We start from the raw sequence: 71,708 nt of genomic DNA, 5'->3' as shown, positions 1-71,708 counted from the left end.
CAAAGTGTGGTCCAGGGACCCCTGAGTGGTCCTGAGAACTTTTCAAAGTGTCCATGAGATCAAAGCTATTTTAAAAATAACACTAAGCTTTGTTTTGCCCCTTTCACTCTTTCACACGTGTACAGTGCTGTTTTCCAGAGGCTCCCTGAGGTGTGATGTCATTTCTCTCAGCTAATGGCTCGAGGGTTTCACTATTCCTTAAAAGCTTCTCAGTTTTAATATTGAATATGGTAAATATCAGTAGATATAATCCACATTGAAAAAGAAAAAGCACTTGGAGGCCCTCAATACTTTTTAAAAGTGCAAAGAAATCCTGAGACCAAAGATTCAGAGACCCCAGATCTAAACTCTTCTACACTGAGTTTCCAGGTGCAGTGTGTGATGTCACCTCACCCACGTCCGCCCATCAGTCCCTCACAGTCTTTGCTGTCTTTGTATAAAGCGCTGGGAACAGTGGTGAGGATGCCGTTTGATTTCAGGATACATTTTTCTGGTCCATTTAAAGAAGCCCTGCCAGCATTTCTGTTTGCAATTACAGTTGCAAAACAAGCAATGTCTTCCCCAGTTCCCAGCCTACAGACACTCCCATAGAAGAAGTGATATTCCTTGCAGCTCAAGAAAAACATCCACCATGACAGGCTGCTACGCCAGAAAATGGTCCCTTGCAAATCAGCTGGTCTAAGTATCCCTTTGCTCTGCATCCGATTTTCCGCCTCGAACACTGTGCTTTGCTTTAAGCAGTTCTACTCTAGAGTTTGTGAAAGAGCTTCACTGAGCGGTTCTTACCATGATTTTCTGTTTCCCAAGAGTGTGCTGTAGGTGTGTGGTTACAGAAGTTAGAAAAGTCCAGTGGGGGGGCTAATCACACACGTGGATTGTTGCCTCACGTTTTCCTGTCCTGCACACTCAAGGCAGATGGTGTGACTGTTCACACAGCAGGGGCAGATTTGCCACCAACGCAACAGGAAACCTCGGCGGGAGGCGCACAAGCACCAGGGGTGTGTCCACCGGTAACCTTGGCATCCCTGCCGCAAACCCTTCCTTTTAGGTGATGGAGGGAGGCCCCTCGTGTGGGTTCTGCCGAGGCTAACCGAACTCCGATTTACCCGAATTTTGAAATTTGCTGGCTTTAGGCTAAAGAGAAATTAGACACCTTTCCAGAATGAACGGCAAACCCACAATCCTCTTAATTACACAGGCGTCCTCAACTGTCTAATCGCCTACAGACAGGGTCCTTCCTCAGTGTATCCCCTCGGGAGCCGACTATTTAGGAGACAAAATAACTCCTCAGTGTGTTTACAGGAGACATCTGGTTTCTTTGGCTGGTTGCTGCCATTAATCAAAATTTATATGGCTAGTCTGGGCCAGAGCAAGAATGCAATCAAGATGACCCTGAAAGGCTGAAAAAGGTTAGTAGACTGAAATAGAATTCCTAGGTTCCATGCAAATGCAGAACTAATCTCAAGAGTCCTTGAAATAATGAAACGAGGTCCTGTACTTAGAGGCACACACCATAGAGTCGGTCTCTAATCACAAAATACAGAACAAGATAGTAGGGTTTTGTGCTGTCCCGTCCCCAGGACCACCCCTGGCCCAGTCACCATCCGCTCTCGCCTCCTGAGTGGCCCCCTTTTATCCTCTGCTGCTATGTGGCAGCCACCGAGAGGTTTTACATGTTTAGAAGTGAAAGTTGTCCACTCGGGTCCCTCCTCCTAACCCGTGGCCCTGAATCACCCATTTCAGACCCAGATGGTGAACAACGTTTGCAAATACTTGTCCACCAGGCTCAGGAGGACAGGAAGTTGGTCTGGAGAGGTAGAGAGCTGGTTTGGGCTCCCAGAGCTGAGATAAAATATTCCGGGAGCTGAGGGGGCAGAGAGGAAGGGGGTTCCCAGGGAGGAAGCAGAGTGTGGGCCTTGAGTCTGAAACAGATGGGTAGACAGGCTGGTGATGCCTTGTTGAGTGTCACCAGCCTGTTGCCCACCAGTTTGAGGGGTTTAGCTGACTCACTCTTGTGCCTCGAACTTCCCGGTCCACCGGCCGAGGGCCCAGGACACTCCCACGTCCCCTAGAGCAGAGGACAGAGGTGCTTGTGGAGGGGAGAATCCTCAGGGTGGAGCTGGCGAGGGGAATGGAAGTCTGACCTCTGAGCAAGAGGGCTGAGCTGGACCAGCTCCCCTGCCCCCGGGTGGAATATTCAATCCTGTTCCGCTTCCAGGACTGGGCTAACTCTGCCTTCAGAGTGGGAAACATGTGGAAGCATATGAACCTTTTCCCACCCAAAAGGCAGTGCTCAACCTGCAGGGGAGAAAGAGGAAATTGTGATTCATCAATAATTTAGATGCTGGGAGCGGGCCCTGGGAATGGGTCCAGCCCCCGTCTCGTGGGCTGACTGCTGAAATGGGAGAATACAGCCAGCGTGGTGGGAATCCCAGGTAAACTGAAGACGCCTGGCTCCCAGGACCTTGCCCGAGAGGCTGCAAACCCCCCAGACCATTTCTGTGCCCATAGGGCACCAGAGTGGTTAGGGAGCCACGCTGAGGTGCTCAGGCAGGTGAGCTTGTGAGAAGATTCACAGGGGACAGGGCAGCAAGGAAACTAGCCAGGGGTCCTGGCGGGGCTTTCCTGATTGGGACCAAGACCAACCAAGATGGCCCAGTGAGGGTGGCCTTACAGGATGGTGTGCCTCCTTGAAAACCAGCAAAAGCAAGATGACTGAGGACCATAAAGCATTTCCCCACCCCAGAACAGCATGGGAGCCTCCCCAAACCTAGCCCCATCTAGGGAGAAAGGACCAGGGAGGGAGGTTGGCGAGAATCACCAATTAACCTAGTGGTTTCCCAAAAGAGACTGTTGTAAACCAGAGGCAACTGAATCATGGCAAGATGCAGTTCTCCTCCAGAAGAATGAAACGTCGTCAGCTAAGTTGAATTCCATTTTAGAGAAGTCACATTTCCGCACACCTACGTTTGGGGATAGAGAAATTGTGCCCGTGATGAGGTCATGGCAATCCCCCACTAAAATAGTATAATTGTTTCCCGTTGCACTTGTAAATTAATCCAAGTCTGGCCTCTGGCCTGCAAGACTAGGAACCTGTTCCTCCTCCTCTGGTTCCACCCTCGCCCCCACTAACCTTTTGTCCCACTGGTCCCCTTTGTGAACGGCATTCTCACCGAGTTCTTTCCAGACTCAGGCTTGTGTGTCTACAGTTTCTTCTGCCAGGAACACTCTTTCCCACGCCAGCAGAGGAAACTGGCGCCTTCTCAGCCTTGGAGAGGCCAGCTGCAGCCGATCCAAACAATTGTTCGCTCCACCTGATTCTCTATCTCAGCCCTCTTTGCTTCTTCATGCCAGAGTGTTGCATGCTTCAGACTCACTTTTTGTTTACGAGACGTTCCTCTCCTAGACTGTCAGCTCAGCGAGGGCAGGGACTTCGCCTTCTCTGCGCACAGGGGTACACCCGGTCCTAGCACACACCTGCGTGTAGTAGGCACCTGCCAAATATTTGGTGAACAAATGGATAAATAAGCAAACAAATTAACCAGTATAATGAAGGACTCTAGAAAGCGCACTGAAAGTTCAAGGCTAGAAACGACTAACTCTGTCTGCTTAGTGGATTTAGAGAAGGCTTTACAGGAGGAGCACATCCTGACAGCACGGGAGAGAAAACCAACGCTGTGGTTAAGAGATGGGAATGGGAAAGGCACATATACACCAGAAAAAAAATCCAGAGAGGACAACACTGACTACAGCTTTAACAGCATCCCATATTAGAAAAGGAAGTAGTGGCCCTGATTTGGAGGAGGGAGTGGGTTCAGGTGCGAGTGAGGTGTGAGAATGCAGAGCATAGTGAAGCTTTGAGTACCCAGCCTTCTGCTCCCTGAGCCCCACCATCGCCAAGGTTCCAAATAGAATAATGTGTCCTAATTACAACCCCATACTTCATACACATTGCAAATTTGCTAATGAAAACCCTGGAGAGAGCATGAAAAATGATAACAAGGTATGAGAAAACAGAGTGGATTATCTTTAGCTGGAAGAACACTGAAAAGTGAGGGTAATACAGGTGGTCTCCTGTCCAATAAGAAATTTACACATTTACAGAAGAGATAAATGAAGTCAGTTATTCCCTTAGAAATGATTCTCATAGTTTCAACACCAACAAAATGTCTACTGTTTGTTGAATGAATAAATGATCATAAACAGTGCTAAAATTCGGTGTGTCACTTAGTATTCTTATCTGAGGCTGAGTGCATGCTAGATATGTCCAGTCCAGGAGCTGTGGCTGCCCAAGACATGGCTCTGTCCCCTGTGTCAAGGTCACCAATTTCACTCCAGAGAACTCCATGCCATCAACACCTGACAAGCCTGGAATAACTCATGTGACCATTCGAGGTCGCTACAATTCCTGACTTAAGGAAAGAAACCTAAGAGTTTAACTACTCTGTGAGACCTCACGATTGCTATATGTATATTTTGGGGAAATGTTTCTTAAAAACACGATACACATGTGAAACTTCTAGGGACCAGGTTGGAATATGCTGCTTCAATCATTAACACCCCTTACAGACCAGGCACCTTCTTACAACTCAATTGTAAAAAGACAAATAACCTAATTTAAAAATGGACAAAGGAACTGAACAGGCATTTCTTCAAGAAAGATATACAAATGGTCACAAAGCACATGAAAAGATACTCCACCGCGCTAGTCATTAGGGAGATGCAAATCAAAACCACAGTAGGAGACCACGTCACACTCACTAGGATTAGAATCAAAAAGGTGAGACGACAAGGGTCGACAAGGACACAAAATACCCCCTATTATGTGATTCCATTTATGTGAAATATCCAAGAAAGGGAAATCTATAGAGAAAGTAGATTGGGGGCAGCTTAGGGGTGGGGAGAGGAACGCTGGGGGGACAGGTAACTAAGGAGTATGAAGTTTCTTTCTGAGGCTCTGAAAATGTTCTAACATTGACTATGGTGAGGACTGCACGTATCTGGGACGATACTTAAATGCCATTAATCACTTTAAATATGCAAATTGTATGGTATGTGAATTATCTCTCAATAAATCTGTTTACATAATAATTTTTAAAAAGACCAGGCACCTATGGAATGGAGCTGGAAAGGTTTTCCAACGTACCTATTCTGGGTAAAGCAAGGTAACTTTGAGCTATACCAGCTGGAGTCACCACCCACTTAAGCCAGGAACACACACATTGTTGTGGACTCTAGGGGACCAATGCAATGCTGTGCACATCAGAAGAATTCAACAAAATAGTTGATAAACAAGTGAACAGAAAAGTAATATTCCAATGAATGAGTATTTTCTATTTCTCCTGAGCAGGCTGAATAAAAGGGGTAAACGCCAGGACGAAGACTTAGATCAGGTGTTTGGCAAAACGGCCTCACCTGAGGCTTGGACTACACAGGAGAAGAGTCTGTTGTGGCCTCTTCATTATAAAGTTGAAAATCAGGTCAATCCAGGAAGTGCTCAGTGAGCTTTCCTCTGGCAGGAATCGAATGATTCAATCCCTGTTTGCTATTACCAGCGCTCAGACTTTCCTCAGCTGCAGCCAATACCATGGGAAGACAGAAGCTTCAGAGACTCGACAACCTAGCGGGAGAGACAAAAAGAACACCCCCTGAGCAATTACAGAGTAAGACCCAGCCTGCTCTTACCATTCCCTCTATTTTGGGAACGATGACGTCTCTCTCTTGTTTGTTCAAATAATCTTTTATCTTCCCTCTCTACTCTTCTCCACCCTTAATAATTGGGTGGTTTGGCATTTTAGGCCAATTAACATTAATTTCATTTTAAGAGTTTCATACCCTTGAGATAGAGACCTTGTATTAAAAATCGGCACAAGAAACTCTAAAACAGGGTGGGGGTGTTTAATGAACAGGGATGGTCCTAATGAAAATGCTATATTTTCTGTGACACGATTTACTTAAGAAAGCATGCTTTACATGCTAATGGAAAAGAAAGTATTAATCAACATACAGGATGGAAAGCCCCATACCTAACGCTGACCAGCATGCAACGTTCATTCCAGAATTGACCCAGTTACTTCCTACCAGGAATCACACTTCTTTCTGCTCCTCTTCTTGTTAGAGATGAGACTCTCCACTCACTGCAGGCAGCACTCAGGGATCACTTAAAAGGGAGCACAGCTGTATCTGAGTCCCTGTCTGAGTCCAAACCCTAGGCTAATGGTTCAACTCCTACCAAACAGGAAACCAGACTTATTTTCTTGCAGCCTGAAGAACATCACACGTGGAACAGACTTGGTAAAAGCTGGATGGATGAAACTCTAGAAGGATCCTGGATCTGGGGGTTGAGAGGCCCTGGTTTCCAAAGAAGGAATTCTTCCCTTGGGGCCACAGTGGCCACCAGGTCTCCTTGTGACAAGGGGTGAGCTGGCAACAGAAGATTCATCACACCAGCGTGACCCTGATCATCAGGAGAGTCTGTCCTTCCACGTGGGGGTGTAGAAGAACAGATTTACACACCGGTGGTCCATGAGGGTGTCTCCTGGTATTCCCCTGCCCAATTCTGATGGCAACTAGTCATTGTGCAACAGCCACAGCCTGATGGCGACCAGGATTTTCCACCCCTGGAGATAAGCATCTGGATCATCCTACCAGGAAGGCTGCCTAGACCAGCAGAGGTACTGGTGAAGGAGGAGGGAACCTAGAATGGATAGAAAAGGAGGGGGTGATGAACCACACACAGCCTCGAGAAGACCAGTCTTCCTCTTGCAAGTTTCCCAGGAAAAGAGACTGACCAGATTCCTGGAGTAGATGTTTCTAGATGAGATGAACTTTCCAGATGAGATGAACTTACCAGATGAAGCAGTTGTGCAAAAGGCAGACTGTAGTGGATGGTGGTACACTGCCCAAGTTCCCCCTTCCCACTGAAGGCACTAATTTCCCCAGATTCAGGGACTGTTTTCTGCTGAAGGCTCACAACTGTGTTCTTTTCCAGGCATGGCCCTCAGCTGACGGGGGCTACTCGACCTAAGCGACATCCCCTCTCCAGGGGCAACCGATGGCCAACAATTAGTTGATGCAAAGATACAAAGTTTCCATCCCCTTACATCATTAGAGACATAGTTGTGTGTCCTGTGTAAATATTTAACAACCACTTCTTTGGGGGAAAAAAAAAAGCTCTGGTTTGTAAGGTTGGGCAATTTCCAGGGTGTAAATACTTCTACTGTGGTCAATTTCAAGATCAGGCTGACGTCAGTGAAGGAGGAGCTGGGGGGAGATGCACACAGTTGCCCCCACAAGCTGGTGGGAACCAGCCTGACATACCGCCACACACCTCTCAAAGGGCCATCCCAGATTCAGAGCTCCTATGGCATCTGCTGAGACCTGCTGAAATTACTTCATAGCTCAGCGTCTCCTCCACACGGTCCTGCATCCTCACTCCTTACAGGTGATAGTCCTGAGACTCTCCCCAACACACCTGCTCACAATCCTCCATTCTAGTCTATTCCTGGGGAGCCCGCTCTGCACCTGCCCCTGGGAGGTGCATCCTTGGGAGTCTGTCCTTGGCTTGTTTTTGTTTCACTCTGTAGTCTTTCCCTGGGCAACTTCATACCCTCCCACTGTCTGCCATCACCTCTGAATCAGGTGACCCTACTCCACTGCGGACTTCAGAAAAGAAATTTCCAGATGCCTATGGAAGCCAAACAGATTTCACTGCTACTTAGAACTCAACAAATACAAGACAAATTGATTATCTTCTCCTGAAATCTCTTTTCTTCTGTATTCTCTTTCAGCAAATTATTCAGTGTCTTTCCAAAGGCCTACAAATTCAAAACAAAATAAAGCCACAAACTCAGAAGTACCTTTAACAGTTCTTTCCCCCTAAACTGCTGCAGTCCTCTAGTCCTCTCTCTAAAGGTCTGTCCCTTTTCTCACCTTCTGTCTCCCCCTTCCTTAGGTCCCTAGTAGCTCTAGCCTGCACTGTCTTAGTGCCTCCGAGAGTCTCCTGATTCTTCTTTCGCCATCTTCCCGCCCACACTGGTCCAGGCCAGTGACATCCAAAGTGGGGTGAGCCTAGCAGTCCAAAAGGAACCAAAAGGAAGTCCTAGGGTTACTCTTTATTTTCTTAGTCTTCTCCTTTCACTATATGCCTCATAATGGACAAGCTACATCCGTAAATTCTTATCATTTACAAAGAAAATACTTTTAGTGGAATGCACGTTCCCTTTTTTGGTTTGGTTTTTAGTGGTGCACAATCAAAAAAGTTTACGGATCTCTGCTCACCACTAATCCAGCAACCTTTCTGCCTCACAGATCCCCTTCTGTCTCTCCTGTATTTGGTGACTCCCTGGGCTCGGAGGCCACCTCCCTCATGAGGCCTTCCCTAGTTTCCCATGCTGTCATCAATTTTTCTCCTAGGAATTATCCTGGGCCCCTCACCGTGATGCACACCTTTCGGAGTTCTGCCTTGTAATATAGAAATTTACATAAAGTGTCCTTATTCTCCAGTGTATCTGAAGCTCATTGAGGACAGAGGCTGTATGTATAATTTTCCCCAGAGCCTAGCACTGCCCTTTACATATGGGAAGATCAATGTTTGTTGAGTGAGTATTTTAAGCATCATACACCTCAAAGACTGATCTTAATGGTATATTTTACATTTAAATGATCTGTCTTTCATAGAGAGTGTCAATGGAGTTAACAAGATATTTTATAGGACTAGACACTCATCCTTTTCAGGGAAAGTTAGTGAGTCATTAGGTTACCGGCCACAGTAACAGAAAGAATTTACCGAAAGATATTACCACCAGGTGGCAGGATAACACTGCTCTTCAATATGTATCTTTCTTTTTTTTAATTATTATTTTTTTTATTGAAGTACCACCAGTTACAATGTGTCACTCTCCGGTGTACAGCACAATGTCCCAGCCATGCATATACTTCAGTATGTGTCTTTCGACTTGAGTTCTCGTTCAAAACATTATTAACCTACCTATTAAGCTACCTTAGAACATGTCACGTGTCCCGAGAAGAAAGCAGGGACTGGAGCTGATTCTGCTCCGGGCTCATCCCCACCCCTTTCTGCTGAGCCCTGACTTTGCAAATGGCATCATGTAACAGGTAACTCTCACCTTCCGAGCAGGCTGCGAGAGGTTCTGACTCAGCAGGTGTGGTCTCCGCATGGAGAAGTCTAATGCAGCCCCCCAGCTGCAATCCTTGTGGGGATCAGGGTGCCAGGGGGCTTCTGCGGGCAACTTTCCCTCTGCACCAGGTACCTCATCTCAGACCTCGGCGAATGAGGCTAACATTTGGAGGTGTTCACCAAGGGTGGCCCCTGCGTGTCTCTGTGCCTGTGAGCCTCCCATTCGGTCACAGGGCACCCAGACGTGTGGCTCCGCATCACACAGAAGGCAGAGAGTAGGAGTCAGTATGTGAACACCTGGCTGGAGGTATTTTATGAAGGTTTTTTGGAGAAGAATGCAGCACCCTCTGTCCCCCAAACTGGATAAGGATTCCCCCGGATGAGCTCTCTGGAGACAGGAGGCTTAAGTGAGAAGATTATGATGGAACCCTGGGCCGTGCCCTCTCCATCCCTCAGAACCCCCAGATCATTTGGGGGAAATCAGATCAGAGGGTCTAAGTGCCACCTTTTCTGGAAGAGCCCAGAGGGACCAAGAGCTCCAGCAGAAGGAGAGACAGGGCCTGAATGCTCCAGCATGACAAAATAAATGTCACTTATCAACAACTCATCAAGTTCTGGGCACTGTCTTCAGTTCTGACTCATTTAATTGTTCACAACTATCCTATGAATTAAATTATTTTAATCACTGTTGTTTTCAGATGTGAAAATAAAGTTTCTGCCTTGCTGGGAAATGATGGGGCAGGGCTTAATGTCTGAGCAGTCCCTAAGCCCACGCCTCTGACTTCTGGGCCAGTTGCTTCCTTGAGTGGGACACAAGGATGCAGAGGAGCACCCGGCCTGGTGAAGGCTGAGGTCGCGTGAGGTGTGACTCCACCATGAGCTGTGTGACTTATCCCTCAAAGGCCAGTCAAGACATCTAAGCAGACCACCACCCCCACCATGGCCCAAAACTTGAAAGGCAGTCTGGAAAGGCACCTACCAAATTGACTGATGTCCACTCTCCTGTGGATTGATGGCTTAAAGTAGAAATTAAATGCAGTATCAGGAAAGTAAAGAAGGAACCTGACTTCTTGCACACTTGACTGGTAGACTGAGATTCATGCCCAGTGGAATAAGGGGAGGGAAGACTGCAAGCAGACGTTGAAGACCTGCTCTAGCCCAGACACTTTAACATCAGTACGTTAATCCTCCCTCGAGGGGTTAATAACCTCCCCACGTTGACTGAGCACAGCCAGGATCTACGAGGGCAAGGCTACAAGGCTGAGTTTGGCATGAGGTAGAGCCAGGATTCAAGTTCAGATCAGCTCAAGTTAAGTTCAGAATCACAGGGCAGTTTTCCACCGGACCAGGGAGCCTTGATATCGGAGGTCAGCCCGGCCGAGGTGGCCACCTTACAGATGGAGAATGACATGATGGCTCTTGGACGAGCCACCCAGCCCGCTCTCCATCCCCTCACCCAGTCACTCTGACCAAACTTGATCAGAAAACACCACTCTCATTTGGTACAAGTGACTCCTTCTGGTTTGCAGCTTTTGGCACGGGCTTATCTCTGATTCTGATAAAGGGAGCTTCGCTGGAAAGCTCTTGGCAGTTGTTCAGCAGAGGAATTTTGAAAATTTAAATAGCTTTATTGAGGTATCATTGGCATGCAGTAAATTGCAAATTGACATAAAATAAACTGTCCATTTAAAGCGGACAACTTGATAAGTTCTGATCTATGGACACACCTGTGAAACCATCAGCATAGTCAGGATAGTGAAAATATCCACCCCCTCCAGAAGTCTCCTTGTGCCTCTCCTTTGCAATCCCTCCCACCTTCCCTCCCTCCTCCCTGCTCCCCACCAGCAACCAGTGATCTGCCTTCTGTCACTGCAGATTAGTTTGCATTTTCTAGACTTTAACATAAATGGATTCGTATAATACGTGCTCCTTTTGTCTGGATGCTTTCGCTCAGAATAATTATTTGGGGACTCATCCATGTCATTACCTGGATCAACAGTTCATTCCTTTTTCTTCCTGAGTAATATTTCATTGTACTGCTGTTCATTAATCCATTCACCTGGACTCTATTCCATTCCATTCATCTATTCATCTGTCTTTATATCAGTTCCATACTTTTTTCTTTTTTTAATTGAAGTATAGTCAGTTTACAATGTTGTGTCAATTTCTGGTGTACAGCACAATATTTCTGTCATACATATACATACATATATTCTTTTTTATATTCTTTTTCATTATAGGTTACTACAGGTATTGAATATAGTTCCCAGTGCTATACAGTATAAACTTGTTGTTTATCTATTTTATATGTAGTAGTAGGTATCTGCAAATTTCTAACTCCCAATTTATCCTTCTCAATCTCTTTCCCTCGGTAACTATAAGTTTGTTCTCTATGTCTGTGAGTCTGTTTCTGTTCTGTAAGTAATTTCATTTGTGTCTTTTTTTTTAGGTTCCACATGTAAGTGATATCATACGATATTTTTCTTTCTCTTTCTGCCTTCACTTAGAATGATGATCTCCAGGTCCATCCATGTTGCTGTAAATGGCATAATTTTATTCTTTTTTATGGCTGAGTAGTATTCCATCATATGTATTTTTTTCTTTATCATATATATGTCATATATACCTTATATATATCATATGTATCATATATATATAAAGAAAATGCCCCTGAGGTCCATTCCACCCAGGAGAGTCTGCCTGTCCCTCTTTCCCTCCCAGGACAAGGAAAAGCCTGCATTCTCCTCCCAGACGTCAGCATGAGCCACCTTTTGCTTAAATGGTCTCAGAACAGCTGCCACACAGGCTGCAGCAGACAATATTCTTGGGCTTATGTGAAGAATATAAATGACAGGAAACTGCAGAAAACCTACCTATCATTTGCTCCTTTTCCCCGAAACCAGCACCTGAACCAAGCTGAGCACAAAGGCCTCACGCAGCCCCGAGCCCAGGCAGGGAGGGGCATCCTCCTGCAGGAACGAGCACCGATGGGGCTCCTAGCAGCGGGCCACTCAGTGGGACACTTGCTAGCAGTTTCTATAAAGATGTGCAGGTAGTAAGGAGACTGGAATTAGCCGTTGAAATACAACTTGAGAAAGTTCAGAATCCATTGCCCCTACCTCCTTTCCTTCCATTTCCCTCTTCCAACGTCACTCCCAACCCCTCAGCTTTGAACATTGTGAGCCAGTTATGCACTAAAAAGGAAATAGAAAAAGAAGCTGTCTCTCGTCTCCCTGCACCCTGGGGACGTGGCGCTGATGATCTGTCTGAGTCTGGCGTCTGCGTACTGGAAAGCTTTGAGCAAAAATTCAGGGCAGCAGGGTACGTGGAATCTCGCTGTACTATCTTTACAAATTGTCCATAAACATAAAACTATTCTAAAATTAAAACATTACATTTTAAAAGTCAACACAGCCATTTGAAAGAGAAGTTAGGGAAAGAGAAGGTTTACTAAAGTTGCTGAAAAATAACTCTGTAGCTCTAAAAAGTAACCATCCTCTGTTTTTAGCTTCCCAATTGGAAAATGACCATTAACCATCCACTTTCCAGATGCTCCTCTTTGACTTGGCATTTATTTCTTCATGCTGTAAGGTGGTCCTTGGATGCTCCATGAAGCAAAAGTGAGTGTTTTGGTTTCTCCCCAATCCTTCCAGGCGAAAACACCCTTCCATCTGTTTCTCCTCCCCAACCCTGATTGTGTCGTTTTTTTTCTGGTTTAATTGGAGAAAAGAAGAACAGATATTGAAAGTCTCCTCAAAGGAAAGTCTGGAGATGTTCAGTGCTTACAGAAGGTATGAACGCATGGAATTTAAAGATGAGAACTTCAGGCCGCATTATGTCTCATAAAAATGAAGGACATACAGACACCCACTCCCTGAGCTGGGAAGTAGACTCTCCTGTTGACGAGGCATTCTACTGAAGAGGACCCCACTAATGGGATAACCCCACAAGTGGATAAAGACAAAAATACGGGGATCTGTCACCCATTAAAACCGGCCTGTCTTCTGGTTACAGCTTTGCCCAGGAGGAAGCCTGTCCAGTAAACCCAAGTGTTGAAACAAAACAGAATCCCTGGGATCTGACTCTGACAATTCTCACTACTGAACGGAATTCCATCCAAAGGCAGGTCTATCTTGGACCTTGACACAGAGAGCTATTACTGAAAAAATCACCAGGAGTTCCAGATGAGACCACCACACAGCATGCACAAGGGCAGCCTCAGTCTGAGACCTGGAGGTGTTTCCCAACAGAATAGGTAGGGCATTAGATACTCATTCACAGGTCAAGTCAATCCTTCCATGTAGATGGTCAATGGAGAATGTATGAATGACTGTAGGTGACCCCCAAGGAAACTGGCCCCCTGGGGATCACACCTGTGTGGGAATCCCCTTTCCTGGATTTTGGGCCGGACTTTTGACTTGTTTGTAACCAAGAAAACATGGCAGAGATGATGGGCTGTCACACCTTGATTAAGTTACCACATCTGGCAAAGATTGGTCTTGCTAACAGATGTGCTGGACTCTTCCACACTGGTCTGGAAGAAGCCGCCATGGAGACAATGGCCACAGTGGAGCAGCCCATGTGGCAGAGAACTGTGGGTGACTCTGGTTACAGAAGCTGAAGCCTTAGCCCTGCAACAAGAAGTAAGTGGATTCTGCCAACAACATGAGTGTGGGAGCCAACCTTTCCCCACTGGAGAGTCTGATGACACTTAGCCCTGGCAATGCCTTGACTACAGCCTGGTGAGGTGCTGCAGCCAAAGACCCAGCTCAGCCATGCTCAGACCCCTCACCCATGGAAACTCTGAGATTATGAATGGATGTGGTTTTAAGCTGCTAAATGTATGGTTATTTGTTATACAGCAATTGCTGATTGATACATGGGAATAAGATATACTCTTGCATGTTAGCCACTTTTACTTTCAAATATAAAAATTTTGTTCCTAGAAAGTCTCTTCATGCTATAAGAAGCATGCCTTCCCATTCCTACAGAGGGGACCCCTGAATCCAGGCTCGTGGTGGAGACCCATCTAAGACACATGACAGTGGAAGAAGGCTCTCCAAAGGAAACTTAGGGTCCCATGACCAGAAGAAAAAGGAGACGGAAAGTGAATATTCAAAAAGTAATCGTTGCCTACCTGAGAATCCAACCCACTCAATTTGACAGAGGTCCCGAGAGGTAAATGGATTCTGGAGTCACAGCTCCATGGCAGGTTCAGGAGCAAATCTACATTTTCTTGTCCCCAATCCTGGACTCTTATCACTAGAGCACATTGGATGACTAATGTTTTTGGATGATCTTATTCCTCTGTTGTCTTAACCGATTTAGGAATATTTATTCAGTGAGAAAGCATTGAACTCAAAGTTAAATTATTAGTGAAGATAAACAAAAGTTAAAAAAAAAATCCAGCAGTGGAATCAAACTTGTTATTTGGAAGAGAAACGCCTATTTGGCTGCCCTTTTAAAACATTTCCAACTGGTTTTCACATACTTGGTACTTTGAATTACTCCCACAGTCAAGAACAACTGAAGAGCAAATATGAACCTGTTAAAAAAATAAAATAAAAGAGAATTAACTTTCTGGCTTCTATTTTTCTCTCTCTCTCTTTCCTTACACTTGGGGGTCTTCTCATATAAAGAGATGGAAAAGTAGGCTCTCTCACTGGGAAGGAGCTTCAGGCTCATGTAGACAAATGCCTTCCTTTGCACATAAACGAACAAGTAGCCACAGGACCGGTCTGTGCTGGGCGCTCTGCTGGGCTCAGGGGCTGTAACTGGGATGCAGGTCTACAGGACTCCTTCCTTCGCCATGTGATTTCTGTCAAGCCCACCTGTGGTCCAGGAGCACTGGGAGCTTCTAAAGGCTGCAACAGATGTGCATGTGGCTTCTTGAGGCGGAAACACAGCTGCTTATGGCCCACTCATGGCCCTGGTGTGCCCGGAGCAGCTGCATCACGGAGGGGGCCCTGACCAGGACCTCAGTAAACAGCTCTGGCACTCGCCTCCTGCCTGGCCTTCTGCTCTTTGTTTTGGCAGCCCTGCTCTCAGGGACGGCCGCGGTTCCATGGAAGCCCAGGGGCAGGGGAGGAGGGAGGTTTAGACAGAGGAGAGGAGGTGGGTACGAAGCCAAGTCCTGCTGTGGGACTCAGGGCAAGGTGCCCTGTCTGAGCCTCCGCTAGTCCCACGCGGAAGAAAGGTAATGACCGCTGCCTGCAGCCTCTCCGTGGTGAGCAGGTGAAATGACTTGGGTGAGAGCCGTGTCCAAGGTCCGGGCCAGTCTGACCCAGTTCCAGACCCCTAACCATGTCTCATCCACAGCTGAGCGACGCCGTGCGGCTTGCTGCGCACCATGTGCTACGTGCTTTACACAGAGTAACACTCGGTCCTCAAAACCGCATGTGAGATGAACTCTGTTTCACTCATCCCCATGGTATAGATGAGGAAAATGAGTCACCGGGAGGGCGAGGTTTGGAGGAACTAGCCAGGGTGCCAGCACAGCCAGAACACAGACTCAGGCCGCGGGGCCCCAGCGTCCAGTTCCTAATTATCCTGTTCCACCAACTTTTTTTTTCTGCACCTTTTGATAAATCCAAAGAAGGGAGCCCAGGGACCCACCCTCTCACTCTTACTTCCTCCCGTTCTCCACCCCCAGCCCCTCACGCCTCTTCAGGTCTGGGACTCTGCTGTCTTACTCCCAGATTCCGACCCTGAGCTCCTCCACATCACAGCCCTGTTGGGTCACCTGCCTCTTTGGTGTCCACTGAATCTCAGTTTCCTCTGCAGCCTGAAGATGTTCCGCCCACCCAGGGCCTGTCTAGATGGGGAGGTAGGAAGACTGCATTTGTTGACCATTTGGCAAAGGCTTCTTGGTGACTCATAGAATGATCAGACGCGAAGCGCCTGACCATGCCAGCGTGGGAAGGATGCTAGCCAATCACTGAGTGGAATTTACCAACAGATCTGAAGCCCCGGTGGTGAGTTTCCTTCCAGGTAAGCCCCAGGAGGAAAAGGAGACATGGCGCCAGAAGGACCACACTTGGGTTCTGATGTGCCGTGACACAAATTCTGTAAACATTCCAGGGAGACCCTGGGGAGGGGGAGGCGCTGAGGGGCTGAGCATCTTCTTTCTAGCATCTGTGGAACCGGGGTTTTGGCATCGGGCCCAGCTATGGGCCGTGTCGTGGAGCCGTGATGTACCCTCTCCAAGTCACATATGCAGACATTTTTTTCATTTTGTCAAAAAGGTCTTTTAAGTTCATGACAATCTCTTTTTTCCCACAATTTTCAATCTGACAAAGAATTGGTGCATTTCTCATCGCTGTTCAATACATTTTACAAATGGAAATCTCTCTTCCTTGCAATGATGCTTCAAAAACCACATCTGATAATATGATAGGAGTAGCTTTCAGTGTTGTCCAACCTGGAGGTGTTGATCAGCACGCGTCCCCGTGGGCCGGCCTTGCAGACACTTGTCATTTCTAATTGATTAGCTGCTGAGATGCCGTGGGTACGCTGAGTTTGAGTTGCGTCTGACAAAGTAGGGCCAGGAGTGGCAAGAGAAAATGTGTGATTTGCCTTGGCAAGTAAAGCAGCTATCCCCTCCCAATGAGCGGGACTGGGGTCCCTGAACCCCCGACCCGGCGCCCGGGCATCTGGCGGGAGGAGCCGCCACCACTCCACGTAGTCACCAACTGGCTTCCCATGTGATGGCCCCAGGGCGTCCCTTCCTCCTCCAAGCCCGTGTGCCTCCCTGCAGAGATATTCACTCCACTGAAGGGCCTGACCTTCTCAGACAGAGAGGAGCCATTCTCAGATCAAGAATAACCTCCAAAGATACATCTGGAAGTACTTATGGGAGACACAGTATCTGGGATTGGCTTTAAAATGCTTCAGCAGCAATAACTACAGACAACGCCACTGAACACAAATGGCAAGTACAAACACCACCACGACAGAGTGCGGTAAAGAGGGCAAACTGCAGAGCGCTGACGGCTGGCGAGGGCCAGCCATGAGTTCGTGGGAATCCAGTGTTTTCTCCATGTTTGTCTTTATTTGAAATTTCCTGTAAGATAGCAGTCTTTAAAAGGAGTAGATGTCAAGTTCCCTCCTCGGTGTGAAGGACATAGCCACGCAGCAGGCTGGGAGCCAGCGGTCTTCTGCTGACCTGCAGGCGAGTGCTGCCCTCACGCTGCGGGGCACGACGGCTTCTTTGCGCCTGAGTAGGTCAGTTGTTTGAAACAACCATTCGCATTCATAGTCTGATACAGCCAAATAGTACAGAAATGGACCAGGGAAGGCCCTCAGACCTGTGTTTTTCTAACCCGTGCTCTGTGAGAAGATGCTTCAGAAGGAAACATACAAATCCTTGCTCTTGAGAATCTCTGCTGGGGGAGGAGTGGGGCAGACAAAATAGATACGTCCGTTCATGGTGCTGCGGAAGGAACAAAGCAGGGAAGGGGGAGGGGTTCCCCCAGGGGAAAGGTTATACTCTCCCCAGGGTGGCCTGGGAAGGTGTTTGAGGGGTGACTTGTGCTCAAGAATAGTGAAAGGAGCCAGAGAGCTGTGAGGTTAAGTGAGAAAAGAGCATTCCTGGCCCAGCAGAGCAAGTGCAAAGGTCCTGAGGTGGAAGCCTGCTCAGTGTGTTGGGATTAATATCCAGGAGGTCGGTGTAGCTGGAGCAGATAAGGGGCAGGGTGTCAGGAGGTGAGTCAGAGAGCCCATGGGGCTGGGGTGTGTCAGGTCCTATAAGCTGTTATAGGGTCTTTGATTCTACTTTGAGTGGGATGGGAGCAGGCTTTGAGCAGAAAAATGGCATGATTTGACTGTTACCTGAAAAGGGGACTTGGGGTCCTGCAGGAAGGCAAAGGAAGAAGCAGAGAGACCAGGTAAGGCCCCTGCACGGATCCAAGTTAGAGATGGAGGTGGCCTGGAGAAGCGGCAGCAGGGGGAGGTGTGAAGGGGTGAGAGTCTGGTAGACTTTGGAGGTGGAGGGGAGAGGATGTGCTGACAGGTGGGACAAGTGACCTGAGGGAACGGGGGTCATGGAGAACTCGGGGCAACCACAGGGTTGGAGCTGCCCTCGATGGGCTGGTGGGCGAGCAGGCTCAGGTCTGCGCCACGTCAGAGCTGAGCATCTCACTTTTTGTCTGCTTATCCTTTGAAAAAAGGCTCACTGCAAAAGACAAGGTTAAATGTTCAAGTCCACTGATGTAATTAATGCTGTCCCTGAGGTGGGACTGGTCTCCTGGGGGCAGTTGAGACAGAAAAATACTTAGAGTGGTTGGACACTGAGTCGTCGAAAGGGACGGACCTCGTGCAGAGCCCCGGCCAAGGTCATGACCTTATGCAGACTTTGGTCTAACTTTCAGGCTGGAGAGCCAGACCTCCCGGCCGCTGGTCCCCCAGAAAGAAGGAGAGCAGCGTCCATGACCGAGAACCCCGCACCGCCCTGCCCTGCGGGCTTCTCTCCTCCAGGTGTGATGGGCGGTGAACGTGGCGGCCCGGACCCACCAATGAGCTCAGAGCAAAGCACGTGGCAATGAGCCTCCGGGAGGCGCAGGACACCCTTACTTTGCTCTTAGTGTCCCCTTAATGTCCAGCTCTGCTGTGTGCTATCATAGCCCATGCTGCTTATTATCTTTATTCTATGCGAAAAAAAAAAAAAAGAGAGAGTTCCCAGGTGCGATTGGAGTCTTTCCCGCAGTTTGCAGTGACCCGCACGCCATCAGTGAGCTGCTGGGATCACGGTGAGCCGTGCGGTTGAAGTACCATCAGGTCCCTGGGGCTGAAAGACGTTGACACATGACAGGCCCACAGCTCACGTTCATCAGTGAGTGGCCTGTGCTCCCCAGGACGGGTAACCAGTTATCCCTGTTACCAGGTTAATGCCTGAGTTTACTGTTTCATCAATAGAGACAACCTCATTTTGCCCTTTATCATGAGAAAAATTAGTGACTGCTTATGAGTTTCCATGTAGAAGCAAAAAACGTGGAAACGACTGCTGTCTGATAACATAGTACAAGCGTACGTGGAATTGGGGTGCCAGGCGGAAAGCCTCCCGACCAATGTCAAAGCAAGAGACTGGAGGAAGACTAACTGGCAACAAGCACTGGGCTCCGTGCACCTCATCATCACCCCTTGTACCCTGTCCTCTTGTCCAGCCCACTCCCCTCCCACCCCCCACCTCTGCCCACCCCACCTGCAGCCCCACGCCTTGTGTCGTCCTGAGCAGAGTGACTGACGGCATATTTACAGGGAGGGGACCCTTGCGTGTCAGGTCAGCCATCAAAACCCAAAATATCTTTGTCTCATCTCCACCTTCAAAAATCTGCAGGTGAGAATAGCTCTCTCGTCTCCTCCTTAGTTTTTCAGGAAATACTTATTTAGGTACGAATTAGCCTAAAGGTCGCGCCACTTCCTGGAGCTGCCACACTCACTTTAAGAAGATGTTCTGATTCTCCCAAGCTCAGCAAGGTAGCTTTGGCCAGGTTAAACCTTGGTCCCACCGAGGGAGGGTGTAGCTCCACGGTAGAGCGCGTGTCTAGCGTGCACAAGGTCCTGGGGTCAGTCCCCAGTACCTCCATTAAATGAACAAATAAACCTAATTACTACCCCCCACCAAACTGGTAAAAACATAAAGTAAAACTGGGCCTCTCACTTTACCTATTATCCATTTAAAGTCAGAAACAGCAGAAGGAGCTGGGGTCCCAGGGGGCCCTGGTTCGCACACCCTGCAGAGCCCTGGCGTGTTAGGGACGCTGCTGGGACTTTTTTCAGGTCAGTCAGCCTCTTGGGAGAAGAAGTAAAGGCAGACATGGAAACTCATGACCTTGACATTAAAGCTCTCAGGGAAAGGCAATGGCAAACGCACCCCAGGCCTACTGGGACCACACAGGGCGATGGCCGTCTGGGGGGCTGGTTGACTCTCCAGGGCCGATGTCACAACCCGGCAGATCCACAGCCCATGCGATGCTTGGTTCACAAATGAGTTTTTAAAAATTAGTTACCAAGGTTTCAAAATGGGATTATTTCACATGAAAACCCAGATTTATGGCTTCTCTTAAAGAGTAAGAAGATCAGGCACTCCTGAACCTGCCTCTCTCGTGGCCACAACAGACTGACAGTGACTGCCCTCTTTCCGCTTGCTTTTCTGTTACTCACAGTCCCCAGCACTCCGGGCTGTCCTCCTGGCCACTGCTTCCTTTCCCATCCCCTGCTCGGCCCCTGGAGGTATTTGAACTTGGTCCTGAGGGAGGGACAGCCGGTTTTGCAGCCTTCTCTCCTGGCCAGAGGCTGAACCTTGACAGACGCTGTAGGAAGCACCTAAGTGAGGGGTCGGACAGCCACCTGCGAGGACAGTACTCAGGTAGAGGGCTGTGAGCATGCTGGGCCCGGCCTACCAGATCCAGTTCCCCAGCAACCAGGGAAGCCGTGTATCCCCTTCCTCCTGCAAGGCCCCGTCTCTGAACTTACACAGTCAGCGTCTGGGTGGGAGACAGGGCCCACAACACCTGCTTAAGGAGAAAGAATCTAATATAAAAAGCTCACTTACATATACATAAGGCTGTTAGCCAGGTAACAGAAAGGGCAGGAGGAGACTCTAAAGTACCTTTAAGGAATCACTACAGGAACCATAGGAAACATGCCCCAGGCTAGGAAAGAGAAGGAGAGGTTGGCATTGCTAAGCCTGAGAACCTGGAGGAGGGTCCCACGGCCCTGGGGGCACCGGCAGCTGGAGCTGGCATCTCTGCAGTGGGAGCAATGACACAGGCGCCGGAGTAGCTGCGAAGTGGACTCAGCTGTGCTGCCGAAGGGCTGATGCTGCTGTGGGGAAGAGGCCTGTCTGGGCGAAGATGGGGTGGGGACCACAGGATCACAGCTGTGATGAGAAAAACAACTTTAGGGAAAAGAACTGTCTTTCCGCGTTGCTGCCAAGGCATTTCACAGAATGATAACCCTGCTCTCATCCAGAGTTTGGAGACTTGAGTTTAGGATGCCCCCCACAAGTTCCTGCCTTACTCTTCCCAGGGCATCTTCTAAAATAACCGCTTAGAGTTAAGCCTGTGAAAAGTTAGTGCCCTCCACCCCAACCATCTTGTAAGTGGTAGGTGTTTGCCGCCCTGTTCTCTGTCTCCTCTCCCTGGTGACCTGGGACGGAGCACTGCTCTTCCCTCAGCTCATTGTGCCCCCTCACTTCTGGGGTCGTAAGTGGTGATAAATCTTGTGACTCTACTTTCTTTGTGTGAGTCTGTCTAAACTGCACCTTGAATCAGAACGACTCCGGGCTTTTCATTTCCTCAAAGTAAGAGCTCGGATGCTGCCCCCACGTGGGTGTCTTGTGCCCCTATGTTCAGCGGGTCATAAGCTCCGTACGCTTAACTGAGTACACCAGCTCTGGCTTCTCAGCACACAAGCAGACACGGAGCCCATAGGGAGCGGCAGGAAGGAGCTGCCCCTTCCTCAGCCTCCCTCTTGAGCCCCCAGTTAGCAAAACGTCAGAAGTGCCGCTAGCAAAGCAGACCTTTGTTTGCAGAGTCCCAGCTCTAGCATCACACAGCTAAGCACAGGGGCTGGGGGTTGAGAGACGACTTAACGACCAGCCCAGAGGGCTCCCTTTGCCCCCTGTGCTGTGCTCAGCCTTTCTAACTTAGCGGCATCTGTTCAGCACACCTGGACACCCCCTGGACACCCCCTGGACACCCCCTGGATGTCGGCAGTGTTCTACATGCAGCGGGCATGATATCAACACGGTGGACACCGTTCCTACCCTGGCGGTCAACCTGGACTCTTTTTTTTTTTAAGTCTTTCACTCTTCTACTAGGTTCTAGTACCGGGCTCTACCCCTGCCTACGTGCAACCTTTGCATGTCTGTACATTCTTTGTGGTAAGATACACATAGCATAAATTTTTCCATTTTAATCTTGTTTACGTGTACAGTTCAATGGTACTAAGTAAGTTTACAGTGTTGTGCAACAATCACCACCATCCATCTCCTTTTTTATCTTGTAAAACTGAAACAATATCCATTAAACAAATTCCTCATTGGCCCTTCTCCCCAGCCCTGGCAACTACCATTCTACTTTATGTCCCTATGGATTTGATTACCCTCAGTGCCTCACATAAGGGGACTCCTTTGGTGTCTGGCTTATTTCACTTAGCACAGTGTCTTCCGGGTTCCTCCATGTTGTAGCGTGTATCAGGATTTCATTCTTTTTTAAGGTGAAATAATATTCCACTGTCTGGATAGAACATATATTTTTCAGTTGATAGACATTCGGATTGTTGCCACTTTTTGGCTCTTGTGAATAATGCCGCTATGAACATGAGCATATAAATATCTGTTCAAGTCCCTGCTTTCAGTTATGCCCAAGTTCATTTTGGGCACACACCTGGGAGAGAGACTACTGGATCATATGGTGGTTCTATGTTAACTTTTTAAGGAACCATCAAACTGTTTACCATGGTGGCTGCACCATTTGGTATCTCTACCAACAGTGCATAAGAGTTCCAGTTCTGCCCATCCGTGCCAATACTGGCTAGTTTCCTTTTTTTTTTTTTTACAGACATTCTAATGGGTATGAAGTGGCTCATTATGGGTTTTGATGTGAATTCGATGTGAAAACAGCACACGTGTCCAGTGTTCTTGTTGGGATAGTGCCTCAAGCGTCACCCAGCAAGCTTCCAGCCAGCTCCTCTCTCCTTTTCCAACCAGTTTGGTTTGCTGGCTCTGGCAGCTCCAGCCTTTCTCAGAGGACAGCTTGCACCCACTTGGTAGAATGAGATGAATGAAATGTAAGATCAGAGATGCAGAGAAAGACTGAGCATGCACTTTCATCTTTGATACCCAGAGGTCCTTCCCAGTGACATCTGGAGCAGCATCAGTGAGGGCATCCAGGGCCCCTTAGTGACTGAACACTGGTTATCAATGGGCAATTGGGGACCAACTGAATATTCAGCAATTGGACAAATTACTCTAAAGCTGTAGAGTGTGAGTTTCATGCTGGCATTAAAACTATGCTTCTAAAGCATATTTAATGACACAGGAAAATCACATGATTTAACGCAAGGTGCAAAAAGCTGAATATAAAATAGGAATGATGTTAAATATTTGTAAATATGACTTTAAAAATACTAAGAGGAAGCATATAAAAATATTAGTGGTCTCTGGTATGGGTCACTTTTAATTCTCTATTTTTCTACTTCTCAGATCTTCTATAATAAGCATTTAATATCTTTTAATTATTAAAACAAGACTAACATCATTAAGTAAAGAAATACACCAGGGGCTGCAGTAGATGCACTTAAGTGGCTGCCAGCCAAGGGGAGCACGTGGAACTGCCCGGAGATCCACCGGGGAAAAGTAAGGGCATAGACAGTGGCTGAGAGGATGCAGCTCCTTCTGTTACTGTCGCTACGGTTCCCTGAGCCCTTGCTTCCTTTCCAGGCTGGTGGGGACAAGCAGGGGTGATAGAGCGTTCATGTGAAGCGTAAGACCCCCCCCCCCCCCGGGGCTCATCCCACACCATGACAGAGAGGAATGCGGAGTTCAGGAAAGCACCGTTAGCCACTGAGACTCTCACTCAGTAAGGACTCTCCTCTTTTCCCTCCATAGCTGTTGTATAAATAGGCCAGAGACAGCTCCTGTGCACCGGCCTGGAATGACTTCTGTGTTGTTTTCTTCCTCACAGCAGGCTAGGACTGCGAGCTCAAAGCCCACGGGGGCCAAACTCAATTTCTCACACATTCAGTTGCTTTACATATAGTCTAAATAAATATATTTTTAGCCATTTGGAGCCTACCAACTTTTCATGCTCCATGAAACCGCAGCCAACATGTCCAATAGCCATAGACAGGACAAACCCTGCAGCCGTAAAAGACCTTTTACTGCTCAGGATTCCCCAGAGAAACAGAACCAATAGGAGAGAGAGAAAGAGAGACAGACAGACAGACAGACACATATATGATTCTGCAATGAACTGGCCCATGTGGCTGAGACATTCTTAGATTTGCAGTCGGCAAGCTGGTTACCCAGGTAGCCAACAGTGTAGGTTCCAGTTCAAGTGAAAGTCCGAGTCCCAAAGGTAGTGTCCCGGCCTGGAGACAGTCAGGCAGAGGGAGCAAATTCTCCCTTACTCAGCCTTTTTTATTCTATTCAGGTCTCCAATGGGTTGGATGGGGTCCACCCATATTGGGGAGTACAATTTGCTCCACTCAGTCTATCAATTCAAATGTTAATCTTATCCAGAAACACCTAGAATCTTGTTTAACCAAAAATCTGAGCACCCCATGGTCCAGTCAAGTTGAAACATTAAATTAGCCATCATAGACCCCGGCTGCCGGTGGGAGTTCTCCAGCCCACCCTGCAGCTGAGCAACATCGCCTGGCACCTAAGCCCCTCACCGAGTCCCCGCCGCCCTGGGAGTTCCCTGCCCTCCTCCCCTGCTTGATGTTGCTCCAGTGCCCACTGTTCCTGCAGGGTCTCTTGCTGAGAGGGAGCTCCCCATATGCCATCTATCCAAGTGTCACCCAATAACGCTTGTTGTGCAACACTGCCACCTCGTGGTCCTGTCCCTTCCTTGATCAGGCTCGAAAACCTTGACCGATCACAATAGTCATGTATCTTGGATGAACATGTGTGACCTTCCTGTCCCTGACCAAACCCTTGGGAAGAGAGGGTTAACCTTGAAATCCTCATGTTCTCAGCATCAAATTTGTCCCCACACTTCTTGAATTTCTTATCCGTAGCTCAAGAAACTATAGAGGAGGAGTGTGCTGAGGAGTAAGAAGCAGGCAGGGGGAACGAAATATCCTGTCTCCACCTTCCAAGCTCCTCCCAGCCAAGTCTGCAAAGTCAGGACTTAAACTGCACTGAGACCTTTAGTGGTCCCAGAACTGAAAAGGTTACGATGCCCATCACATGTCCCCTATGTACTTCAAAATAAGAACAATCCTAAGCCATAAAACCCAAAACTTACATGTGTGCTGAAATTCAAAATAATTGATAGATTGTTCTGAATCTAAAATGTTAAATAAGTTTATGGAAAATAAATCTCGTGTTAGAAAATGTTTTGCTTTGTTTTCCATCCCTGACTTGCTGATAGACTTAGCCTATGAAGCAATTTCGCACTTTTTACACTCAGGCACGGTACAGAACACAGACTCTCCGAAGCAAGATCACACTATTTGTGCTTAGCATAGTGCATGGCATGTGGAAGATGCTCATCAAATGACTGAGCCGATTTGAATAGATAAAGTAGAGAATGAAAATAACAATTTTGAAGCCACATGCTGTAGGGTACTGTATTTTTCTTCCAGCTGACTTCACGTAGTTGAAATAATGTGACATGGAGAGTATAGAACTATATTTATTGTTGTATCTTTATAAATAAGAAAAATAGTTAAAAATTAAAAAGAAAAAATTCATGCATGATCCATGAAAAAAACAATTGACAAACTGAACTTCATTAAAATTAAAATCTTCTGCTATGTGAAAGACAATGTCAAGAGAATTGGGAGAAAATATTTGCAAAAAAACACATCTGATAAGGAACTCTTAGCCAAAATATACAAAGATCACTTAAAGCTCAACAACAAGAAAACAAACAAGCCAATATAAAAATGAGCCAAGGACTTTAAGACACCTCATCAAAAAGATACACAGATGACATATAAACATACAAAAAGATGCTCCACATCACAAACTGTCAGGGAAATGCAAACTAAAACACCAGTGAGATACTACTGCACACCTATTAGAAGGCCAAAATCCAGCGGATACCTCCAAGTACTGGCAAGGATGGGGAGCTGTAGGAACACTCATTCGTGCTGCTGGGAATGAGAAATGGTGCAGTCACGTTGGAAGACAGTCTGGCAGTTTCTGACAAAACTAAACATACTAAACATACCATATCCTTGGTATTTACCCAAAGGAGTTGAAAACTTATGTCCACATAAAAAACTGCACGTGCGTGTTTACAGAAGCTTTATTCATAATCGCCAAAACTTGGAAGCAACTAGGTGTCCTTTGATAGGTGAACAGATATATAAACTTTGGTACATACAGACAATTGAATATGATTCTGGGCTAAAAAGAAATGAGCTGTCAAGCCATGAAAATATACAGAGAAATTTAAATACAAATTACTAAGTGAAAGAAGCTAATCTGAACAGGCTACATATTGTATGATTTCAACTATATAATATTCTGGAAAAGACAAAACTACAGAGACATTTAAAAAAAAGAATCAGTGGTTGCCAGGAGTTTGGGGGAGAGACCAGCACAGAGGACCTTTAGGGCAGTGAGACTACTCTGCAGGAGTCTGTAATGATGGGTACATGCCATTATGCATGTGTCCAAATCCGTAGAATGTACGACATCAAAACTGAATTGCAATGTAAACCATGGGCTGTGAGTCATTACGAGGTGTCAGGGTTGGTCCATCAGCAATAAATAATATACCCTCTGGTGGCGAACGTTGATAACAGGGAAGGCTGTGCACACGTGCAGGCGGAGGCATAGAGGAAATCTCTGTCTCTTCCTGTCCATTTTGTTTTAAACCTAAAACTACTATTTAAAAAAGTCTTCAAATTATTTATTAACAAAACATTCAATATTTTCTAAAATTTCAATAGTGAATTAAAAAAAAACCTCAGATCTGTATTCGGTAAAAGAAGGCTACGCTATTACATAACCCTTTCTGCTGCCAAAGCCCAATGTAAATTAACGAAAAGTTCAGAACTGTGTATTAAAAGTCTTAATTTGGGGGAATCACTGAAAAAAAAGATGCAAGACAGCTGACCTCTAACCTTTCATTTGTCTTGTTATTCAGTAATTAATAAATCATATTTAGAAATGTTCTTTCCTTTGCAAAAATGTTATTTTAGAGGAATAATGTTCCTCGTAAAAAGATGACAGACAGAACTTGTAAAATGCTATTTATAGCATTTTTAGCAGAAAACCAAAGAATAATTTTTTGGGCTTATTAAACTCTGACTATCTTTGAAAGCCAACAAAACCCCAAACTCCTGAGTTCTTAAATGTCAGAACCCTGTGATTCAATGTCTTGATATCTACAGTCTGTTGGAGGCTATTATCTGCAGAAACGTATTTGCTTCTGCCAAGTGTATTATTCTCTGAAACACTGGGTGGTTGAGATTTTCTTTTTGTTGGAAGTTATCTAGCACTAAAATAAGTCCCTACTTGGGACTCCTGGAGGAATGCCCCCTAGAAGGGGTGTGCAAACCAGAGATAGACAGAGCCTTCCAAGACAGTAGTGTAGTCTCAATTCAGCTCAGTTCATGATTGGATTAAGGTGCTCAAACTCCACTCTGTCTCACCGAAGTCTGCGGTGAACCTTCTCTGGTGGAAGATAACATCACCCAGAACGTCTACACTGTTCCTAAACTATGGGCCCCCAGATCCTCTGGGCTTCAATTCAATATAATTGATTTCTTTGTAATCTTCATGCATTTTATTTTCTATATTCAAAAATACTCTTCTAAGAAGGAGGCTATAGACTTCACTAGACTGACAAAGAGGTCCTGACACACATTTTTTATATGCGATGTCCAGAATTCAATCAAAAATTACCGGGAATACCAAAAACAAAGAATCAAGAATAAAACTCTATTGCGTTTCTATGCACTAGCAACAGTTAGGGAACAAAAATTAAAACAAAACAAAGCAAAACCTTCACCATTTACAACAGCAATAAAAACTATAGAAATAAGTCTAATAAAATATGTGCAAGACCATTACTCAGAAAATTATGAAACCTTAGTTGAAAGTTACTAAAGAAGACTTACAAATAGAAAAATATTTTATATTCACATGTAAAAAACATTTCATATCATAAGGACATAATGCTTTACCTAAATTGATCTATATATTCTATATAAGTCCAAAGAAAATCTGAACAAGATTTTTATGTAACCTGAAAAGATATTCTAAAATGCATATGGAATAACAAAATTTTAAAATAGTTCCCAGAAGACCTGGAGACAGGGGTACGTGGGAAAGTGCTTTATTAGGAAGTGTTTCTGGGAGGCTCTGGTAGTGAGATGCACAGGATAAAGGAATCCAAGGGACGTGAGCAGCTCACTGGCAGCATTTGTTGTATCTCTCCTAAAAAAGGTGAATAGGATGAAGGAATTTCCTTACCAGATAGCAAGACTTATATAAAGCTATAGTAATTAAGGCATATGGTCTTGCCAGAAAGATCTTTTAAAATTTGACCGGTGGGAAAAATTCAAGATGCCAACAGGACGGTGCAGTCTCTGAAAGCTCTAGAGAGGAATCCTTCCTTGTCTCTCCCTAGCTTCTGCTGCTTGCTTGGCCTGTGGATGCGTCTCCAACGTCCACTTCTGCTGCATGTGGCTGTCCTCCCTCTGTGAGTCTGTCTTCACGCAGCACTCTTATTAGCATACCAGTCATTGGAGTCAAGGCTTACCCTCACCCAGTATGACCTCATCATAACGTAATTAATTCCATTTAGCAAGATTCTGTTTCCAAATAAGGTCACATTCTGAGGTTCCAAGTGGACACGCATTTAGGGGGAGGAGGGGACACTATGCAAATCAGTCCAGCATAAATGGCTGGTCACCATAAAAAGATGCTCAGCTCTCTAGTACTTTGCTAACTGCAAATGAAGTCTATGACAATACACCATTTTACACCTTCCAGACGGGCCAACATTGGGACTTTGAGATGTGTGGAGAGGATCAGTCAGATCCTCCGGATCAACGGAGTGGATCAGCTGGACTCGTACATTGTAGGGAAGTGTGAACTGGTTCACTCCACCTGACCTGCCCCACTTCAGAAAACACTGTTGTTTGGTAAATCTGACCCAGAAATCTTACTTCCAGGTGTATGCCCAAGAGAAATTCTTGCACAAGTGTACAAAGAGACGTGTATAGAAAAGCTCCTAACAGTGGCATTTCTAGTTAAAAACAAAACAAACACACCAAACTGAAAACAGTTCACTGACAAGAGAATAAATAAACTGTGGTATTTCAGCAGTCAAAACAAATGAACTTGTGGGGGAGGGTATGGCTCAAATGGCAGAGCACATGCTTACCATGCACAAGGTCCCGGGTTCGATCCCTAGCACCTCCTCTAAGAATAAATAAATAAGTAAACCTAATTACCCCACCTCAAAAAAAATGAACAAGTTAAAAAAAAATGAACTCGACTACACACAACAGCATAGGTGAATTCCTCAACATAATACTAAGTGAGAAAAAAATTTGCAGAAAACTACATTGAATAGGATACAGTTCATATATAAAACAATATATATAAAAAATAAGCTACATGTTATGTGGAAAATGTTTATTGAAAGACAGTGATATATAGAAAGTGTAGGGCAGGGGCTGACTCAGGTTGAATAGATTAAACATGGGTGTCCTGGCTGCCTTGAAGGGATTTCCAAAAGCAGACTGAGTGTGGTACACAGAAGGGGAAAGAGGTAAATCATTTATTTGTTATCAGTTTTTCATATGAAAGCTTTCTTTGTTCAATCATTCTATAGTTATTGAGAGACAAAAGCTGTCAGAGATGGGGCCTCTCTGGAAGCTTGAGGCTGAAGAGGGGCTAGGTCTGCCCTGGATCATTCTGGAAAAGGATGGGGCTCCGAAAACAGGGAGGGAGGATAAAACAAAGAGTTTAAAACTTATTTTAAAACATTTAAGTTCCTTGATGAAAGAAAATATAGGTTCCTGTGAACTATGACCCAATTCATTTTTTATTCATAATTTTGTGTAACTGTCAATTCTTCCCTTTCTCAAGGTAATTGCATCCCCTTTAGTTCGTTGCTGCAGGGTTTTTTCATGGTCTTTAGCCTTCTGTTTTAGCGACTAATTTCTCTCCAATTCTTCTCAAGATGCTTTGGAGCCTTTCGTGTTTCCAGCCCCACGTGGCTTACATTTTCATCCTGTATCCTCCCACTTGCCAGGTTCTGCACTGGACCATCCACGTCGTGGGCTTCCTTCAAGGCACAAGGCCACAGCATCCGTTTGCGGGAGAAACCACCACGGGGTGAAGACGGCTCACAAGGTGGAATTTGCAGACACTCCTTAGGGGGCATCTCCGCGTCCCCACACTGATTCTCCACCACCTGGGTTCCTCTGGTCCGCTTTGTGGGCGGTGGCAGCCCAACCTCCTGCAGAACCTTCTGTTAAAATCCGAGAGAACACCGGAGCAGCCCCAGCTCTGTTTCCTCCATAGGGTTTAATAGTAATATTAGCAAATTGCAGCAGCTGGGCTGGGGAAAGAAGCGAGGGGAACAACAGAGGAGCCAAGACATCAAGATTCCATTGTCTTGGGGGAGGGTGTAGCTCAAGTGGTAGAGCGCATGCTCAGCATGCACCAGGTCCTGGGTTCAATCCCCAGCACCTCCATTGAAAAAATAATTAAATAAATAATTAAATAAATAAACCTAATTACCCTCCCCCCTAAAAAAGCTAAGAAAAAAAAAATTTCTCTGTCTTAACAGCTAAACTCTGCACTCCTTATCTCTGCAAGAGATATTAAGCTTGAGGGAACATCTTAATCTTTCCCCAGGGAGGCCTCATGTCATCTACATGACATAAATCTATCATCTTCCTTTTCAGAATTATCAGGGGAAGTGATCTTTGGTCAGCATGGGAGAGAACGTAACACTGGAGTAAAATGAAGAGGGAAGCTCTGGAGTGAGACTGTCGCGGCTTGGATTCTGATTCTATCATTAACTAGCGAGAGGACATTGGTCCAAAAAATAGAAATAATAATAGTATGTCCTTATAAGGTTGTATTAAATGAGGTATACACCTAGATCCCTAACAAAAGTGCCTGGCAAATAGCAAATTGCCATTCGAGTTAGTAGGATTCATCCCTATTTCTCAGGAGGTAGTTATCATTATTTATGCAAACAAAGTCTCGCATCACGGCCGATTGGTCTTAATTCTGAACTCATGCACGTTCCGGAAAAGAATATTGCTCTAAGAGATGTGGAAAGTTCACTGCACACAATCAACTCTCCCCCATCTGTTTAAAACACCAGTCCCACACATACCCAAACTTAAAGCTGCCCAAGGTTCTAGAAACAATAAGAAATTTCTTCCCATAGTTTCTTGTGAGAAATCATGGAATCGAAAAAAACTCATACAGCTGGTCACTACGTACTTTTTTATTGTCATCGACTTATTCCCATGTAGATCAGGCAAAACCTGGACCACAGGACACACCACCTTAGGTGTGCAGATTGAAGTTCTACAGAACGTAAAGCGAATGAAACGATCTTCGTCTTTCAGAGGCTAACTACCAAAATGATGAATTTTCACTTCCTGGTGATTGTCCTCTTTTTAGGGTTTCCTATTTCACTGCTTCTCTCTAAACCAGAAAAGGATTCCAAGGCAAGGAAAAGGAAGAGAAAAGATGTCCCCCAGACATCCTGGATGAGGAGCTGATGTGATAATGAAACGCTTTGACCTGGAGAGAGAGGTGGGGGCACTTTGAAATGGGGGAGGGGCATGTTGAATGTCAGGTAGAAAAAGGCGTGGACCAGAACAGGCATCGTCATTTCAGAGGATCCCGTGATACGTAGCTTCTAGGGACCGGACCGTAGAGGCTCTGGCCTCCCAGAGCAGGGAAAGGGAGGGACACGTGCTCCCTCCACCTGCCCCACAGCAGCCAGGACTGAGTGTGTAAACTCGCCCAGGACTCTGCCCAGGGTGTGATCAGGATGTAACTGCGTGGCGGGCAGAAACAGTGGGCAGCGAAGCTCAGACCCCCGGGGGTGTCCAGGAGATGGGGTTGCGGCCAGCCCCCAATCAACACCCAGGAAGTTTCCATTCTAATTTAGGTCACTCATGCCCGCTTTCCTTTAGACCCAGTGTAACATGGTCCAGCCCAACACAACACAAGACAAAAGCATAGCTTGACAGTTAAGAACGACTCCTCAGAGAGAGAAAGGAGAAGAAATAGGGACAATCAAAGTTCACAGAGCCTGGAGCAGTGCTTCCCAACAATCCATCGCAACGACCGTTTCCCTTTGTTTTTATTTCCAATCCACTGCAGACCGTTTCTTTTGCAAAATGTAATAAAAGCAAATGACTTGAAAAATGAAGTGGAAACAAAGTCCTGCAAAGTACAAGTCCAATATCTTGTTTTTAACTGACATTCCAGTGTGCCAGTTTCTGGTGTACAGCACAATGTCCCAGTCATGCATATACACACATATATTTCTTTTCATATTCTTTTTCATTAAAGGTTATTATAAAACGCTGAATATAGTTCCCTGTGCTATACAGAAGAAATTTGTTTTTTATCTATTTTTATGTATAGTGGTTAACATTTCCAAATCTTAAACTCCAAATTTATCCCTTCCCACCCCTTACCCCATTAACCATAAGATTGTTTATTATGTCTGCAAGTCTGTTTCTGTTTTGTACAAAAGTTCATTAGTGTCTTCTTTTTTCTTTTTTTACATGTATTATTAATTTTTAATAACAATAATAATAGCCAACATTAATTTGGAGATTCCCATATTCCAAGCGTTGTTCTAAGCAGTTGACATCTCATCCCTCATGAAGTTCTTTTTTTTTCCCAGACACATTATACTTTATTTAGCTAAGCATCTTTTTTTTTTAATTGGCATATAGGTGATTTACAATGTTGTGTTAGTTTCTGATGTACAGCACAGCGATTCAGTTACACAAATACATATTACTTTTTATATTCTTTTTCATTATAGGTTATTACAAGATACTGAATATAGTTGCTAGTGTCTTCCTTATTCTTTTTTCTTTTAGACTCCACATATGAGTGATATCATATGGTATTTGTCTTTCTCTTTCTGGTTTACTTCACTTCGTATGATAATCTCTAGGTCCAACCATGTTGCTGCAAATGGCTTTATTTCATTCTTTTTTATAGCTGAGTAGTATTCCAGTGTGTGTGTGTGTGTTTGTACACACCACAACTTCTTTAGTCAGTCATCTGTTGACGGCAAGTCCAATATCTTAATTCTCAGATTCAACAGATATGAAACTCTTCTGTCAAACAACGGTAGATGTTCTCAGCGCTTCTTCTCAGTGTGGTCTCCCTGTGCACCGGGAGCCACTTGGGCCTGGAGGAAGGACTATTTCTTGGAGAACAGGAGTCCCCTGTTCTTGCCCAAGGCTGTGGACCAAGGTGGGAGCTGGGGGCTTTCCGAGGACATCTCTTGAGAAACCTTAACCTGCAGATGAAGCTCTCCATCATCCAACACATGCCACTCAACTCCTAAGGCATCAGTGTCCCATCTCGTCTTCCCCGATGCTCCCTTCCCTGATCTCCGACCAGCTTTGATGAGCGGCCCCGGGGTCATTCGGAGTCATCTCTGTAACTATAAAGAGAGCACAGCTTCACCACATCTCCCAGGCCATCTGTCCAGCATCGAAGTTTCCGTTCTCCTCGGTGCTGTCACAGTTGCAGGGAGGGGATGCTCAAGGACCCAGGGCTTCTCTCCAACATCTGTAGCCTCAACGATGCTCCACCCTTACCCGCATCGTATTCTCTCACCTCAGCACTCAGCTTTCAGATGAATAAGGAAAATGATTGAAAGTGGAGAATAAGGTCTGTGAAGAAACGTCAAGGCAAGCAGGCACTGGAAGAGTGATGATTAACACCTGCAGGTCAGCGTGGAGAGGGTGCTGCCAGCCGCCCCTCACTGCCCATGGACGACTGGACAGGGAGGACTGAGCCGGCCACCCCTTGATGGACAAGCTCCAATCGTGTGAGACTAACATTGATCTTCCTACTTCCTGTGTCTAACAGAAGGTCCTCCAAACCTGAAACCTGACCGGAAATACCCTTGTTCTTGGTCTATGGAGATAAAAGGATGGTTTGGTATTAAGCCCTCCAAAAACACAACCATGACCTCGCTGGGCTAGTGAGTCCATGACTCAGTCAGAAGCGGGAGGGCAAGAGCCCCTCAGCCCCTCTGGCCTCATCTATTTCCTCTCTCCTTGGGGGAGGAAAGGTAGGAAGACCCAGGAGCCCGCTTCAAGTTCCCACAAACATTCACTCATGCTCAACTGGTAATGAGGCTGAAGGGTCTTTAATGATGTCTCCTTGTACCATTATTTTGTTTGCGTTTTAAGAAATGTTTTTAGCTTTCTATGTTTGACAAAGGGTGAATCATTCTAAAGGGTACACTTTGCTCAAAAGCATACATCAATAAATCAGTGTGATAATGACCTTTGCATTAATAATATCCTGCAATGTTTATCCCACAGCTCGGGACAAGGCTTATGTTCCTAGATTAGGATGGTGAGGGTACAAAGCTTGCAAGTGCTGATCGACCCAATATTAGGAATGTTCTGGTTTCTAAATTTGTTAGCAATTAGAGTTTATTCATGCTGTACCCAAGAGCCATATGTGAGATCTTTATCCTTCTAAAAACCCAACAAAAAATTCTTACTCATGAACATTTCATTTCTGCTTTCTGAAAAATTCCAGTAAGTCCTTCTGAATCCAGAGAATATAGTTTGGTATGACTGAATCAAATAGTCCCTGAGCACAGAACTGGAATTATATTTACAGCCAAGAATACTTCTACTGCAAAAAATTTCTTCCTCACCTTCTAGTATCACTTTAGGATTTTCCAAAAATGGAATTTCTCAGTTTCACCATAGTCTCACTCATCAGGTTTGGGTTGGGATGTCTGCTGGTCCTTTTGCAAAGTCCAGTCTCCAGGAGACAATGAAGATTTGCCACCAGCAAGGTTAGGATTCTACCTGGATGTGCTATGGCTACATAGAAGGCAATTCCGGGAGAGGGGTTCCCAAAACACATTACGCCAGGGGTGGCAAAGTACAGCTGCCACCAATGCTGGCCACCGCTTGCTTTGACCTACAAACTGAGTAATTTTTTACACTTTTTAATGGTTGAAGAAAAAATAAAGTGAATTTTTATCACACAGAAATATTACATGCAATTTAATTTTTAGTATCTGTATATAAAGTTTCATTGGCACATTGCCATGTCGTTTATTTACATGCTGTCTCCAGCTGTTGTCACACAAGAAATGACAGAGTTGAGTCATTGCCACACAGACTGCAAGGCGCACGAAGCCCCAAAGGTTGACTCTGTGGCCTCCACGGTGGCTTCACCACCTGTGCGTCAGAGGAGACCGAGCTCATTTGAAAGTACAGATTCTGAGATGTATTGTTAATGAGCCTCCTGTCTCTGCACCGTCACTGGAGACAGTGCCAGGGCTGCGCCCGCTGGAGCAACAGAGGAAATTCGTCTTCACTGTTTGTCATCAGCGCAACAGGCCTGGTCCTCATCATGGGGCCAGGCACTGTCGAGCATGCTGAGAAGCACTGGTTGTTTCTCATTCTGCTGAAATATACACATTGCATGAAATATACCATGGTGACCATTGGTAAGTGTACATTTCAGTGGCATTAAGTATATTCACATTGTGCACCCATCACTACCATCCATCTCCAGAACTTTTTCATCTTCCCAAACTGAGATCTGTCCCCACTAAACAATAACTCCCTGTGCCCCCAGCCCCAGCCCCTGGCGCCCACCCCTCCACATTCTGTCTCCGGGAATTTGATTTCTCTGGGCACCTCATATACATGGAATCATATAGCATTTGTCCTTGCTTGATTTGTCCATCACTTAGGGTGAGGTCTTCGAGGAACAACGAACTTGATGGCTGTTTCCCAGTTTACACAGAGTGTCACACACGTTATCTGGCTTACCTGGTAAGGCTATTTTGTGAGGCAAGTTTTATTTATCCCACGAGAGCAGGTGCTGTGAGTCAGCTCTGAGGCTACTCTGAGGTCACCTGCAAGGAGTGTTCTCACCTTGGGTCACGCTGCACCTGGGCACAGGGCAAGCCCAGAAGAGCTGGAAGTTGTTACCCTAAAAGTGACCCTGGTGGATGATGGGCAGATGGTGGCTCAGTACCACCCTGACCCCGAAGAAGGGCAGTTCTGAGGCAAGTTACGCTTGATCCTCAGAGGGTCCCCCCTCCCCAGGGCCCCTGTACTCAGAGTCACCCTATTTTGCTCCTCTTGTGCTCCCTGAGAACCTTCTGCATAAGTTATATGCACAGACTCCTTGCCTCAGGATCTCCATTGGGATGAACTCCAACTGAGTCACCAAGTGTAGAAAACTAAGAGGCAGAGAGGCTGACGTGCTGACCCCGGCACAGCTGGTAAACAGAGGCAGGCCTTTCGCCCTCATCTTCTCTCCCCAGTGCAGTGTCCTCCTCACTGCTCCCCTGCCTTTAGGACGAGGTCTCTGCCTCAAGCACTCAGTCTGCTGTTGGCGGACAGATCAGAAACGGAGTGATAGCCTGTCCCTCTCTCTTTCCCACAGGGGAAAACACGTAAAAATGTACCCTGGGAAGTGGTCCTCTTTTCAGAGGGATAGACCTGACCTGTCAAAACTGATTATTATAAATAAATCTAGAAAGTATAGACTTATGGAGCACAGAAGACTGAAGAAAGGGCAGTGGTCACATACACATTTTCTCATTTTCTCTCTGTGTAAGTAACAGAATCGCCAATTTGACTTCGCAGCCAGTTTGCGTGGTGTCAACCATTGACTCTCAATGGTTCCGAGACCGACTCACAGAAACATTGATGAGGCTGGAGGACACCTTCATTCTAAGCCATAAAGGAGGCTTGGTGGAGGCCAGTTTTCTAAGATACATTTGGTAATTAATGTTTTCCTGTTTTGAGGATTTTTTAGTCCTGATACAACGTTGTGATGTGAGGGAGTCAAATGTGAAACAAAAGGAAAAGAAGCTTCCCGTGTGTGTTATCAAGTGATCAAGTACTTTACAGCTCCCACCTCCTTCCTGCAGCCCTGCCCCCCGCTCCACCCCTCCTTCAGCAGCCCCAACAGCTGGGTGTCTCATCTTGTCCTCTCCATGAGAAAAAGCACAGGAAGAGTCATATATGACTTGATGTGTTGTCCCTTCCAGGGATGGTTTGTAATTTTACAAAGAATTGAGTGAAAAGTCAAAATTTAACCTAAAGGAATTACTTTACTAGTGATGAAATTGTGGGAGCCCCATGAGACACTTGCCAGGTGCTCCCCACACAACCCCATGAAGGAGGCTGACCACTCCGAGTCCACCTGCACTGGGCACAGGGAAGGGGGAGAGTGATGGGGACCGCTGGACGCTCCGCTTGCTAACTCAGTGCCCACGCATTCGTTGTCTGCAGAGAAAAACCAACACGCGTGGTGGGGGACAAGCTAGTCCAGGCTGATCCTGCAGTGCTCGGACTTTCCCCCAGCCTGCTTCCTGAAAATCTGTCCTCTCTTGGCCCGGACTGAAATGGATGATGCAAGACAAAGAGGAGGGAATTGCTGGAGAAAGGTTTTGGGGCAGGAAATGGGGGAGGGAAGCTGCAAGACAGGCATGGGAGCTCACCTTAACCAGGAGCTCAGTGAGCTCCCCCAGTGTAAAAAGAGGAGAAGCCTGTGTGCAGAGAGACACAGCTAGATGGGAAGACGTGATGCCAGTAAGATGCGGGAGGCTTCTCTTCTTGGTAAAGGGAAGCAAGCCATTAGCTGAGAGTGAGGGCAGGAAAAAGATGCTGGAAGACTGGGAAAGAGAAGGCATGAAATGGTCACCCAGGAAGTCAGGTTCCAGGAAGGCGCTGCTGAGTGGCTGGAGTGTGAGCTGGATGTAGATGGATAAATGGAGTTTGGTGGATTAAAAAGGGGGAAGGGCAGTCTCTGCAAAAGGAACAGCATCACTTGGGTGACAGGGTTACTAGGGTGTCACCCCCTAAGGAAGGAACCCAGGAGGGACAGTCAGGACTGCACGGGCTGCATTGGAGGTGTCTGCAGGGCGTCAAGTCCAAGTGTCCTTTAGGTGGTTGTATGTACAGGACTGGAGCCCAGCAGAGTCTGCTCCATCAGTGCAGGTTTGAGGGTCATGAATATGTGAGCAGTTGTGGATCAGGACCCAGGGAGAGTGTGCAGGAGGGGAAGGGCACGGGGCACCGAATCACAGGAAACATGGACATTTAAGGGGTTTCCTGTTCAGAAGGAGATGGTTTGAGTTGCAGGAAGAGACTCAGAGTGTAGCTCAGAGAGAAGCAGGGCTGAGGTCACTGGAGTGGACATGGAGAAGGAGGCCAGGGGAGGGCTTGTGGAGAAATGCTGGACTACCCATGGCCAGGTCGGACGGTGGTGAGAGTGGAAGGGGAGAGAAGGCCTGGGAGCCACATTCCAAGAAACTTGAAGAATGCGGTGCCTAGAGGCCAAAAATAACAGCAAAATATGAGCCAGGAGGGGATGGTGGGCAGGACCACACGGGGCCCCGAGGACCCCCTCTCCAGCCAATCTGCAGACTGGGAGTGACAGCCTTGCTCCTCTGAGCTGCCCGCCGGAAACCTCCTCCCTCCTTAGTCCCTGGAGATCCTATCTGCACTCCGGCAACTAAAGGGCACCTCCCTGAAACATCCCTTCTTACTACAAAAGACGTGATTTTGCTTTCCTCCTGACTGCCCCCCAACTTTGCGTGTAACACTCTCCAGGCGCTGACTGGTGTGCAGCTGGGAGCTGTAGACACCTGCGTGCGTCTTCCTCCCCCATCTCCCTTTCCAGAAGACGCGGGCTCCACTCGCTCATCTTGGCCTTGTTTATTATGGGGTCTGACAGAAAAGGCATCCATGAATGCCAGTGGCATGTAAACCCTTCCCCTCCATCAAGGCCAGGAGTTACATTCTAACAACTGTGTCCCTGATTCCAGGGAATTCTCACGCTGGCTCAGGTGAATTATCTAAATGCCTGGTGGGTATCAATTATCTTGTCTACTCTCCATATTTGCAGATTACACATCTCTTCTTTAGTTTGAACACTTTTGGGAGTAGGTTTAGGTAAAGAGAGTTGAATTTGTCCTCCTAACGCTGTCAGACTCTGACTCCTAGCTCTCTGCAAGGCATTACTCTTTAAACATTAGAATTTTTATATTCATTATCACACTCAGTTTCTCCACTTTATCTGCAGAAAGGCAATAAATAGGGACTTCCCATTAGTTCTTCATATTTTCCTTGGGTGAAAACTCCTTGTTCTTTGTTAAAGAGTCTTTAAGTTTATCTCTGACACCAAAATCCCTTTGAGATGAGATGAGGTTGATTCGTTTGTCACTAACCCAGAGGCCAGCGCCACTTCGGGGGAGATGATGGTAAACAGAGGACAGTGACTCTGATCTCCATATTCTGTTCTTTCCCAGTGAAGACGCTCTGTTTTCAATCAAAAACAAGATCATTCTAAATGTCACTGCTCCACACCCATCTGGGCTCCTGAAAGCAAGCTGCCTTGTTTCTGAATCAGATGTTATCACCCACTGAGAAGCCTCCTGCCTCCCAGCTTAGTGGGTTGGGAAAGATTTGCACATCTCTCCCAGCGAGGCTGCCCCCTGGTTATAGGCAGCAGAGGAAGGGGATGGAGAAGAAACACACTGTGACAGAACCGTTTCATCATGGCGTCTCTGAGCCATCAGAGGCCAACAGTTGTGTAAACACCAACAGGCTCACTCGTGGGTGTGCACATTTTACCCCCATAGAGCCACACGAAGCATTGCTATTATCGTGGGACGCCTAGAAGGGGCAGCAGGAAACCAAACAGGGTGACCTAGTCTACAGGCCATGGTGATAGGTTTCCCATTAAAACCTGGGACACACTGTCCGGAGGGGCAGGCGAGCAGCAGAGCACTGAGACGCTGAGGAAACCCTGCAAAGACCTGTGCTGGGAGGAACATCTGAGTTTCCTCCGAGAGGGACAACACTCTCCTCAGCCCCAGCCACTAAGCCTCCTTCCAGGAATGACCCCAGGAAATGCCCAGAACCCTGCCCCCAGCTGCGGCGAGATCTCTCCGGCTGTAAACATAACCCGCCACTTCAAGGGGGCGGGGGTCCAAAATCCCTGTCACCCACAGGAACTCATGAATTAAGTTTCATTCATGAACATTTATATCTAGCAAAGGATTTCAAAACAGACTTTCTTTACATTAAGCGTTCCCCCAGAGGGAAAGGAGGCCGTGAGAAATTCCTGTACTGGTGGCCAAGTGTTTCCCCTCACAACCCGAAGTCATGCTCTAGCACGTGGGGTGTTACAGCTTCTGCAGGTGTTTTCAGCAGAGGTGTTATCCCACAAAAAGTCTTCATGCAGCAAACAGAAAGGAGACCTTCATAAATTACATTCAGCATTACAGAACGCATAAAAGTATCCGTACACGATAGAGCTGTGTGTGTGTGAACTTTACAAAATGGAAATACGTATTTCTTCTTCCACTTAAAGGAGTCAGAGAGACTGATGGTTTCTTAACACTGACTTGTGCCAGATGCTTCCCTTACCTGTTTCCCATTTCACCCTCCCACAAGCCTGGGACTATTACTGTGACATTTTGTAGGTGAGGAAATGAGACCCTGCGGGTTAAACCTGAGGTCACAGAAGCAGCAAAGACAGAGTCAACTTGACTCCAAAACCCACGTTCTTCCTGCTCGTGGCTCTGCCTTCTCAAGGTCTATCAAATACTTTTGCCTTTTCCTGTGCACATCTGTCAACCTTCCTGTTGGCGTAATGTTGATAGTTCATGAGGAGACGCTGCCAGAAGACCTGAGAAGGAACAGAAGGAGTTTTTTGGAAGGTGCGGAAAGGATAGAGGTCCGACACGTATTTAGGCATTTCCAGAAGGTACAGCACAAGAACGCAATCTCAGCCTTAATTCGCGTCTCCTGCGCATGGGACGGGGCGTCCTTCTGTATCATGTTTAGGAGATACTTCCGGTGCCTTCATTCCAAGCACACACTGCAGCTCGCCAGCATCCCACCGTTTTTGTCCACAATCTCCCTCCCCCATCAGACGACGGTCTCGGTTGCAGGGGTGAAGGTGGTGTCTTCCACGCGCCTGGGTTGCATCTCATCTTTGAAAGCTCTGGTCAGAACCACTTTTAAGGACTCCTTGAACCGCTTCTTCCTGCTGCTGCCCACGAAGAAGTAAATGAATGGGTTGGCGCTGCTGTTGATGGTAGAGAAGAGGAGAGAGACGTGGTGCAAGTTTCTGAAGGTCGACCAGTACTCGTAGTAGAGCAGGTAGAGGAGCCTCATGGGCATGGCGAAGATGAAGAACACGACAATGGTAACCGTGATGACCAGGTACAGCTTCGAGGAATGGGACGCCCACGACTTCTTCTGGATCTTCACCACCAGGATGGCGCTGGACACCACCATGAGGGGAGTGAAGACCAGGAAGCTCAGGACAGCAATGAAGATGATCACTGCCCTGCAGTCGCTTCGAGAGTGGGTCTGCCCTTCGCTGTCAATGCACATGACGTACTCCATGGTGGTCACCAAGCAAGAAAGTGCCCACAGGAGGGCACAGACGAAGGCTGACTGGTGCTTGGGGCGATGACATCGGTACCAGATGGGGTACAGGACGGATAGGCACCTCTCCACACTAATGGCTGTCAGCAGATAGAGGCCCATGTTGTAGCCAAAGAGAAATGTCACTGATAACGTGACAATGGTGTAGTAGTAGCCGGAAGAGAGCTCGTAATCTAAAGCATAGTCAACAGTCAGAATAAAAATGCAAGAGAGTAACGAGATGTCTGCAACAGACAAGTGGGTGATGTAGACGGTGAAGGGGTTTCTTCTCATCCGGAAGCAGAGGAACCAGAGGAGAATCCCATTCTCAACAAAGCCCAGCGGGGAAACGGTCATGATCACCCAGTGCAAAACTGGGATTTCCCGACGCTGGTCCCCAGCGGAGGTGTTCCTGCTGGCGGAGGCATTCACAGAATCTTCAGCAATAAATGATGTCCCGTTTGTCTCATCCATGAGGAGGCCTCAGCCCAGGCTCTTCAGGTAGTTTTCTGTAAAGAAGCAAAGAACAAAACAAAACATGAAAGCTGATGACTTGCAGTAAAAGGGAGATTTCAGCTATAGCTTGTAACCTTCACATTATCCAAAAAAAATGTTTATTACAGTGTACAACTCTCTTTCTAATGAAGATAAAACTAGACCTTTCACCAAGACGGAGAACTGATTTAATGACCTTTTTTGATGCTCCGTCTCCCCCAAGTAGACTTTAATTCTGTAACGTGACTCGCTAGTTGTTAGGTGCCAAAGGGGATCTGGCAAAACAAGAGAGTCAGAATTCCTGGTGTCCATTTCTTGTCTGGCCTGAGCTTTTTGAATGGCATTTTGAAAATCATTGTATCTTCTGTGCCTTCATCTCCTGGCTTGAGGGACCAGGTTAATCACATTAAAATGTAATGACATGCACTCTAATATTCATAGTAGCACTATTTACAATAGCCAAGACATGAAACAACCCAAATGTCCATCAATGGATGACTGGATAAAGAAGTTATGGTATATGTATACAGTGGAATACTACTCAGCCCTAAAAAAAGAATGAAATAATGCCAGTTGCAACAACATGGATGGACCTAGAGATTATCATACTAAGTGAAGTAAGTCAGACATAGAAAGACAACTATATCACTTATATGTGAAATGAACTTATTTACAAACTGGAAATAGACTCACAGACATACAAAACAAACTTATGGTTACCAAAAGGGTTGGGGGAAGGGATAAATTAGGAGTTTGGGATTAACATATTCACACTACTGTATATAAAGTAGATAAACAACAAGGACCTACTGTGTAGCACAGGGAACTATACTCAATATCTATCTTGTAACAGCTGATAATGGAAAAGAATCTGAAAAAGAAAAAAATATATATGTATATGTATGACTGAATCACTTTGCTGTATACCTGAAACTAATACAACACTGTAAATCAACTATACTTCAATAAAAATAAGATTTTAAAGATAAAAATAAAAAATAAAATGTGATGACAAAATACATGCTTGGGCAACGCTATTGTCACTTTTTAATGCATAAAATGTCATAAGCGATGGGTGATTGAGAGGGAGTAGCTAGAAAAATACACGTTCAGCAGAGTACCAATAATTTCAAAAGTGTAAACGATTTGAAGGCATGTATTTCACGTAGTCTCAACATCTGCGATGGCGCCAGGCCCCTGCTCAGACTAGGTCTGCCGCACAAAGTAGCAGGTGGCGCGCTTCAACAAGATGCATTCGAGTCCAGCACTCCAGAGGCCAGACCGTGCAAGAAAACAGAACCGACAGACATTACACAAAGCGCTAACCCGAAACCAATAAAAGTGCTGAATATTTGAGACTGCAAAGCAAAAAGCACCAGAAGCTTTCCCTCACACTTTAGGAATTGCAAAATAAACATATACACGGCCCCCACCCTCTTCCTGTCACGTAAGGAACATACATTAACCACTTCCACCACCGGCCAAGGGGAAGGGGGGCATCCAGAGGTCATCTCCTTTGTTCCAGCTTGTGCTGTCCTTGGCTTGCTTTCCCTTTCTTTCTTTCTTTCTTCCTTCCTTTCTTCTTTCCTTGCTTTCTTGCTTTCTTGCTTGTAGTAGTAAAGTATTGTTCTTTGCTTTTTTGGTCCTTGAAGACCAAGGCCCTACATGAGCAAAATAATCAACCTTTGGGAAGTTAATTAGTAGATACCTGCCTTTTCCTCGTGAGCTCACCTGAGGCAGCACAGTACCTAGATGTGATATTTTGTGGAGCTTGACTGTCTCTGATGGTATTAGATGCTTCCAGGGTTGACTCAGCAGATCCCCAGCATTGGCAAGGCTCCGAGTTTGGATCTCAGTGCACCTGTGCCTGAAACCTGGACCAGCAGATGTGCTGATGAAAAGGATATTTGCCTCCCAGTGATGTCATCCAGGAACCTACAGAAGTCCCTGCCTTCACTGTCTGGATACCCCTCTCCCCACTAACGCTTCCCTCAGCTGTTCTGATGAGGTCCTGGAAATTATTTTTAATGGAACAGATTCTCCTTTCATTTCATAATTAGACCAAAGACCCTCACCCACCCAACACAAGGACCAGAATTCATAGTACCATGGCATGGCTGACCAAAGAGCTGCTGTACAGACCAGGCTTTGTTAGAAGTTTGTGGGTAAGCCAGCCATGTTCCCCAAGTTCATCCATCAAATATTTATTCAGTGCCAGCTTCGGGTACTGGGATACAGCAGTGAATGAAACAGAGAAATCACCAACCTCTTGGAGTTTTTATTTCAGTGGGGAGGCCGTCGATAACCAATAAACAATAACAACAATAAACAAAAAGATGTCAGATTATAACAAGTACAGCAGAGAAAAGTAAAGCGTGGACCATGGCTGGACCAGAGAACAGCTGTGGAGACGTGATGGTAAGACATGGCTGGATCCTGAATGCAATTTGAATTGCTAACAGATGAGACATGAGGTATTGTAGAAAAAGAGAATACGTTTTTAGCCATTGGTTGAAAAGACAGCGCACAGGTGGAGGGGGTTTGGAAGGGGCACATGGAGCTTGGGAAGCTCATGCAACAGCCAAACTATCTCAGAGTGTGCTGGGAGCTGGGGGGATAGATGTAGGCTGAATGCAAACAGGTGAAATGCAAAATCATGAGGCTAGACAAGATTGCCTATGAAAATAGGGGGAATCATAAAAGAGAAGAGGTCCCAGGACTGAGCGCCGGGGCACTGCAAAGTGTAGAGGTTGGAGAATGAGGAGAAGGAAGAAAAAGAAAGTGAGACAGATTGACAGAGAGGTAGGAGACAGGCAAGGGAGCAGGGTGTCTAGGAAGCAAGAACCAAAGACAGTGTTTCAAGGTGAAGGGCGTATGATCAACTGTGCTGACCTCTACTGTAAGTTCAAGTTCGATGAGAACTGGAAATGGACCATTAGAGCAGAGTCATTGCTGACCTGGATAAGGGCAGTTTACCTAGAGTGGAGACCGTGAAAGCCTGATGAATCAGGTGGATCCCAGAGAGGGTGGGGGGGGAGACAGGGATATAGACCACCCTCTTGAGGAACTTGAATGCAAAGAGGAGCAGAAAGGGAGCAGTAACTGGAAAGGGCTATGGGGATAAGGGAGTATGGACAAGATGATAAGAAAGAAAACAACTGATGCTTCAGGATGTTGGGGTCTAGAACTCAGTGGAGTTGCTGGCCTTAGCGAGCAGCATAATTTATACATGGAAACAGGGGGGCAGGCAGAGTGTGTGGTTTCAGATGCAGCTAGGTGGGTAGAGTGATGGAGTGCTGGAAGTTGGAAGAAGTTCTCTTCTGAATGCACGGTATCTCTTTTTTCAGCAAAGTCAGGAGCAAGGTCATCAGCTAAGTGTGAGGAGCTGTTCAAGGTTTAAGGAGAGAGGGCAAGGTGTGAAATAATCAAGTGAAAGAGGAAAAGGACTGGGGAAACATACAAGGAGCAAGGTTGCCCGGCAAACCTTAGAGCCCGCCTGGACTAGTGCTCACAGATTTATAGAGAGAATTCAGTGTGGCATGCGCTCTTCTCCAGCTGTGACTCAGCTGTCCAGGGGTGAGTGTGGGGAAAGAGGAGAGTTGGATTTAACCAAGACTGGGGTTCTGTTGGACTGGTGCAGTGGAAAGCAGGGGCCAATGAAATGGAAGCACATGGAAGGGAATGGAGTACGGAATTCAACAGGCTCAGAGAACAGTGAGGCCAGGAGAGAGGTGGTGACAGTGAACAGGAAATAGAAGCCATCCGTCCTAGACCCCAGTGGTGTCAGAGAACTGAGTGCTGAGGTCCGGGGACTCAAGGCAGAGAACTGGAAGACAGGAGGTGGAAGCTGAAGAATGGGATGCTTGACACTGAGATTGCGGTGCTGTGGTTTGGGGGTTACTGGTATTGATCCGTGCAGAGCACGACCCTGGGAATGAACGACCGAGGGAGAGCTTAGGACAAGACCACCTGAGGTGAGATCAGGACCCAGAGCCAGGGTGTTGGAAGAATTATCCACACGGACATTGAAACCACTGGGAAATGGTGTTGGGATGCAGGAATATAATTTTGAAAAAAAGAAAAAACTGGCTGTGAGTCAGGTGCTAAAATCTTCCACAAATTTGGGAGAGTGACCCAGGGGTCTGTAGACAGTCATGGCAAGGTTGGCAGGTGATACAGTTGAATGGCATGCCCTTCAGAGCTGGGTGTTTTGTTATTGTTGGTGATGGTGATGGTGATGGTGGTGGTGATGTTTTAGGGGGAAAGAAGAAGCAAAAAGAATAATCTGAAATACAAAAATGGTAGAGGGTAGGAAAGGGCTAGATCAGCGGTGTGCAATAGAAATATGAGGTGAGCCATATGTGTCATTTAAGGTTTTCTGGTAGCCACACACAAAAAAACTAAAAGGAAGCATGTGAAATGAATTTTAATAACATATTTTATTTAACCCAATGTTAAATAAATCCCAATGTGTTCAAAATATCATTCCAATGTGTAATCAATATAACAAAATTAATAAGCTACTTTACATTCTCTTTTCCACATTAAGCCTTCAAAGCCAGCATGTATTTTACTCTCACAGCACATCTCCCTGCAGACCTGCCACAGTTCACGTGTACATCAGCCACGTGTGGCTGGTGGCTACCATATTGAAAGGGCCACCACAAAACCAAAAATAGCTTATACAAGGAAGCCAAATGTTTCCATTTTTTAAATAAAAAACCTAAATCAAAGACCAGAAATGTACAAGCAGGACCTAATCAGAATTTTTAAGAAAAGAGACAAGAACATCTTTCTGCCTCAGGTTCACATCCTGGAATCCCTCACAGGTCACAGCATCATTCAGCTTCTGGCTTCTGGCTTCTCATTCCAGGTGAGAGAACTGCATTCTGTTGATTCTTATTTTGTAATTGGTTTTATTCCCTTGGTAACTATGTAAGTTTAAAAAGCTAAAGCTCTAATCTGTTCTCAGAAACAATGATCAGTACATATACGTAAACTAAAAAAAAAGCAATATACTGTTTATATGTATTTACATGCAATATAATGTCCAGTCAAACTGTAATAATTCTACCTAATAAAATTGAAACAGGAAAATAAATAGGTCAGAAAAAAAAAAAAAAAAAGAGAGCGAGAACTCTCATGTACTTCTCATAAAAATCCATTAGGAAATGAGTTCCAACCCATAAGACCAAATTCTATTTTTCTATTGCAGATAAACCCAAGTAACCAAATTAATTTTCTTTAGATAGATCATCTTTTTTCCCCCCATTTTTCAACGAACATGTAGGTTTCAATCACTGTAAGAGTTAAAGATACAGAAATAAATAAGACACGGTCCTCTGCCCACTTTTGCAGGCGAGACAGACAGAACTAAATCAAATTCAGTATGAGAAGTGGGATAAAGGAGGCTGTGAGTGCATCTGGGTGAGCACGCATCAGGAGGCACTGTCCCAGGGTTTCGAAGAAGGCTTTAGAGGGCTGGGCCTTGACAGGTTAGTAGGAGTTTGTTAGCTGAGGAAGGGAAAGAAAGGTATTTTGAGAAAAGAGAAAAGACGGGCAGAGGCATGGAGGCAAGAGGCCGCATATTTTGATGGTGGAGTTTGAGGAGTCTCGTGGACCCTGGGAGGAAGAATGACTTTACAAAGAAATGAACGTCTAGACTGAAACATGAAGGCTGGTTATGACGCTTCTTTAAATATCAAACTTAGTTTATAGGTTATGCTTATCTGACATTAATGCTTAAAAATTGTGTGGGGTGGCTTATTAAAAATGCAAATTCCAGGGCCCCACTGTTTCAGGAAGCCTGGGTTGGTGCCCTGGAATCTGAATTTTCATAGCCCAGGGGATTCTGGGGCAGATGGGTCATGGGTCACCATTTGAAAAGCACTACTGTTTGCACTAGGGAGCCATTAACAGTTTCAATGCAGGGCTGGGGTGGATGAGACCTCAACTGCATTTTAGAAAGTTGACCCTGGTCACAGTCTACCAGCTGGGTGGAAACGGATGGAGCAAAGAAGCCAGTAGGGGGTTGTTGAAATAGTAATGGCTGAAGGAAAGAATGGATTCCAGAGACATTTCAGAGAAGACTGGGCAGGCCCCCATTCCCGTGAAGGGGAAGAGGGATGGAGGAGTCGGTGGCCTGAGCTTTCCATCTGATGAGACTGTGTAGATAAACTGCTAATGACTGAGATCAGGGCGGCGGCTGGGAGAGCAAGAAAACAAGGAATTTGCTTCGTCGTGCACTGACGGTGAAGCCCGGGGAGGCCAGCCCGGAGGCTGGGTTCCAGGCACCCTCGCCGGTGCGTTCTCTGCTCCCAGAGGGCTACATCTTTTAATAAGCAGAATCTCATAAAACAAAGAATAATGGACACACATATGAGACCTTTAGAACATTATTCATTACTGTGCACTTGCCTGATCATAAATTTCAAATGCAGAAGTCACCTAAGATCACATGCTCCTCTTCTATTCCCATGTGCCTGGCCTAGATCAGTCTTAGGATCAGTCTCATTTCTTTTTCTCCTTGCTCCCTACACCAATCTATCCTTCCCACATTCTCACACTGCCATCCCTTCCTTTTCTAACACCCCCTTCACCACTCCAGTGTTATTCATTAATTACCTCCATAGCCATGGGATTCCTCTTTATGCAGTTAAAATGATCTCTCTCCCATTAAACCGCAGCCTCCTCCAAGACAAAACTTTATTATACATGTCTGGATCGCCAGCACTTGGCATAGCTATTCAATAAATACTTACTGAATAATTCCAAGAAACAAAGCCATCACAGTGGTCCTGAGAATGCACCCTGGTTGCCGGTGAAAGAAAACCACCATCTTGAGCCTAGGCCATCACAGTTAATAAAAAGTCCTTGAATGGTTAGCATAACTCGTAAATTGCATACTTGGGCAGATTTTGATCACGATGCGGTTAGAAAGCAAGTAAAAATTCCATTAAAACTAAGGCTCATTAAAAACTAACAATAGCCATCGAAATTGATTTGTTATAGTGTGGTTGTATTTAAACAAATACATTGCTAAAAATCACATTCCCAGCCTTACCAGACCAAAGGGAATTTCAGTCCCTCAAATGAAATAGCAGATGCAAGAAGAGGCTTGAACACAGCTGGTCCTACCTGCTCACCACCCTGCAAACCCTTTCTTCCTCCAGCCCCTTGGCCATTTGCATGCTGTGCGTCTCTGTAGGTGGATGACTAGGATGTTCCAGGTTGGGAAGGATAAGGAGAGTTAGAAGGGTGATTGCTGCTAGCGGGCAAACAATCGCGCTCTGAAAGCAGTGAAGACGAGGGGAAGTAATTGCACAGCAGGATTAATCACTGTGGGTAACTTGTCTCTGTGCTGACCCAGTTCTGGTACCACAGGCTCCATTTTCACGCAGCCCCGTTCCTAGACAGCAGTCATAGTTGCATTTACGCACATTTACCCAGCAGTGGCTCTCTGCAGTGGAAGAAGACTGCATCCTAACAGCCCTCTGAGCCCCCGATGTGGTCGGTAACACAGCAACATGGCACAGGAAGCCCCACCACGCGCTTGAGAACAGATGTAAGTCCGGTAGCGGTGGCATCAGACAGGAAGCGCTATTGGCAACATCACAGAAGCATCTTCCAGCCCCTCTTCCCTCTCATTCCCTGCAAGTCCTACGGAGAAAGCCGCAAGATGGAGGGTGAAAACGCCATTGCGTAGGACTTCCGGATCCAAAGCATCTTTCCACTGGTGTTCATTGAGGAGAATTTGGAAAATTCAGCAGGGAAAAAATTCACACATAAAACCACTACTCAAAATTAACCTGATTTAACATTTTGGGATATTTTCTTTTAGTCTTGTTTCTACATCTCACACACACTCTCTTTCAAATTTGAAATTGCAATTTATAATCTGTTGTGGTTGCCTGCTTTTTTTTTTTCAATAGGACAGTATGATACTGAATACCATATTGCAAACATTTTCTCTGTCAGCATATAGTTTTTTTAAAAAGTGTATCATGCTTTTTTAAATGTTTGAATTTTTGTGTGTGTGTGTTTTGGGGGGCAGTAATTAAGTTTATGTGTTTATTTTTAGAGGAGGTACTGGGGATTGAACCCAGGGCCTCGTGCATGCTAAGCATGTGCTCTACCACTTGAGCTATACCCTCCCCCTCCCCATCAGCATATACTTTTGTGAATGAAAAATATTGCCAGTCATATAAGTAAATAAAGATTTCTGCGGCCATCAAGTTATCAGCCATTACCTTCACCACCCGCTACAGTGAGTGGAGGGAACTCAGGATGCAGACAAGCAGGCAGCCCGGCCTCTGCAGCCGCCCACAGTGGTGCCCCTTGAGAGAACTCAGGATGGAAAGGACAGGACACTGGCCCTAGACAGCTAGGTGCACATCAAAGGAATGATTTTAGTGAGCCCAGACCTTTGCACCTTCCCATACATAGAAAAGCACTAAATTCCTTAACTTGAGACTCTGTTTTTTTTTAAATTAACAGTAATCTGTTATGTTCTGACTACCTGGTCTTTGCTGCAAAAATTCCTATATATCCTGGCTTCTCCCTTGCCTGGGTGGAACAGTCTCTTAGAGCGATCTGAGAGGCTGTGTCCCAGGCTCAAGCCCTCAGGAAGTCCGATGCATAAAACATAACTCTCAACTTTTAGGTTGTACATTTTATTTCAGTTGACCCTTAAAAAAAAACATGACTTTAATTGTCACTATTTGGATGCACCATAACTTATTTTTAATAATCCTCTAACTTTGAACATACCAGTTGCTTCTGATTTTTCACCATTATTTTTCAGAACAGCAAAGCAGTGTAATGAACTTTCTTGGATGCAAATTTTGTGCACATCTCTAATCATCTCCCTAGGACATATTTCTAAAGGTGGAATTGTTGGATCAAAGGGGGGAAATATTTTTAAGCTTTTAAAACATTTTAACAAGTTATCTTTCAAAGTCTGTACCAATTCTACTGACCTCAGCAGTATATGAATGCTTTTTTTCCCACAGCAGATATACCCTTTTGGCCCCACAACATCTCCCTTTCTTAAAATTCCCAACTCTGATAAGTGATTAAAAAGGAACTTTGTTTTAATCTGCATTCATTTGCTCACTAATGAATTTAAATATTTTTTCATGTTAATGGTCACTTGAATTTCTTCAACAGATTATTTTTTCATGTTCTTTGCCCACTTCTTTTATTGAATTAGAAGAATTCTTTGTACATATAATACTTTGTCATATATGTTACCAATTCTTTCCCCTGGAAACTGGATATAGCTTGTCATTTTCTTAATAACACTTTCTTACTGTTACAAGGCTGCCTGTACTCTGTTGATCATTGAGGTTTACAAGTTGAAGGAATCATGTAGATACTGCAAACCACACTTTATTTTACAAGTGAGGAAGCTACCTTATAACTAGTTCAAGATTACATATTTAGCTAGCATCGAAGATGGAACCAGAGCCTAGATTGCCCACCTCCAAGTGGGCACTATTTCAACTCCCTGCCCTAGTCTTTTGTCAATAGTTTATCTATGCATGAAGTTCACTTACCCACGCATGTGGGTAGCAGACCTTTGGGGACATTTAACAATGACATTCATGTCACCAGAATGGATTATCACAATCAATTTGATTGTTAGTAATGATTTTTATTAAAATCCTCAAGGGATGGACTCTTTGTTTATCAAAGAATGTTGTTATTTATTAGAGGATAGATTTTTATTTATTAAAGCACCATCTACCCAATGCCACACACTGAACAACAATAAAAACAGATGGGGATGAGCTGTTTTCAGTTTCTTCTCATTCCATTTTTTTCTGCGATATGGAGCAACTATAGTCATCACCACTATCAACAAACACTTATATTAAAAAAACAACATAAGGGGAAGGGTATAGCTCAGTGGTAGAGTACATGATTAGCATGCACGAGGTCCTGGGTTCAAGCCCCAGTACTTCCTCTAAAAATAAATAAATAAATAAACCTAATTCCTTCCACCGCCCCCTCCACACAAAAAAACCCAAAAACAACAACAACAACATAGAAAACAAAATTATGGTTACCAAAGAGGAAAGAGAGTGGAAGAGATAAATTGGGAGTTTAGGATTAGCAGATACAAAGTACTATATACAGAACAGATAAACAACAAGGTCATCCTGTATAGGGGACTATATTTGATAACTTGAAATAAACTATAATGAAAAAGAATATATATGTATAATTGAATCACTTTGCTCTACACCAGAAACTAACACAGCATTGTAAATCAATTGTACTTTAATAGGAAAAAAAAAACCCAATAAAAGTGAGATGGTCCACTCAGCGCATCACACTTTTAGACAAGTCCCCCCAAAAGTAAGTAAGATGTGGTCTCATTCTCATCCCAAACCCACATACACAATACGAATTGTGTGATCAATTTCTACTCCGTCTCTCCTTACTATGGTCTCGGAGGTGACACCATTGCCTAGACACACTGTCTTCCCTCTGGCTCGCCTCCTGCCTCCTTTTAGTTTTTCCTCTGTCCCCTTTCTGGGATCTCTTCTTGCCTTTGAGCCACCAGGCTCCATTCCTGGCCCTCTTTCCTTCTTACTCTATAAACTCTCCCCGAGTGGCTTCATCCTGCCCCTCATTTCACCTGTTATAGCATACTGGTGGCATCCAGATCTGCAGTCTGACACAGACGTCTCTCTGAGTATCAGACCCTATAACAAATAGCCCTAGATATCTCTTTTCATTAAATAGAGGTACTGGGGGTTGAACTCAGGACCTCATGCATGCTAAGCATGTGCTCTATCACTGAGCTACACCCACCCCCTAGCCCTGGATGTCTGTGATGGGGCCTCTGGTGGCAGCACACCAGCCTCAGTTGATCTAAACAGAAATCAGACCTTCCCTGCTGTTGCAAGCTTCTTCTGGTACTTTTAGTCTTTCAAACGAAAACACTGGATGTTTTACCAGCCCCTACTCATCTTGTATGTTTCCCACACCAGTTCCTAGAATCAGCCATCTCTTCAAAGAGCCCTGGTTCCTATTAGCGGAGGAGGGTATTTAGAAGCCAAGGTCTGGATGCTGGGTGTATCTATTTGCACTGAGGTGTCACTGCTCCCAGGCCCTCTCAGTGGACAAAGCTAAGGAATATTTGGATACTAATATATGTGTACAGTCACACATATACACACTGTCATCTATATTTCTGTATCTTTCTACATATATATTGAATACCAACGACTTCATACCAATATCTCCAATTTTGAACCAACCTCACTGAGCCCAGTTTAATTTTCTTCCCTCTATATTTGGAATTCCTTTCTCTTGGTAAGAAACCTGGCCCCGTTATCCTCAATGCATTCACCTATTTGATCAGCCCACCTGCGGGTAAGCAATCTCCCGTGTCCACCACTGCCCGCCCCCCCCCCCCCCCGCACAAGGGCCTCCTCACTTGAATGGGCTCTTTCACCTCATGTCAGGCCACCACTGCCACTCTCTCCTGTCCTGGGATGTAGTCCTCCCCCAGCAGAAGCTCTGAACTTGGCCCCGGGTCCCCACCCCCACCATGCATGCCCTCCCTGCCCTGCCATGTCACCATCAGCAGCACCTCCCTCACCCCAGCGGGGCTGCCCCCAGTGCACGCTCCTCCCCTGCTCAGGCTCCATCACCTCGTCAGAGCCACGGCGAGCCAGACTATGAAGGAGGGTATCCTTAACACCCACCTCCCTCCCACAAAAACCAGAAGAATCATAGGCAGTAAGACATCTGAATGCAAACGAGATGTTTGAAGAAAGAGGTCTGACACTGTTCAAACTACACTGCAGGATGACTGTCCATTCTGCCTGTGCCTAAGCCTGCTTTGTCTCCAAGCCACGCTTTCACTCAAACTGACTACTAGATGCGAGTCCTAAACAAAGCTTCTCTGAACCTCAGCGCCTATATGTGGCACGTGATTCACTGTATTTCTAGAAGGCTGAGGTATAAGAAAAGCCTGAGACTGAAAAGCACTTTGCCAACAGGAACCTCACGGAAATGTCACACTGAGATCAGAAATCAACAAGCAGAGAAAACAAGTTTGGTGGTTTCCACAGATGTTTAGGGATGAGGGCTTGCAGGTCTATTTGAAATCACTCCCTGCATTTACTTCTCAGTGAAAGTGGGAGGAACAGATGACGGGCACTGAAGCTGACAGAAGAGCAAGAAGGATCAAAGAAGGCAGAGCTGAGGGGTGGGGTTCAGCTTTATTGACGTACAAGGCAGAGGGTTTTTTTTTCAGGGATTATATGTTTATTTTATTTTTTAAATTTTTTTTATTGAAGTATGGTCAGTTTATGGAAACAAACTAAATGTCCATTGACAGATGCCTGGATAAAGTGCTGTGGTACATTTACACCGTGGAAGAATACTCAGCCATAAGGGATGATAAAATGACGTCATTTGCAGTGACATGGATCATCTTTCTAAGTAAAATAAGGCAGAGTTTTAAATGCTCTACTTATGTGCTTGCTGAAGTTTTCGCTAGAGACCTAAGAAGCAGGCATCCCCTTCCACATTCCCATCCAGATGCCCACAGTCCTGCCATGGTCCTGGATTCCCAGTCTCCCACATTACTCATCAAAGCAAGGAAAGAAGGGAAGGAGGGAAAGAAAAAAGAGAAAAGCCAACCAAACGAGGGTCCAGGGAAGGCATCTGAAACCTTGCTTTGTTCCTAGGCAACCAAAAGGAGAGGTCTGACCCTAGGCAGGAACTTCCACATCTGCGGCTCCAGAGAAAAGGGCAAATTCTTCCCACCACGTGCGCAGTAACCTGGACAAACAGAAATCCATTTGTGAGATGGAATTTCCATGGCAGGTATGGGACCTGATGGCAATGTTCTGGGCAGGAACAATTGTCCTGGTCTTAAACGCCTCGTTCCCAGCTTCCTAATACTTGAACCATCTGCACAGAGAAGCAGAAACTCCTTGTTCCCTTTCCAAGTGAACAGCAGCATCTACTCGGAGCTTGCGTCTCAAAAGGAGGGGAATGACTTTCTCTCCTAGGGGACATTTGGCATTTTGATTGTCACACTGAGAGGAGGAGGCTACTGGCATCTAGCTGGCCGAGGCCATGGGTGCTGCTAAACATCCTGCAGTGCACAGTGGAGCCTCCCACAACAAAGAGCTTCTGGCCCCAAATGTCACAGTGCCAAGGCTGAGGCATCTGGAGCCAGACTCGTCACCCCCTTCTCACTGCTGCCTACATAGCGATCGGACACAATCCTGCACATTCTCTCCCCAGTTTCCCCCACCCACCCTGCCTGGGAAATATTGCCAAGACACTTACGTCAAAGAGCAGAAGATTCCTTTCAAGAGTACCTTGAGCCCCATGGGCTGCACACCTGACTTTATTATAAGCAACAGAAGCCAGTCCTCATGCCGGTGCCCGCTGAGGAAAGGCGAGGGAAGTCAATCCAGCTTGTTCGCAAGCAGGTGATCTCCCCAGAGGCACCAAGCATGATCCCTGCAACGCCCCAGCTCCTTTATCATTTACAACATCCCGTTAAACAACCTTGAACTCCTCCCTCCAAGTCCACCACTGCTCCCAGAATTGATCCTGAGATTCCTGCCCCCTGCCACGAGTCAAAAAGGAAAAGTTAGCGCCGAAGTTTCAACCCTGAAGTTGAAAACCAACGTCGGGGCCAGTTAACGCAGTGAAGAAGCAAGTTTTCCAAAACGAAGGCAGGAGGAGACAGGGGTTTTTGCCAACATACACCAAACATCTAACACACTATAAAAACAACTGGCACAGGAAGAGTGGCCCAGGCAATAGCTTTTTGAAGAGGGAGAATCTTACTCTGGTTGTCAAGGGTGGCTGAACAATGAAAAGCTGGGGTGCAGACTCACTAGCTCCACACGCTCAGGGAGGGCCAGAGGTGGCCGCAGCCGGGCTCGCCCTCCGCATCCAGGGGCACCGCTGCCCCGCCAGCCGGCAGGGTCTCCGGTCCCAACATCGCCTCCAAGACGACTGCAGCCTCCCTTCTCTGAAGAAACCAGCGCTGCTCTCCCACCACTGAAAATATTTGAGCTGTGCCAAGCAGATGGTCCCACGCTTATCAGCAGAAGCTGCGCTTCAAATGGCATCACTCAGCGACACGCTCGAGTGGAAGTCTCCACACAGACCCAGAGCGGGAACGAGCAAGTGATACTTAGAGGTGATTGATCCCTTTAAACAACTAGGGCCAGCCAGGGCTGAGGACAGAGATGACGCAGGGAGAGGCTGCTTGGAAGGGCAAAATCACGTGTGGAGCGGAAGGACAGACCCAGCTCAAATTCCCGACTCAGCTTGTAATTAGCCAAGTGATCTCTGCCAAGCTCTGGAAGACTCAGTTTTGTCACCTGTAAATGGAGCAAATCGTGGCCATCAAAAGTCGCGATGGTTAAATGAGATGAAGGTATACACCTGCCCTGTGAGGACACCTTGTTAGGGAATTCCACCTCCGTCCCCTTCCTACAACCCGGACTCGGAGAGTCTCATGCCCCCTTGAGTGTGGAAGTGCGATGCCACAGAGGGGGTGAGAGAGAGGACCCAGGCTCCCAGGGATGGAGGAACATCACCGTCCCGACAGATGCTCTGCCTGATTCGAAGACTATTCCTGGGAGCGGCCGTTTCTGTTAGTTGCAGATTCTCACCCAGGCAGTCAGGTAGCTTTTTCCCCTGCCCCTGCTCCCTTTTTCAACAGACCCAATGTAAAGGTGCCAAGGCCAAGCCGGAGGATTCTGGAAGGTCGGACTCACCAAGCCCTGTGGTGACGACCCTCCCCACATTCACAGCAGCATTTCTTTCTTCTTTTTTTCAAAAGTATTCCTTCACGGTAATTGTGTCAGTGTAGTAATGGGCTCCTGGGACTGATTAAATCAATCAGGGCAAGAAGGCAGATTTCAGATTCTCTGGGAAAGCAGACTTAGGAACCCACATGTGAAGCTTCCTCAGACTGTTTTCGTAAGCGGCAAGACGGAAGATGAGCCAAACGGCTCTAGTGGGAAACCCGACCTGTGGGTCCGTCCTCCGATGGGAAGAGGAGAGGGGGGACCGGGGCAAGTTCCCACAAGACCTTCAAGCCATAGGCAAAGCGAGCTGAGGTCGGGGCGTCTACAGGGAGGCAGGTGCTGAGTGGCAAATCAAAAGAGAGGATGAACTCAGTCCTGGGAAGCCAGCAAGCATTTTGGTTACCTGGTTTTGATGTTCCAAGGGAGGAAAGGTGATCTTCCTGAAGATCTTACATTTCCCACAGGATAATCAGAAACTGCGAGGATAGCCCGGGCCGTCTAAGGCAAACGGCCAGGCGGAGAGGAAGGAGCCCTCCGTGGAGAGGGCATCAGACCTGCAGAAGAAGACACGGCTAGGAGAGAAGGAGCAGGCTGGCTGAGAAGTCGTCAAGGTCAGGGGCAGGAAGAAGAGAGCGGGAGGGAGAGGGGAGTGAAGGAGAGCAGAGGGCTCTGCTCCTCGGCTCCACGGTTGCTGCTTCTCAGAATCTCAGGAACCGTCCAGATCTTATGAACGTTTCACCCTGTCCCTTCGGGGGCTGTGAAACGCCTAGCAGAGGGACCAACGGGAAGGAAGTCTCCAACGTCACAGAATAGAGGGCCTCACTGATTTGCCTTCCTCAGCTCCTAACAGATCAGAGACATCTGTCCATACTGCAGGGAACGACATGGTGCCCAGTTTGGAAACTGGTAACAGTTACAAGGTGAATGAGGAACAAGGCACCAGGAAGTGGTGCTTGGAGGGGCCGGATGGGGTCCAGGTAGGGGGAGAGGATCTGGGGTGGGCGTGGGGGGGCTGGCCAGTCGGGGGGTGCCTGGAAGAGCTGGGGCTCTCTTCCCCCGGACTGAGTGGTCAGGAGAAGGCGCCCATTGTTTTGTGACTAATTGGCACCGCTCACAAAAGCAGGAACTCTTGCAGATGGAGCTGGAGTCTCGCTGTTGGGAGATAATGATTTCTACTCAGAGAAAATACAGCCACTCTCTGCAAAAATAAAACTGCTTGCATTTAAGCCACAAATAGGTTGGCTATTTCTGTGTCTGGCTTGTCTTTGTGAGTAATCATCCTCCTCTTGAGAGGTAGGGAGAGTTTAAGGAAGAGCAACGTAGAAAGAAACAGTAACGGAGCCAGGGGAGCCCAGGGAAAATGAAGTTTATGGTCCCAAGTGTCCAGTGTGGAAGGAATTCTAGCTTCACCTCCACAGGTTCCCTAGAGAAACCCTTCTTTCTCCCATCAAATGACAGGGAAACATGGTGGAGAAGGACTGCAGGGTGCTTTATGGGGTTAAAGTAGGAGGAAGCTTAGGAACCAAGGAGGCCATACAGTGGACCCATAAGTGGGAGAACCCACGAGTGGTAGACCCGTTAGGTGGTGGACCCTACTAGTAGACCCACACGTGGTAGAATTCCTTTCTTCCATCAAGAGTTTACTCTTAAGTTCCAAAGCTCCTCAATGCCACGTGGGCTTTGCTCAGTGTTCACCCCAGGGACGCCCAGTGGATTCCAGTCACATCCCAGAATGTTCTCCTCATTTGGACGGAACTCTGCTTTACTCTAAATGTTGAGCCCTTGTTACAGGGAGACAGCCATCAAGTGCCTCCCCAAAGCCCAGCACCGAGTGTCAGAAAGCTGCGAGCGTCAGCATAGCAAGGGCATGGGTCGCCCATACTGAGACAAGGGCAGTGAGTGGGCCAGGGGCCAGTGCTCACCCTCATAGGAAGAAGACTGGCCCCTGAGTCAGGGCTGGAGACAGCAGATCCCCAGAGTGCCGGGCAATTCATTTAGGACCAATTGTCTTGGTTCACCATTTGGCGGTAGAACAACTTCAGGTATGTTAGAAATGTGGACTTGCAAACTTGACTAGAGTGATGAGTGATGCTTTATCCCGTCCATTTGATTGACAAGGTCGCAGAGCAGGGCTGGCCCCGCCCTCTGCCTTCCAGTCCTGCAAAAGGGACTTCAGATCCCACTGGTCAGATAAAAGTCCAAGATAAAACTCTGAGAACAGAACTCTGATCTGAATCCCATCGGCCTGAGGGAATCTTCGCCCTGCCTCTCCTAGCCTTCCCGGGCTGGGATCGGTTGGGTCTCTCCCAAGGAAGGTCTTTACTTTCAGCGCACGTTTCTTAAACAGCAAGTCTTAAAGAGAAATGCATTTTCCATCCCCTGCCGTTTGTTTTCCTCCCACTAGACAGGGGGACGTGAGAATACGGTGGGGAGCAGAACCCCCGGCGGGGGCCACACCAGGAGACACAAACCTACGCGAGGAGGCTGGAGAAGCGGTAGACCTTGGGAAGGACCCAAACCCAGATCAGAACCAGCTGTGGGAGGCTAGGTCTCCAGCCCTGAGCCTCCCAATCCCTCACCTCGGTATTTGGAATTTGCCAGAAAGACTCTTCCCGCCCAGCATGAGCACCTTTGCAGGTAGAATGTCGAGTGCCTGGGGAACATTCGTGACGCGGTTGTCACCTGTGTACACACAGCATCGGGCAGTTTCCTTAATGGTAGTAAACGGCCGGCTCCATCCCCTCTGAATCAGCACCTGGGCGGCCACACTGACACCCTCCTCTCTAGACCCCTTACTTAGAGCACGTGCTCTCCCTTGTCCAAACATCATGAAAAACCCCACTTGTGAGAAAGAGTATTTTTGGAGCATTGCCTTGGGACATGGAGTCTATCCATTCCTCTGGATGTTCTAAATATTACCCTGGGTTCAGCCCTGCATACTTGGCCAGCCTTGTCTTGGCTCTTCATAAAACTATAATTTCTAAATTATCCTTTGGAGATATTCATCAGCTAGCATTTAGAGGCTCTATTAAAAAAAGAGAGAGACATAAAAAGATAACTCTGTTCATGGAGGAACTGGCTAGCATCCTTCCCACCCTACCTCTGGAGTCACCTCTTGGCGATTGCTGCACCAGGAAGAGCTGAATTTCTTCTGAGCAGCAGCCAATCTATTTCTGTCAATAGAACCCCATATAGTGTGGGATCGGGGGGTTTCTTTTCCCACCAGGAAGCCTGAAGACACATATTGGACCTGCCTTTGCAAAAGCACCACGTGGCTACTTTAAAGAAAAATGTCTGAAATTACAAATTTAGTGAAAGGTCAGATTTAGGCACCATTAAACTTGTGTTCATTGTCCTTTTTCTGCCAATAACTGTGGATTTGGGCAAACAATGTACGTTTCCCCTACAGTTTCCTCAAGGAGACTAAAAAAATAAGTTACCTGCAAATGACAGAAACTCACACCTCGGGACTGCTACGAGCAGCTGTGACTCTGGGCCCGCGCAGAAGGGCACTTACTCTGTTATGTTATTCGCGTTACTTGCTTATGTGTCTGTTTTCCCCCAGACACTTAGCTCCTCGAGGCAGAGGCCGTGCTCTACTCACTTAAGATGGGCTGAGTTAAAGAATAACTTGAATAAATAGATTATGTGTAAAACTGCTACTATAATTTTAAATATTGGTTGTTTTATCATTGTTTCTTGGGCATTAGTCTAATTTCTCCCACATGTGCACTTCTGTGTGTGGCCGCCTCTGGTGCTGAGAACACGAGCGGCTGAACCCTGGCCGGGGGTTTGACAATTATCTAGTTCCACAGGACTGAGTGAGACTCCTGGAGCCCTGGGTGATAGTGGCTGAGCTGATCCATCTCTGCTGATCACAACTAGCACCTAGCATAACCGAGCAGCACCCATGGGGCCTTCCCGGGACAGACCACCCCCTCATACCCTCTGCTTTAGCTCCTCTCTGAAGGACCCAGATAATAGTACCCGATGCGCATTCCCTGAGTTGTTTTACAGACGCTAAACCCCCACCAAAGGGAAGAAATTAACTGCTTGATGACCATGAGCACAGAGCCCCCAGGCCTAGGGAGCCTGAGGATGGGTGATGTTAACCCCTGCGACACCCCCTTTACCTCACCATCAACCAGACAACTGTGCACAAGCTGATCACATGCCCTGCAGCTCCCCTCCCTCACCCGGCCTTTAAAATGCTTTGCTGAAACCTGTCGGGGAGTTCGGGCATTCTGAGCACTAGCTGTGTGAACTCCTTGCTTGGCGCCTGCAGTAAACACTGCACTTTCCTTCCCTGCGACCTGATGTCAGGAGGTTGGCTTTACTGCACGCGGGCGGGCGGATTCACGTTTGGTTTGGTGACACCAGCAAACCCTTCTGAACAGAACACGCTATCAAGCCGCTGACTTCTGTTTCCTCAGGGTATGAGTGGACCTCTGTAGTGACTGCCCGCCTCATTTCAGAGGGCAAGGACTTGCTAACTCTTCTGTAAAACCAGAACGCCTTATCGGGGCCTCGTATGTGCTCGCTGGGTGATTCGGGTGGCAGGTTACGAAAGTGGAAACGGATCCAACTAGCTTTGCTGCAGTTGTCTGAAAACAGCCCGTCCGACAGCCTCACCATCGGTGAGTCACAGTCCACACATTGCCCTGACAGAGGGCACTCAGCGTCTGCAGCCAAGAAAACAGTAGTTAAGTATTTCTGGCAATCATGGCTGCTTTGGAGCTACCCAGCTGCCCTGTGCTTGGTTATGAAAATTGTATCGGACAAAAGCAAAACCGTCCAGCCTACAACAGTGTAAATTAGGCAAAATAAATAAAATCAACCTTCTTTTTTTTTTTGAGTGAAGGTAGATTTACTCGGAGAGATACGTTGAAAGGCAAGAGAGAGGCCACGAGGTGTGGGGGTTGGGTGCTCAGATTAAAAGCAGGTACACACTCCACAGACAAAGTGGGGACCGTCTCCAAAGAGGGAGAGAGACGGGCGGCCATCAACCTTCTTAATTTGCCCCAGCTTTAATCACTATTCTGGGTAAAGAGGAAAGTACAGTCAAGTTCCCACTCGGTGTGTGGCTCTCCACGTCCTTGACCCATTCTTTCCATGTTTGCTCCTTCCTCATTTTCACAGATCTGTCATCATGCAGGGGTCAGCCAGGGAAACACCCACAAAACTCACACCTTTAGCAGAACGTGCTGGAGGAGGAGGTTGTACTACTGGCCCAAAGGAGCTCAGGGCTTTTCAGTATTTTCCACTGAACATTCCTCCTGTGCGCTGCTGTCAAGGATGAGTTAGCTCACCTCTGGTCACCATCCCTGAGTCAGAGATGCTGGCCTTCACACGTCCTCCAAGCCTCAAGGTGGGGGGGTGGGGTGGGGGGACTGGTACGGAAGTGGATTCCTAAGTGCTGAGAGGAGAGAAGAGCATCACAGAGAAAGCAGGAGGCCTCAGGGCAAAAGTGAGTGACCGCTGGGACATGCACTTCTGCCCCTCAGGGCAGAGACCTATTGATACAGGTCAAGCCAAGCCCAACCTAGGTTAATTTCATCGTTAATCTGAATTATATTCAATCCCTTAAATAGTTTCAATACCCCGGAATTGTAAAAGGAGTAACCTGAGGTGAAAGTTCTAGAAAGTTCTAGAACGGGAGCATTCTAGGATCAGAGCCTTTCCTGAAAAGAGAAAGAGTGAGAGGGTAGAAATTAAGGCATGTTACCCACTGGGCGTTGGTGGATGGCTTTGTTACTAGCAAACATGCAGTCTGTGTAAACTGACCAGTCCCAGCCAGGCTCCGTTCTGCCCTGCTCAAGCTGGGATCGGGGTTTCCCCTGCACGCTTTCATCAGTCCACAGATGTCCAAGTGTCCCGCTCTCTTCTGGAGGACTGTGGGGCAGAATGCAGTTCACCTAGCTAGGGGGTGGCAGAGCTGGGCAGTCCTAGGTGCAGATGGACAAGCGCCCTGCTGCGCCATGGACAACAGCTGACCTCAGGGACCAGACAGGATGAGAGGGACCCTCGGAGCTGAGTCTCGTCCCGGTGGCCCCCGCAGCCCAGCACATGCCCCCACTCTCTGGTCCACACAGTTCTTCTTCCAGCCTGTTACCATTTACCCTGTCACTGTCAGTGGGAAGGCACTCTGCAAATGTACACCTGATCTTCCCCTCTCGGGCAAATGGCAGCCTCCTGATCCCCACCCCCATCACTGAGATAGGTGATTATACTGAGCAGTGAGGGCTGGGGGCTGGGGAGGAAGCTTCAGAGCACAACGCTGAGAAGACGGAATATCAGAAATTTTTTGTGTCCTACTCCAGATTTCCTCCAAGAGCAGAGTTGGGATTCTGTCCCCGTCTCTTCCTCCAGAAGCAGACTAGCAAGGGGCTGAGTGAAGCCAGGGTGTAGGACGGCTTTCCTGCTCCCCCAACCCCCTCGCCCCGGTCGAAGGGCTGTTAGCCCTGCCCCTTGCCTGCATGCACTACTTCCTGAGGCAAGGGTAGGACCCTCCCTGCAGGCGGCAGTCTCCTCTGTGGACAATGATGTCTTGTCCTCGTTCAGCCTCCTCTACTTTATGGGCACATTCACTTCCTAGGGAAGACTGGGGGACCGAGACAACAGAAATTTACTTTCTCACAGTCCTGGAGACTAGAGGTCTGAGGTCAAGCTGCTGTCAGGGTTGGTTTCTCCTGAAGCCTCTCCCCTGGGCTTGGAGATGGCCGTCTTCTCTCAATGTCCTCACGTGGTCTTGCTGTGTGTCCCTATCCTAATCTCTCCTTATAGGGACTCCAGTCATTCTGGATTAGGGCCCAACCTGGTGCCTTATTTTAACTTAATCATCTCTTTAAAGACCTTGTGTCCAAATGCAGTCACCTTGTGAGGTGCTGGGGGCTAGGGCTTCAACACGTGAATCTGTGGGGACACAATTCAGCTCACAAGAGCCAGTTAGCTGTCCCAGGACAGGACAAGGAGGGGCTTCAGCAGTTTTGGACCCTTTTGCTCCTGTCCTGCAGACCCCAGTCCCCCAGCAACACTCTGCCCTGCAACAGCTCCCAAGCCCTCACCCCGGCACCCATCCACTGCCTGTTCCCGTCTGAGGAGCTCCAGGACATGTCAGCAGCTACTCACACAGTTCTTGTGTTTGTCCCTGAAACTAGCTGCCACTGGACTAGGTTTCCTGTGCCTTGACCCTTTCCAGACAGACGTGGGCAGCCAGGGTTCCCCTCAAGTCCTCCAACACGAGATGGCTGTGGCATCACTCCCAGGGATATTATGGACATGCAACTGCCCATCATCTTTAGGAAGTGTCATTAATTCTCCCCACTTGAGGCCTCTTTGGGAATTGTTGGTGGACAGTTCTGCACTTCTGCCCTTCCCCAGCTGGGTCCATGCTGTGTGCATCACCCCAGCGTGAGAGGATCCTAGCAGGAGGCCCACACCCTGAAATGTTGTGATTCCGACCCTGGCAGGACTTGACATGTGCATGGCAGTTGACCTGGGAAGACACACTAATGCATGCCAGGCTCATGGCCTTGAGTTTCCAGGACAAGTGGCCCAAGGAGCTCAAATAGAGTTGCCACATCCCGCCATCTTGGACCAAGAATGTGCCTTCTGGAAGTCCACAGTCATGTGGACCATGAACTTTTATCAGGAGGAAGGACCACCCTGGAGCACGGCTCAGAGGCACTCGGGTCAACACCCCCCTCTACTCTAGTTTGCAGTAAAATGTTGCGGCCCCGGAGAGGAAAGCCTTACTCTTCCCACTCGCTCAGACCCCCTCAGCTCAGAACCATCCCGTCTGCGTCTCCTTCCACTGGAGCTGCCTAGTGTCAGGGTGTTCTCGGCTTTGGGGGTGGGGCTCTCAACCACAAATCCTCACCAGACCTCCAGCACCAACATCTGCTGACCAATTTGAGCCCCAAATTTTCTCGAGCCTTTCCTGAGGACGACTCTTAGTGATCTGTACACAGGACCTGCAGGGAGAGGCGTGCACAGCTTCCGGGCTGTGGCTCGGTCCATACCGCAAATAATTGTTCGCTAAGACTGCCCCACCTCAGACCACCAGCATCTGTCTTGGACCCAGTGAGCAGTTACATGAGGGACCACTGTCGTCCTTCCCACAAAGACGGCACTGCACACAACCTCCTGCCAGCAGTGCCTAAGGGCCAACTTGAGGACTCGGAGAATCTAATTTGAGGCAGGGTTCAAGTCTCACTACCAGGCAGACTCTGATACACAAAGCCTTCTCTGCAGAGGACATCTTTTTCTTTTTTGTAATTTTTATTACACACTGTTGTGCAACCATCACCACCATCACCTCCAGAACATTTTCCATGTTCCCAGACTGAAACTCTGTGCCCATTCAATGATTTCCATTCAGCCTTTTCCCCAGGCCCTGGCAACCACACTGCTACATTCTGTCTCTGTGGATTTGACTTCTCTAGGGACCTCATTTAAGTGGAATCACACAACATTAGTCCTTCGGTGTCTGCACAATGTCCATCTTAGCATGATGTCTTCAAGGGTCATCTGTGTTGTAGCACATGTCAGGGCTTCATTCCTTTTAAAGGCTGAATAATATTCTATTGTACAGAATGGAATGTGTGTGTAACACGTTTCATTTGTCCATTCACCCAGTGATGGACACTTGGAGTGTTGGAGGACATCCTTTATAAGAGCACTGAGGGAGAGTGTATAGCTCAAGTGGCAGAGCGCATGCTTACATGCACAAGGTCCTGGGTTCAATCCCCAGTACCTCCTCTAAAAATAAATAAACCTAATTACCTCCTCCTCACACACACAACATTTTTTTTTTTAAAAAGAGCGCTGCATTATAGATCAATGTCCAATACCCTCCCTTCCACCTAGTTTTCAGGAGCATTTCTGGAATCAACAGCCTGATCTACATCACTTAAAACTACACAGGAGGTTCTTTAAAGGCACTTCTGGTCCTAAACTCCACGCGTGCCAAAGGACCTGTATCAGTTAGGGCTCTTAACTGCAAACAACAGAAATAGACTCCAGCTAATTTCAGTAGAAAGGGGATTTATTAAAAGCACATCAAGCTAGCTCACAGAATCTTCAGGACAGAAAAATCCAGCCTCAGTCAGGCTGCCAAAAACAACTGCACGATGCTAAAATTGTGCGGCAGAATTAGCTCCATCAAGTCGCCGCGGCCGCCTCCACCGAGCCTCGGATGACTCATTCGCTCCCTCATGACCACAGGCTCCCGGTCCTGCTGCCCTGGGCTCTCAGTCTCCCTAACCACCAACCCCACCCAAGAGATGATTCTCAGTGTCCCTGCTCCTGCTTGTTACCAGCAGCTGAAGCAAGGCCAGGATTGGACAAATCTGGCTGACTACACAGGATCGAACGTCTCAGCCCACAGGAAGGGAGGCCGGGAAAGCGGGGTGGGGAATCCCCCTAGGTGGAAGGGCCGGTTCTGCGGGGCCAAAAGGAGAGAGAAAGACCCACGTCAGGCTTAATGGCCTCTCCAGCCTCACCCCACCCGCATCACAGGCAGTGCGTGTCCCAAACTATCCAGTACTGCCTGAGGCCTGATTACGTGGGGCCCCTGCCCTGAGCCCCACACTTTAAAGACCTCCAGTGACCCTCCCCCATCATGTCCCAGCTACCAAAGTGCGTGGGATCCAGGCCACGGGCCCATCTGCATCAGTAGGTCACACTCTGGGTACCCAGGACCCTGGTTCTCTGGGCCAAACAACACTGAGCCTGGTTCTGGGTCTACACAGGCTTTGTCCCTGGCTCCAGCCCCATGAGGGTAAACTGTGTTGCCAGTAGGTACACCCCTGGGCCAAGAGGTGGCCAAACTGGGCTGTCTGTAGTGGATGTGCATGGAACTCAGATATCCTGCGGGAGCAACCAAACATGTATGAGCGAGGGCCTTCGTGGTCAGGGTCACGGCCAAATGCAGAAGAGGGTTGACCAAAGGCCAGGGCCCGGCTCTCCAGTGTGTCCATGTTCCAGCACAGAACTCCAAGGAGTCCAAGACGTCTAAACTCGAACTTGGCCTTCCAATTGTTACAAAGGCATATTGTCAAGGTAGGATAGAACGCATATTATTTAACAGTTTGGTACCTTGTGTTTTTGTGTGTGTGCGGTAAGATGCACGTGACATAAAATTTACTACTTCAACCATTTTGAAGTGTACAGTTCAGCGGCACTAACCACAATCACACTGTTGTGCAAGCATCACTGCTGTCTATTTCCAGAAGATTTTCTTCTTCCTAGACTGAAACTGTACCCATTAAACAAACACTAACCCCACAGCCCTCCTCCTCCAGCCCTGTAACCTCTAATCTGCTCTCTCTCTCGGAGTTTCACTGCTCTAGGCACCTTATGTAAGTGGAATCATGCAATATTTGTCCCTGTCTGGCTTATTTCACTTAGCACGATGTTTCCAAGGTCCATCCAGGTTGTAGCGTGTCTCAGAACGTCCTTTTCAAGGCTGAATCATATTCCCACATGGATAGACCACATGGTGTTCATCTATTTGGCCATCAATGGACCCTTGGTTGCTTCCACCTTTGGGCTACTGTGATTAATGCTGCAAACATGGGAGCAGAGTCCCTGCTTTCCATTTTGGGGGCTTTATAATTAGGAGTAGGGGTGTTGGGTCAGATGGTAATCCCACGTTTAAGCATCTGGGGAGCTGCCAAACTGTTCCCCACAGTGACTGCACCATGAGCAACGTGCGAGAGATCCAGCGTCTCCACGTGCTCACCAACACTTGCTATTTTGTGGGTTTTAAGTAACAGTTATCCCAGTGGGGATCAATTTAGATACTGAGACATAGAGGATGTGGGCTTCCATTTGTACTCTTATCTGGGCCCCCAGATTGCTAGGGTTGGGCCTGGTCTTATCATTATAATAATATTGGAGAGGTATATTAGCTTCCTGCGGCCGCCATAACAAATTACCAAAATCTGGGTGGATTAAACAACAGAAGTTTACTCTCTCACAGTTCTGGATGCCAGAAGTTTGAAGTTAAGGTGTCAGCAGGGCCAGGCTCCCTCCTAGGGCTCCAAGGGAGGTTTCCTTGCCTCTTCCAGCTTCTGGTGGCTCCCAGCATCCCTTGGCTGATGGCAGCATCACTCCACTCTCTGCCTCTGTCTCCATGGCCTCCTCCTTGGGTCTGTGTGCCCTCTTCTGACTCTTGCAAGGACACCCTCATTGGATTTAGGGCCCACTTTAATCCAGTATAACCCTAGCTCGACCCTCAGTTACATCTGCAAAGACCTTATTCCCAAGTAAGCTCACGTTCTGAGGCTCTAGGTGGACGTGAATTTGGGGGGAGACACTATTTAATCCACTCTAAGATGTAATTCCCTTCCCAATGCTCCATTCCACTAACAACACAGAGCCAGCACACAGAAATGGTGCAGGAGAGGTGAGAGGTCACATGAATGGCCACAGATTCACAGTCAAGAGCTGCTCAGACAGGCTCCAAGTGCAATGAGTCTTGTGGAGGTCGATTCACTCTGACTCAGTGAGAAATACACTCGTCTTTGATTTTCTAGAACCAAGCTTATTTGCTCTTAAACTCCTGCAACTACTTTGTTCTGGAAACATCCTTCATCTTAGCACCCCAGTGTTACGCATCTCTTCCAGTTTAAAGTTTCTTTCGGGTAGGTAGGCAATTGAGATCTTCGTTTCAGTCATTTCAAAGTCCTGCCCCAAGTCTCTCTGCCTTCCCTTCCGCAGAGTAGAGATGGTGCTGTGTGTAGGGCCAGCTGTGGGGCCTCCTGGCGTCAGGAGGTGTGTGAGCAAGGACGGTACTGGGGGAAATGCCTGTGTGGGAGGAAAGGGGAATGAAGCAGCGGGCTGGGAGAGCCACCAGCCTACAGAGCAAGTCTGTCCCCGCGGGAAGGGGCAGGGAGGACGGCTGGTGGACTTGTCCTGACCGGCCTGCAGGAGGTTCAGTGGGGCCGATGGGGCATCCTTGAGCCCAAGCTGGCTGTCAGTGGAGTCCCATTCACCGCAGCGCCTGCAGCTCAGCCTTGGCTGGGAGCAGCCCCCGGGAAGTGAGGACTTGGGCACGCACAGAGGTGAATTCCCTGCCATGGACGCAGCCCTCCCCCAGCTGTCACCTGAGCTGCTGGCCTGGGGGCCTCAGCAGTGCCCTCCTGGCCTGACTCTGGGACGTCTCCTGACTGCATCCCAGTTCCATCCCCAGCAGAAATGTAAGTGCTCGTTCGCAGCCCCGTATGATGAAGCAGGAAGTCATCCCAGGCTGCTGTAGGACACCCACCCCACCAGCCCACGCCACAGCAGCCACCCTGGGTATGTGCAGGATGCCCCGAGGCCCCTCCAGCCAAGGTTCCCAGCAGGAAGCAACACAGGGCCACCCCTCCTGAGGTCCCCCGCTCTCTGGGCTACTCTCCCCAGGGGAACAAGTGCAGTGCCACGTGTCCCACAGTCCAGTCCCCTCCACTTCCCAGGCCCCCACGACAGCTCTAGTAGGACTTCAAGGTGGCACCAGCCCCTGAGTGTCTGTAGTCTGTCTTAAAATAGACCCTCCAGGCTGTAGTCCTCCAGGCCAGACCTACTGACATTCACAGCCCCACCTTCAAGTTCCCAGGAAACCTTCCCCTAATTGTCACAGCCATCATTTTTCAAACTGTTTTAAACTCCAGCCCTGGCAATGATGTCCATCCCAGGCAGGAAAAAGACAGAGTCACAGATAACAAGCTCTTCTGAGAACAAAAATACATCAAAACGTATTTCAAAAAATAGTACCCGTCCCTCATATTGGAGAAAAATGGAGTTTTCAATGACTTCACTAGTTCTCAGGGAGAAGCCCTCTTAGGTTTCTTATTTTTTGGTGCCATCAAGTGGTGATTTAGGTTTTTACAAAATGGAAATCATGCTAATGAATATTTTTCTTCTTCTGTTTCCTTGCTTCTATAGGACTTCGCATTTTTATCTCTTTGCAGAGGGTATAGCTCAGTGGTAGGGCACAAGCTTAGCATACGCAGGTCCTGGGTTCAATCCTCAGTACCTCCATTTGGAAAAAAAAAGTTATTTTAGGGAAGTTTTTCTCAAAAGATAAGGGAATATCCCTTTACCTTGGCAGACTAATTAAATAGGCTGTTTTTAAAAGTCGGTGAGTGAGATTCTGAATTTGCAAGAGGCAGCACTCAAAAGAAAATTTTTTTTTGAAGTATAGTCAGCTACAAGGTGTCAGTTTCTGGTGTGCAGCATATGTCCCAGTCGTGCAGATAGATAGATAGATAGATAGATATTCATTTTCATACTTTTTCATTAAAGGTTATTACAAGATATTGAATATAGTTCCCAGTCCTATACATAAGATTTTTAAAAATTTTTTATATATAGTGGTTAACATTTGCAAATCTCAAACTCCCAAACTTATACCTCCCACCCCTTTTCCCCCAGTAACTGTAAGATTGTTTACTATGTCTGCGAGTCTGCTTCTGTTTTGCAGGTGAGATCATTAGTGTCCTCTTTTTTTCTTCTTTTTCTTTTTTAGATTCCACATATGAGTGATATCATGTGGTATTTTTCTTTCTCTTTCTGGCTTACTTCACTTAGAATGGTCTCTAGGTCAATGCATGTTGCTGCAAATGGCATTATGTTGTCCTTTTTTATTGCTGAGCAGTATTCCATTATATAAATGCACCCCAACTGCTTTATCCAGTCATCTGCCGATGGACATTTAGGTTGCTTCCATGTCTTGGCTATTGTATATAGTGCTGCTATGAACACTGGGGTGCAGGTGTCTTTTCAAATTAAGAGTTCCCTCCAGATAAACGCCCAGGAGTGGGATTGTTGGATCATATGGTAAGTCTATTCCTAGTCTTTTGAGGAATCTCCATACTGTTCTCCACAGTGGCTGCACCAAACTGCATTCCCACCACCAGTGTAGAAGGGTTCCCCTTTCTCCATACCCTCTCCAGCATTTATTGTTTGTGGACTTTCAAATGATGGCCATTCTGACTGGTGTGAGGTGACACCTCATTGTAGTTTTGATTTGCATTTCTCTGATAATTAGCGATATTGAGCATTTTTTCATGTGCCTATTGGCCATTTGTATGTCTTCATTGGAGAATTGCTTGTTTAGGTCTTCTGCCCATTTTTGGATTGAGTTTTTTTGTTGTTGTTGTTATTAAGTTGTATGAGCTGTTCGTATATCCTGGAAATTAAACCTCTGTTAGTTGCAACATTTGCAAATATTTTCTCCCATTCTGTAGATTGTCATTTTGGTTTACTTACTGTTTCTTTTGCTGTGCAAAACTTATGAGTTTAATTAGGCCCCATTTGTTTATTTTCACTTTTATTTCTATTGCCTAGGTAGACTGCCCAAGAACTCAAAAGGGATTTTTAATGAAGTTCTTTCATTTTCTGCTGAAGACAACATTACAATATTCAACTGTCACCCACACTGTTTCCTACACCTTCACCGATGTTTGCCCTTGGACTGTTCTAAAGGTCTAGTAGAGACTGGAGGGATGCCCCGTCTTACAAGGGTGGATAAAGGCAGACCCAGCCCAGCCACAGTTCCTCTCACGAGGTGACCCGTCTCCCTCTTTTATGGCCCAAGATGACAGATGACAATGACATCTGATTACAACCATCCCTTTCCTCCTTTGGGACACCAGAGGTGGGCTGGTTCTATACCTTAACAGAGACATGATGAAATGGCAACCACGCTGAAGCTGTCATGACATAAAGAAAGCTCTGAAGACCAAAGCACAGATTATGTTCTTGTTCCGTTTCATCATTCGAGCTTCCTGTGGGTGGTCTCCAGGGAAAGACACGGCTGAGGCCTTGCTGGGCTCAGCTCTCCCGGAGAAGAGAACAGTGCAGGAGCTTCTGTTGGTGACCTGTGAAGCCCTCCCAACCCTTGGGCCAGCCAGGGTCCCTCA

At 46.9% G+C, this 71,708-nt stretch overlaps 1 protein-coding gene and 1 long non-coding RNA gene across 4 annotated transcripts; both read right to left on the bottom strand.

The window, feature by feature from the left end:
* Positions 1 to 3,139: 3,139 nt before the first annotated feature.
* Positions 3,140 to 12,272, bottom strand: LOC116665462. Its single transcript, XR_004322098.1, has 3 exons — positions 12,013 to 12,272; positions 5,416 to 5,620; positions 3,140 to 3,494 (listed from the first exon to the last, which is right to left on the bottom strand). It is a non-coding gene; the product is annotated as an uncharacterized LOC116665462 (long non-coding RNA).
* Positions 12,273 to 40,158: 27,886 nt separating this feature from the next.
* Positions 40,159 to 57,495, bottom strand: MAS1 (MAS1 proto-oncogene, G protein-coupled receptor). Of its 3 annotated transcripts, none has more exons than XM_006178999.3 (3): positions 56,767 to 56,788; positions 55,826 to 56,367; positions 40,159 to 42,009 (listed from the first exon to the last, which is right to left on the bottom strand). In XM_006178999.3, exon 3 carries the CDS (start codon positions 41,972 to 41,974, stop codon positions 40,997 to 40,999), a length of 978 nt encoding a protein of 325 aa, XP_006179061.2. In that variant the 5' UTR covers positions 41,975 to 42,009; positions 55,826 to 56,367; positions 56,767 to 56,788; the 3' UTR covers positions 40,159 to 40,996. The 3 variants fall into 3 exon arrangements, with proteins under 3 accessions (XP_006179061.2, XP_032341177.1, XP_032341178.1); XM_032485286.1 differs by having other exon boundaries at positions 55,876 to 56,367; XM_032485287.1 differs by lacking the exons at positions 55,826 to 56,367; positions 56,767 to 56,788 and adding an exon at positions 57,203 to 57,495.
* Positions 57,496 to 71,708: the final 14,213 nt, after the last annotated feature.

The sequence above is a fragment of the Camelus ferus genome, chromosome 8, assembly GCF_009834535.1.
Source record: "Camelus ferus isolate YT-003-E chromosome 8, BCGSAC_Cfer_1.0, whole genome shotgun sequence".
NCBI lineage: Eukaryota > Metazoa > Chordata > Mammalia > Artiodactyla > Camelidae > Camelus > Camelus ferus.
The sequence above is the reverse complement of the archived record's forward strand: the minus strand, read 5'-3'. Positions and strand labels throughout refer to the sequence as shown.

What these genes read in the sequence shown, in the direction of transcription:
- MAS1 (XM_032485287.1), bottom strand. Translation starts at nt 41,974, where the DNA reads ATGGATGAGACAAACGGGACATCATTTATTGCTGAAGATTCTGTGAAT.